This window comes from Ursus maritimus, unplaced genomic scaffold, assembly GCF_017311325.1.
Source record: "Ursus maritimus isolate PB19 unplaced genomic scaffold, ASM1731132v1 scaffold_36, whole genome shotgun sequence".
Taxonomy (NCBI): Eukaryota; Metazoa; Chordata; class Mammalia; order Carnivora; family Ursidae; genus Ursus; species Ursus maritimus.
In genome coordinates, this window is record NW_024426230.1 from 14,145,717 (window position 1) to 14,217,805 (window position 72,089).

At 41.7% G+C, this 72,089-nt stretch overlaps 2 protein-coding genes and 1 long non-coding RNA gene across 3 annotated transcripts; 1 reads left to right on the forward strand and 2 right to left on the reverse strand.

The window, feature by feature from the left end:
- The first annotated feature begins 30,233 nt into the window (after positions 1 to 30,233).
- On the forward strand, positions 30,234 to 31,467 carry SSTR1 (somatostatin receptor 1). Its single transcript, XM_008693942.1, has one exon. The coding sequence runs from the start codon at positions 30,234 to 30,236 to the stop codon at positions 31,407 to 31,409; it is 1,176 nt and encodes a 391-aa protein (XP_008692164.1). The 3' UTR covers positions 31,410 to 31,467.
- Positions 31,468 to 43,864: 12,397 nt separating this feature from the next.
- LOC103665898 lies at positions 43,865 to 60,246 on the reverse strand. Its single transcript, XR_569423.1, has 4 exons — positions 60,073 to 60,246; positions 55,763 to 55,840; positions 47,967 to 48,014; positions 43,865 to 43,981 (listed from the first exon to the last, which is right to left on the reverse strand). It is a non-coding gene; the product is annotated as an uncharacterized LOC103665898 (long non-coding RNA).
- A 9,216-nt stretch (positions 60,247 to 69,462) lies between these two features.
- On the reverse strand, positions 69,463 to 71,895 carry LOC103666462 (C-type lectin domain containing 14A). The gene has a single exon (XM_008694489.2). It carries the CDS (start codon positions 71,858 to 71,860, stop codon positions 70,391 to 70,393), a length of 1,470 nt encoding a protein of 489 aa, XP_008692711.2. The 5' UTR covers positions 71,861 to 71,895; the 3' UTR covers positions 69,463 to 70,390.
- Positions 71,896 to 72,089: the final 194 nt, after the last annotated feature.

Here is a 72,089-nt window from a genome sequence, read left to right on the forward strand (position 1 = left end):
CCAGGATCACGCCCTGAGCCGAAGGCAGACGCTTAACCGCTGTGCCACCCAGGCGCCCCTGAACCCTTTTTTTTTTCTATTTAAAGTCAATGTTCTTCACTTTACAGTGACTACCATTCAATCCCAGATTTGATCATTTATTATTTCTAAATAATATTATTATATATACATGTAAAATAATTTACTAAATGCTTCATATGTTAAAATCCTGGCTCTTGGGACACCTGGGTGGCTTAGCTGGTTAAGCGTCTTCCTTCAGCTCAGGTCATGATCCCAGGGTCCTGGGACTGAGCCCCACATCAGGCTCCCTGCTCAGCGGGGAGTCTGCGTCTCCCTCTCTCTCTACCCCTCCCCCCCCACTCATGCTCTTTCTCTCTCTTTCTCAAATAAATGAATCAAACCTTAAAAAAAAAATCCTGGCTCTCTCTTAAAGTACTAAAATTTTGGAACTAAGTTCTCAAATTTAACAACAATGTCAAAAATTAATTTTATTTTCTGTAGAATTGGGGATTTAGTAAGTGCTTCATAAATATTTTTTATAAGAAATGCAATGACATATTAATGGCTCAAAGAAGATAGCGATGAACTTTGATAAATGAAATAAATCTGTTCCCGGACAACTGAAGTTATGTCATTGAGATACAGGTTTGTCATATATGAATACAAATTTATTTATTCATTTATACATTCTTTGATAATTAAAAAAGAAAAAATATTCAGAGATAAGCAAGTAACTTTTTAAAAAAATGTGAAAACTGAGGCGGGAAAGATTTTGGCTCACCAGAGTTCCCTCAATGTGTTGTCATGACAATCCCATCCCATTCCTTCTGTTCCTATGTTTTTTCCACAAACCATGAGACCAATACACAAAGATAATGGTCTCTACCACAATCTACATGGAAGCATATCTTGCAATTTTTAGGAAATCTCAAGGGAAGAAGGACTCAATCAATCTTCTATATTCAGACTTTTAAAAATATTTTATATGCACTAGCTACTTTTCCCTTCTATTAAGAAAAGTGTTAATTACATTCATTTTCTTGCTAGTACTACCAAATAATGTTTGAGAAATTGGTAGTGAAAGAATGTAACTGCTATGAAACATTTAAGTAACAAGCGTGTAGCTTCAATTTACCTGAGTTGGGATGAGTAGAGGGATGATAATAAGAATATTTAACCTAACTATTCATTGGGTTGGTCATAAACAACTAGCTAATATTTTAGGGGTTTTTCTTATTTCCCTTGTTATGCTTTCTTTGAATCTTGATAAAACTTTTATTAGTTTTAGATATTGTTCCAAAATATTCTCTTGTCTATGAAACACCGTTTGTATTTAATTTGCTGCATTGATTTTTTTTTTTTTGGTGTTGTTTTTATTTCTCAACAACTGTTCGTTAGCTTTTTTAGCTGCACTAATTTATTCCCTAGAGCACAATAGTAGCATTTTCAAGATCTCAGCATAAGGAGCTTGAAGATTGGGTCTGAGAGACAGAACTTAGCCCCGGCCTATGTTACTCCAGTGTGGAAAAAGTAGCATTCCTAACCCCTATAGTTAACAGCGTGTGATTTTTTACCTTAGTGATGCTAGCATTTTTAGAGATTTTCAGTGTGTAATATTCACTTCACAAACTTTCTCTTCTAGGTGCATACCTCTCCACTGTTAACCCATTTGAAGTAAATTAAGATCTAAAATAATTATGACAACCATAGATTATGATATATTGCCGGACCACAATTTTCCTTATAAAATGCTTTATTGTTTTATTGGTACTGCAAATTCTATTGATACACTGTAAATGATTATATATTAGCAGTAGCAGTTTACTGCTTATCATATTCTCTTCTAGATTATAAATTCTTTGAAGATAAGCATTGGTTTATTTATATTTATATATAGGTTAGTGCTGACTTCTATTCTGTGCTCCTCCCACATTGGGTGTTTGGCTTATTAATTATAATCTTCTTTTATGATTATTAGTTAAGGATCAATTTCTTCTACATTATAAGAAGGAACTGGACAGGGGCGCCTGGGTGGCTCAGTCGTTAAGTGTCTGCCTTCGGCTCAGGGCGTGATCCCAGGGTCCTGGGATCGAGCCCCGCATCAGGCTCCCTGCTCCGCTGCGCCCCCTGCTTGTGTTCCCTCTCTCGCTGGCTGTCTCTCTGTCAAATAGATAAATAAAATCTTAAAAAAAAAGAAAGGAACTGGACAGTCACTTCCAGTGAGGCAGGAAGGGCTGAGCTAGGGAAAATGGGGGAAAAGCACATTGCAGCCATGAAGAAACTATGTAGCTGAAGTAGTGAGACATTTTGGAAAAAAAGGACCAATATTTACAGAGGACTTGTATTAATATTTCTCTTTAGCACAGTGTGAACCTCCTGGGTGTAAGAACAGCCAGGAAAGGTCTGCATTACGGTTCCGAGCTTCTGCAGTCGAATAGGTCTACCAGGTCCTGTGATAAAGGAAGTCTGCTTATAGTTGCCTGTTTACATGCCTATATTTCTTCTAGAATATAAACTACTTCTAGGTAATAACTGTCTTTTCATCTGCACATCTTCTGTGCTTACTCCAAACGTCTGACACCCAGTTCTTTTTCCACAAGTGTTATTTGAGGCTGAGTAAATTCTCAGAATACCTGGCAATTCATGTGGAATCTTTTCATTGTTAAAACCAAGTCATATTGCCATCGCTATGCTTGTGTGAGTGTGAGTGTGTGATGTGTGTGTGTGTGACATGCTCAACAATTGGAAAACATCTCCTGAAATGCCAAAAATGTAGACAATCTCCTGACTCTTTCAGAACGTGCAACCCACCGATTCTACTGCCTTTCACTCCCTTTCACCTCTCGTGACTGCTGCCCGTTGCCACCCTTGAATTCCATAGTCGACCAGTATAATCACATCCTTGCGAACGCCCTCATTCCATTGCATTCTCCTTGTTTTTAGTTGTGTGATCAAACCACAAGCCTGGTGAAATCCATCTCCCTGCCCACTCCATGACTCCACCCACACAGTTGAATGCAGTGGCAGTAAAGCACACAATTAGACAAATTCATGTATTTTTAAGTTCTAATGATTAAACTCAAGGGGGTTCTTCACACTACCGGGCATTCATTCTCTCCTACCTCATAGCATTGACTTTTGTGATTTCCTGGGTACCTTTGCACCTTTTTCCTTTTTCATAAAACTCCAAATAGCGCTTCCCATCCTCACTCTCCAGCTGGAGGCCATATGACCAACTTCCTGAGAAAACTGAAGCATTCAGAAGAGCACATCTACAAGTTGTCATACATCTATCCTCATTCAGTGCCTGAGATGTTTACTCTCCCTCCTTTCACTGTGGCTGAACTGTTCATGCTCCTTGCTCGTGTCCAGATCTGTGCAACCCCTTATCACTTATTCAAGAAAATTCCTTCCTCAGTCCCACATTGTCTGTTTTCATTCCCTAGGATCATTCTCATCAGTGTGCAAACAAGCTGTTATTGTTTGTTATAACAAAGCTGTTATTTCCCCATCTTAAAAACATCTTAAAAATAACCCTCTTCTGATTCTACTTTTCCCTCCACTACCTCTCCATCTCTCTGCTCCATTTTACAAAACAAAAACATAAAAAGAACCATCTCCTTGAAACGTTAGTGCAAGCTCGATGTTCCCAATTTAATTCCTCCTCTACTCTCTTAAACCACAATAATCAGGTTTTTGCCTCTATCACTTCACTGAAAATAATCTTGCCAAGATCATAGATGACTTGCCAAGTTTTTAGTCCTCACATTCTTTGATCTTTGATTTGCCTTGAAACATGTGTTCTACTTAGCGTATAAGACCTGTACTTTCCTGGTTTTCCTCCTATAGCACTGGCTCTTCCTTTTCTGTTTCTTTTCCTTGTTCCGCTTCATCTGACTTTTAACATCACTCATTTTCTTGGTGATCTCCTTCAGACTCATGGCTTTGAATACTTCATATGCTGATGACATCCAAATGTATTCCTCCAGCCCCAGCCTCTCTCTTCTAAACACGCAACCCCCATGTCCAGTTCCCACTGATATTGTAATGTGAGTATCTAATAAATACCACAAAAGTGACATATTCAAAATGGAATTTCTGAACTCCATTCTAACCAATAACCTGCTGTCTTTTCCATCTTGGTTAATAGAGGTTCTTGCTCTAATGTCTCGGGCACAAGACATTGACATGATTCTAATTCTTCCCTTTCTCTCATATTTTATTTCCAACTTGTCAGCAAATGCTGTCAGCTATACTTCCAAAACATACCAGAACGTGACCACGTTTTGCCACCTCTTCCTACCACTCTGGTCCAGATCGCCATGATAGGCTTCCTGGATTTCTGGAGTAGCCTCCTAACTCATCACTCCCATTCTTGCTCTTCTTCAGTTTTCAACATAGCAGTCAAAATGACCCTTTTAAAATGTTGTGTTAATTCTCTGTTCAAAAACCTTCTAGTGGTTCCTTATCTCTCACATAATGAAAGCCAAGGCCCTTAAAATGGCTTACAAGGCCCTACACCTTCTGTCCCATTTCTTACCTCCCAGGCTACCTTCTTCCATGTTCATTTCACTCTAACCATGATGACTGACCTCTTTGCTCTTCCTAGAACACAATAGAGTTCTGTCTCTGGATCTTTACGCTTAAAGTCCCTACTTCTAAGAACACTCTTCTTCACATCTTCTCTTGGCTTGCTCCCTCATTTCTTCCAGCTCACTTTGTCAGGGAGGCCTCACCTGACTCCCTCCTGTGACCTGCCATCTCCACACTCCCTATCCCTCTTTCCTCTACGTTATTTGTCACCTTCCGGTGTACCATCTACTTCTATTCATTTTGTTTTTGCTTCTTTCCTCCTGAAGTATAAGTGCGCTGAGGAAAAGAGATTGACGTCTGTTTTGTTAATATGGTGGATGGTGATTGGTTTTTAGTAGATACTTAATGAATATTTGTTGAGTGGAAACAATTAAAGAAAAAGATGGCAGGCAACAGCAACAATGAAGAGGAGAAAACAGGCTAATTCCCCGAACACTTAAAATATAAGAAAAGGATGAATAGGGAAAAATTTGTGGCAGAGAATTGATCTTAGCTATCAGGAAACTCATTTTAGAGAAGTAAACAAACAAACAAAAACCCCAAAAACCATCCAGTTTGTAATTTTGCCCATAAGTGGAAATGTTTCAGAAGATGGGGTCAATTATAAAGTCAGAGCTATTCCCAAACAGCAGATTTTTACCATTCTTTACAACCAACATAAAGAAAACAAAGTGAACCATATCTAACTGACCTAGTGATAATAATAAATAAGTAAGAAAATAATTAATAAAATAAATGTTTGTAGACGGAACAACAATTAACGAATAGTCAGTGAAAGGGTTTATTTGGTTTCACTTCCTGGCCTCAGAAAGACATATAATAAGTAACTAAGGTACATAATTCCCTGCTGGCAAACCTCTGGGCACAACTCTGCTCACATTCTTTGATTTTTACATTTTCTTTTAAAAACTCTCAAAATACAATGACAATGAGCAGATTTGGGGGCCAGCTTCTTCTCCTCCATAGTCTTCCCCTAGGATTTGATAAGAGAAGTCTTCCCTTCCTTTCATTCAGACTTCAACTTGTAGTCGGGTATAAAGCCATGATAAAGACAAAAGCATGATTCTAAAAGCATCCCTACAAGGCTCATAAAAGTAAAATATCAACAAAAGTCAAATTGGAGCGCTCCTGACTAGATCGGTGGAAATGTCATCAAGGCCTCAGCATCTTCTGATTACATGAAAGCATGATGACTTCGCTGCCATCTCAGTTTGGCAACAAATATGTTTGTATTAGTGAAAGACTTTCCCCCGGGTGTCCTCCTTTATGAGCAAAAATATGCGTTTTTAGCATGATCTATTCACAGCAGTGTTCTAGCTTTAGCAACTTTCATGGGGCCTACGTACAAATCTTTCTGTCTGTGAATAAAAAGTGATATATTAGATATGTTGGGTGGTGGGGACACAGCGCAGACTGAACTTTCCTTAAATTATTAAGCTTTTATGTTTCATTTATACATGTTGATGATATAAAAACAGCTTAAGAAGTGTCATAATGATAATAAGGTTTCACTTTTAACTAAAGCCTATATAACATTATTTTCATCAGGTCAATGCATTTTAGCCCCGACACCATACTCTATGTATCCAGCATGGAAGGATCAAGGATTTTAGAGGTCTTAGCAATAGAAAATAGAGTCCTATCAAAGAACTAAAGTTCAACTTAATGTAAAATATTTTATTTATCGTCACTGAGAAATGCTTATGTACAAAGTGTGTTGCCAGCAATCTGTAGCATAGTGTCAATATTTTGGAACTTCACAATTTTGCCTGACCCATGCCTGCATGCATAAAAGAAAATCAGAATTCTGCCTCACACCATGATGAAATAAATGGTACCAGACTCTCCCTCCTGCCATGAGAAACTATAAAACTGGACAAAATATATGAGACAACTGTTTCTTAGGCATTACACGCAGTCCTCTCAGGACTGCTATCATTGAGAAAAACAACACGAGATGAGCACCATATTTGTCTGGCCTCCTGCCTGGGGCATTTTCCAGAGCACAGCTTAGGGAGGTGGAGCCCACACAGAGGCTGGTGGTCTCACTGAATGTAGGAGGCAGATATAAAAGTTTAAAAATACAAAAGCTTCTGGAAACCAAGGAATAGAGTACTGGAGAGGAAGGATCTATGTTGAAATGGTGCCCCATAAATCCACACAAGGGCCCTTGGCTGAGGGTTTGGCTGTACAGGTGTAGGGAGAGATACCACAGACCCTAAGAGTGGGTAGGGGCTGTGGGACTGCCAGTTGCCCCACAACAGAGATGCAAAATGTCTCAAAGTGCCGGGAGATATTTGAATGCTAGTCCAGCCTCACTGTGTACCTCAGTCATTTAATTAGAATTCCCAAAAAGCTACATCCAAGGAATAAGGACTACTCTAGAGTAAGGGACATGCTCTAGGACTAATGGAAAAAGAGAAAAAAAACTAAATAGACCAATCCTAATATGAAATAAAACCAAGCCTGAAAGAAGCAAAATGATTTGTCAATAATTTAACTCTCTGACATAACAAAACTTAATGTTCTTTCAAAGAAGACAATGTAATACAGAGAAAATAATCATCATAAACTCCAGTAACTATAAAATAAAAATAATTACTAAATTTATGAAAAAGCGGGAAAAAAGTGTGAACTTAAGAAAAAAGTGAAATCAAGAAAAATGAGGTCAATGGAAACAGATCCACAAATGACCCAGATATTGGAATTGTCAGACAAGAACTTTAAAAGAGCTTTAATAATGTTCAAGGACACAAAAGAAAATAAGCACAAGGAATAAGCAAATAAGAAAAATCAGCAAAGAAATGGAAACTGTAAAGAATTCAATTTCTAAAGCTTATAAGCGTATATATCTCAAAAGAAAAATTCACTGGATTGGTTTAACAACAAATTGGAGACTGTAAAGAATAGGTCAGTGAACTTGAAGACAGATCAATAGAAATTACCCAATAAGAAAAACAGAGAGAAAAAAGACTCGCAAGAAAATGAACACAGACTTAGGGACCTGTAGAAAATAGCAAGCAATATAACAAATACATAACTGGAGTCCCAGAAGGAAAGGATAGAGTTAATGGAGCAGGAGATATAAATGAATAATGACCAAAAATTTCCTAAATTTGGTAAGCATCAACTTACAGATCCAAAAAAACTTAGAAAACCTCAAGCAGGATAAACATAAAGCTAACTGCATCCAGGCACATCATAATCAAATTGCTGATAAAGAGAAAATATTAAAAAATATTAAAAGTACTCGTAGAAAAAAATATACATACAAGAAAACAAAGATATAAATGACGACTGAGCTCTCATCAGAAAGATGCAGGCCAGAAGAAAGTAGAATGATATTTTTAAAAAGTTGAAAGGAAGAAAGAAAGAAAGAAAGAAAGAAAGAAGAAAGAAAGAAGAAAGAAAGAAAGAAAGAAAAAAAAAAAAACCAAACCCATTAACCAGCATTCTTGTTCTTCACAGTGAGAGTAAAATAAAGACATTTTCAGACAAGTGAAAAAAATAAAAATTCATCTCAACACACCTGCGCTACAAGAAATGCTAAGGCTAGTGGGAAAGGATACCATATGGAATCATGAATCAGTAAGAAGAAATACAGAGCACTAAAGGGGTAAATATGTGGATGAATATAAATATCTCTCCCTCTTAATTCCTTTAAAAGATTGCTAACTGCTTAAAATTAAAATAAAAACATTGGTTTCGTCTGGTTTATAGTGTATGAAGAAGTAAAATATTTGGTATCAATTGCACAAAGAACTGCAGAGTAAATAAATAGAATTGTACTCTGGTAAGGTTCTCCTATATTACGCGCAGTGGGACAATATTAGCTCTAAGAACATTATATCATGTTATGAATGAACGATCTAGTGAAATAACAAAGAGCTTCGTTAAGAGTCACATCTTAGACCTAACAAAACTTCCTCAAGATTGTCTTGAAGATACAGTCTGACGGGTGAAACCAGGGGGACTCGCTGAAAGCGATCAGGTTGAAGCAGGTACCATCATGGTAGTGCTTTCTCCTGAAATAGCTGATGTAGGTTCCTGGTCTCAAATTGTGGATGGCTTTTTTTTCACGCAAAAATGGCTGTAGTTTACTTATTTATGTCTGCTCACTGCCCTTCTGCTTGCTTCCTGACAGTGAAAACTATGTCCAAAACAACTTAGAACGAGAAAACAAAAAAGAATTATTGACAAATGATTTCTTTAATCCTTGCATCATGTCTAAAGGGAAGACCAAACACATGACTCGAGATGGAAGTTGAAGAATAGAGTGAATGTCTATTATCCTCAAGGGTCATACCTCTGTTGTAAGAGACATTCATGTTCCAGGTAACTATGGTTTTAACAATATTGTTAGACTTAGAAGAATTAGGGGAATGATCATCTTTCCTCTTTCTACAGTGGTTTTCCTAACACGTTCAAATATTATCTACTTCGGTTGCCTAATGGTGTTTTATAGTCTTTAGTTATTTGTAATAGCAGCAAGCTTCCCCTTTTGAAGTGCTGTGCTTGTTGACAGAATTCAAGCCTGGGAACTTACAACATCAAAAGAAGTTCTGATCTATGCATTTAACTCTGGCCTTTTATTCACATTCTTTTATGTTTTCATTTCCAGCCATTCTTTCATTTTTCCAGTGGTAATGAGAGAGATGAGTGGTTGGAATAATTCTGTTAGTCAAACAAAGAAGCTGACATCTGCCTTTGCGAGCAGTTTTTATCTTCCTTTGTGCTGAGGCAAATCAGATACCTGTCAAGCCATGAAATGTTTTACAAATTCATTCATTTTCTCCGCTAGTAGACTGTGCATTGGTTTAGGCAATAAGCCCTCACTTTAGAGAATCTGTCCTTCTGACGTCCAGTAAATCCCTGAATGTGCTGTCACCCAAGGCATAGAGCTAGAATGCTTTAGAACAGTATTCTTCCAGAGACTTTCCACGGATTAAAAAAAAAAAAACAAAAACAAGACAAAACAAAACAAAAAAATCAAACAAACAAAAAAACCAAACCAAAACAAAAAACCAAACCCAAAACAAAACAAAAAAACCCCTTTTGTTCATTATAGGAACAAGAGAAGTTGAAAGACTCATGTTCCTCAAAAAAATAAAAATAAAAATAAAAATAAATAAAAATAAAAACATGTTTCCTAGGCCAAGGTATTTGGGGCTACTGTATTGCGCAGAACCACACCCAAAACAGAGGGATTCGTTTACTCTTTTGTTTATTCAACACAAGGATATTTCATATTGTCTGGACTCTGACCTCAAGGATAACACCTCCATTTTAGGAGATGTACATGAACAGATACAGTACTATGTGAAAAGTCAATCATTAATATAAACGCCTGTGTAGTAAAGAATTTAACCTTGCCCGAAGAGAGATTTGGTCTTCACCTTTGGTTTCTGGGGGTTATCTTTAAACCCGTGCAATGCCATATCTTTTCCTGCTGGCTTTGGGCATGTGAGATAAATAACAATACAATTTAGGGTGGGGGCTTTGGGTCACCCAGCGTCAGCCCAATTTCCTGAGGGGCTGAAGATGGAGGTTAGCCACTGGTTAGTCAACTATAGTTATGTGATGGAACCCCAATAAAAACTCTGGATGCCAGACTCAGATGAGCTTCCCGGCTGGCAATATTCCATGCTTATCATCAGACATCAGTGCTGGAAAAGTAAAGCTCCCCATGACTCAATGTGGAGAGGACAACTTGAACCTCTGAGTTTGGTACTTCCCTGGACTGCGTTCTAGTTACTTCTTCTCTAGGTTAAATTTAATCTGTATTCTGTCCCTGTAATAAGCCATAACTGTGATTATAGCAGCTTTCAGTAAACTCTGTGAGTCTTTCAAGTGAATTATCAAACCTGCATTGATTTCAGAGATAAGGGTGGTCTTGTGGACTGTGATCCTTCTAATACTGCATCCCCTATATTTCAGTGTCTTCTAGGATCTTCACCTGGCTCTGACTTAAACCTGGCTTTCTCCTAAGAACATTTTCCCCCTGGGAGCCCTCTCAAATGATAGTTGTTTCTCTCCCACTTTCCTCTAGCCTATGGACTTAGACTTGGTATAGGTTCTCTCTAGTGTCCTCATTGCTGTTCTGGAACTTTCTTTTAGTTGCTTCAAGGAAATCTTTTGAATTTTATGGTATCACTTCCTACTACCCACTACCCTTCCGTATGTGATCTTTATTGAATTCTTTGAGGTAATTTGATCACACGGCATGCCAAAGTTTTGGTTTTTTATACCTCTGCTTTCTTTTTGACATTTTAGTCATTTCATAAGATATAGCTCATTCCTGGGAAAATCATGATCCATTCATTCTGTTAGTTATACTTCAAATAGTTATTACACCCTGCTATGTGCCTGAGAATGTGTTTTTTACTTGGGATTCAAAAATAAAAGGCATCACCTCTGCCTTCAGTAAGACTCATGGTCTTACATAAGTCTAATTGGGTGGCAGGGCAGAAATGTAAATATACATAGTATCACAGTGTGATACATACTAAGCTGAAGCTGCTGGAATGCAAAGGAGGGTGTTCTGGTGGAACCTACTGGTGTTGGGGAAGCCAAAATCCTACATAGAGTCACTACCGGAAATTGAGGAAGGATAAGTGTATGGCCTTCACTTAGTCCCACCAATTGGAGCACAACCAGAAGAAAAGAACCTGAAAGAGGGAAAATGAATGAAATCATGTCAGTCAAAGAAAATGGAACCTGAAGCCTGAGAAAGAAGACTTGGAATGGAAATGGGAGCTGGGTTCAAGTTTTAGAGGTGCTGTCATTTAGGAAGATGAATGTGGGTCTTCGTAGCCCCGGACTGCAAAATTTGGAAATTATCAAAAATACCAGATTTTCAATCATCTGGAGACACTTTGTCTCAATTAGAGTGTCCTACAATGCAATGGCTGTTCTGGAGGTAATGAGTCCTCTGTCATTGGAGAGGTGCAGGGAGAGCTTAGACATGACTTTCCAGGGAGGTTGCAAAGAGGATCGAATAATCATTTGGCGATTGGACTGCAGGGTTTTTAAGCATCTTCTCCTTCTGAGGTTCTATGCTCCTGTGCCTTGCCTGGCTCCCTGTCATCGGGCACAACGCAGGAAATAAATGAGGGTGGGGAATACTGCTCTTCCAGAGCTGACACGCTGCGTTTGCCTGGCCTTTTCTGCTTGTCTTTGCTCTGTGGCATTTCTTGCCTAATCTACACAAAGCATATGCAATCAGCAAATTTAAAATGTGGAGTTATTTTGGTACAGTGGAAGAAAATGTCAGCCTAAGTAAGATAGAGTAGGGAGGTTTTAAGTTCATAGTCTAACATTATTTAATTAGCATGGCAGGGATTTAAAGAATTAAACAGCCTCTTGCAGACAATCCCTTTTCGCTGTCTCCTGTTCACTTGGCTCTTCCCCGGCATCACCGGAGTACAGAGCACTGACAACAGGATCTTCTCTAAGGAGAAGATGGGTTTATTAAAAAATAATACAAGCAGATATTTTACATAAAATATTAAGAAAATCAAAGACAGACTTTTAAGAATCTCACCCACTTCATAGAGGTGCAATATATTTGCAGAATATATTTTATGAGTCTCTTAGGGCTGCCGTAACAAGTCACTATGGTTCAGTGGCCTAAAAACAGAAGTGTATTCTCTCACAATTCTGGAGGCCAGAAGTCTGAAACTAACGTATTTCAGGGCAATGTTCCCTCCAAAGCCTAGAGGGGAGACTCTTTCTTTGTCTCTTTCAGCTTCTGGTGGCTCCGGGTGTTCTCTGGCTTGTGGCAACATCATTCCAGCCTCTGCTTCTGTCTTCCCCACGGCCCTCTGGCCTGTGTGTATCTCTCTCTGTCCTCACCTCTCCTTATAAGGACAGCAGCCATTGGATTTAGGACCCGCCCTAAATCCAGGATGATTTCCTCTTGAGACCCTTAACAAATTACCCTGCAGAGACAATTTTTATAAAGGTCATATTGTGAAGTTCTAAGTGAACACCAACTTTTTTTTGGGGGGGGGACTGTTCAACCCACTATTTTTTCCATAACTGAAACTAGACTCCGTGCTGAGGACCCCACGTTTCTCTCTCAAGAGTATCTCCTTTTTTTCAGGGCTCCCATAACCATTGTTCTGTTATTCCTCCATGTTTACATGAAAACACATCCTCCTTCGGGATGTGTACCCTGGGTATTTCATCTCCTCTCCCTTCTCAGTTATTAAAAGACAGAAATTCCCAGAGCAGATTTAAAACGCCAATGAAAAAATGAGCTACTGCTATTTGTGAGAGTGTGGTGGTTTGGGACTGTGTGAATTTAACTGAGCTGGGACTGTGGCTCTATGTTCTCTGGGTAAAGCAGGCAGAAATAAAGAAGCAGTCACTGCTCTCTGAAGGTCCTAGAGGTTAGGTGCAAGGCGAGAAGAGGCAACAGCATTGCCTACACTGATCCACCAATTTTTTTTTTAAGATTTTTATTTATTTATTTGACAGAGAGAGAGACAGCCAGCGAGAGAGGGAACACAAGCAGGAGGAGTGGGAGAGGCAGAAGGAGGCTTCCCGTGGAGCAGGGAGCCCAATGCGGGGCTGGATCCCAGGACCCCAGGATCATGACCTGAGCCGAAGGCAGACACTTAATGACTGAGCCACCCAGGCGCCCCAGAGGGCTTCTTAAAACACAAATTACTAACCCTACATCTGCGGTTTCTGATTCAGCAAATTGGGTTTCAGAATTTGCAGTTTTTACAAGTTCATATGTGATGCTAATGTTACTGGTCTTGGAGCACACTTTGACAATTACCAGAATAGAAGATTTCTTTTTTTTTTTTTTTAAGATTTTATTTACTTATTTGACAGAGATAGAGTCAGCCAGTGAGAGAGGGAACACAAGCAGGGGGAGTGGGAGAGGAAGAAGCAGGCTCTTAGTGGAGGAGCCTGATGTGGGGCTCGATCCCACAACGCCGGGATCACGCCCTGAGCCAAAGGCAGACGCTTAACGACTGCGCCACCCAGGCGCCCCCGATCCACCAATTCTTACAGAGATCCTACGGAGTCCACTCGGGCAGCTACGTGCACCTACTTTCAGGAGGTCTGCTTACTAACTTTTCCTACTGCCTCCAACTCTCTCTCTCTGTCAGACTCTTATACTCCCAGCTCCTCCAACCGTTGTGTAAGGTATTACTGCTGCAATAAACTCCTTACTCCATAATACTTACATTCTATTGCCCTGCTTAAATCTTGGCTGATAGAGACAGAAACACCACATTTCTCACTAGAATGTAGATTACATAAAGCAGATTTCTTTTTTTAACCTTTTTTTTTTTTTTTCTCACTCCTGTGACCCTAGTTTCTGGCATATGCTAACCGATCAGTACATTTTAGTTGAATACATTTATAGGTAATAAGCAGCAGATTTGAGGAGAAGGTGGAGATGCATTTTGAGTTGGGTATGCACGCGGGCCATCGAAGTGAGGCTGGCCGGTAGGTAGCTGGGACTCAGGACAGGCCTACGCATACACGAGACTCATCAGCCTGGAGGTAGAGCTGTGGCCTGAGATTGTCCTTGAAGAGTGGACAGAGTAAGATAGTTGAGGGTAGATCAATCTTGGGAAACATCAACTTAAGTGGTGTGCGGAGAGGTAGGAGACAAATTAGATAAGAAAATAGCAAGAAAAGAAAGGTAGAGGAGTCATTGAGGAAAGAATGTGAACAGTACCATGTGCAACCTGGGAAGTCTGTAACAGAAGGTCGGAAATGTTGTTATTGCTTTTAGCAAAAAGAAAACAGTGATGACCTTAACAAGAACAGTTTGGTGACCGGAAGTGAGATAACAAGTGTTGCTTTTTTTCTAGACAGTTGGCCCTGAGTGGAAGGAAGGAGATACAGTGGTAAATAAAGGAGACTAGAAGGTCCATGAAGTTTTGTGGGGTTTTTTAAGTGAAAAGTACCACTTTATGAAAAGCACACACATTTGTGTGTGTGTCTGTTGTATGTGTGTGGTGTGTGTGTGTGTGGTGTGTGTGTGTACTTGTATATTTCATCTAATGGAACACAGACAACTGAAAGAGATCTGTTATTTACTAGCTGGGAGATGCTGGGCAAGTTACAAAATTCCTTTATGCCTCAGTTTCTTTATATGTTAAATGGGTTAGTATCCTGGCCTCATATGCTTGTGAAAATTAAGTAATATCTAATTTAATTAAACAAGAATGAGCAAAATTAAATAAGATTCTTGGCACCAGGCCAAATACACCAGATCAGTAAATGTTAGTTGACGAGATCTTTGCTGATGCTAAGGAGGAAGGGTAAGGAGGAGCAAAGATCAACTGCAGCGGAGGAAAGGAGACGACTCGCGAAGGAAGTTCCCTGAGAAGCTGGAAAGCAAGAGATCCAGAGCAAAGTGGGCAGTTTGCCTTAAAAAGGAGTATGTTTTCCACGGAGATGACAGGGAAGGAGGGAAAGATTAGCTTGGATTTTAATAGGTTTTGGAAGTAGAGTGAATTGAAGTGAGGCATTCCTGCCTCATGGATGAACTCTATTTTTTATGTGAAGTGAGATCAGAAGTCCAACCAGTGACAGTCAAAGAAAGACGGAAAGAAGTAGGCACTTCAAAAGAGTGGCACTGATTCGAAGTAGCAGTTGTAGGGAATAGTGGACGGGACTGTGTAGGGACGGGCCAGTTGCCTGGCAGGCGAGGTCAGGAGCCCAATTTGAGATCAAAAGCCATTTTTCGTAGGAACGATCCCATGCTATTGTACCATTTCTCTGGTTGCCACTCAACAGCTTGGGTTGAGAGAAGGAGAACATGGATAGGATTGGCTGGGGGTTTGGGATGTTGCTGGACAACTGCCGAAGGGGAACAGGGCAGCAAGGAAGTTGACAGTACTAGCAAGCAAATATCTAAAGGGATGAGTCCCGGCTCTAGTCAGAATCAGGAAAACTGTGAAGTCATGAGGGGCTGATGTTTGGGGCTTCTGAAGCCTGAGAACATGTGTGGTAGGACAAGGAAATGAGCTCTTTGGAAGCTCTGATGCTCGTGTTTAGGGCAGGTTTTTCAAAGTTGGTGAGAAACTCTCCCTGCCATTCCCGGTGCCGCCTTTCCCCCAGGACTGTGCCAAACTCTAGGGGTACTTCCACCCAGCGTCAAAGTCTGTGGAGACTCTTCCAGACACTGGTCATTGGTCTACATTGGTTATCGCTCCATTATTCATGGGCCAGCTTTTATAGTCCGTGATTCTGCTGTTTCCACACCTTCCCTCAGGTACGGAATCTTAGGGGAGACGGGGTGCACTGGGTCTAACCTCAAGCCTCCCTCCCTGCCACAGTATGTGGCCATTAACTTCATTAACTTCCTGCCAGGAAGCAAAGCCCAGATACCTGCTATCCTTGGAACCCACAAACCTCTTCCTTGCCCCAGCCCCATCATGTCACCTGGGAGCTCTTTCTATTCTGGAGAAATATTTCTTCTCAAACCATATCCTTTCAGGGGGCTTAGGCCTTACAGAATAAGAGTCACAAAGCCAGCCACACACTGCACAGAGGCGAGAACCAAATAGTTTGTGGCCTACTGAGCTAGGGAGCTAAAGGGATGATAAAACATGAGTATAAATCTTAAAAAAAATTACACAATATCTGAAAAAAATGCTTGGTTTGTTTATTATACTGTATATGTAAATTCACTCGAGTATACTCGAAAGTATGAGAAAGTTCATTTATCAGCAGAAATGACTGAGTCATTTGTATGCAGAAAATCACGTCGAAAAAAATGACAGAAAGGCAGTGGCCGGCCTAGAGCCAGCACCAGTGGTCTTTTTCTCCTTTTTCAGGTCTAGGGGAAAAAGTTAACAAAGCGGCTGGTGTTAAACAGAGAATTAGAAATACTTGCATATATTCATAGGGGTTCATCAAACTTTGGGGAAGCCATTGCATCTCAGATCCTATTACAGAAGCCTTTCTAGAGATAATCTCTTTTAAAAAATTTATGGGAATTTTGATGGCATCGGGTTCCTACTGCTTGATAGAAACAAGTGATTTGATGGACCACAGTGGTGTCAGTTATCCAAAGATTCCTGCAGTAGTATCATGGCTTCCCAAATAAAACAAGTTTTCTCAAAAAAAAAAAAAAATCCCTAATATACGTTTTTATTTCTTCTTTCATCATTCTTACAGAGCATTGCAGTGTTATTCTAAGTCTCAAAGCCTGCCGTAGGAACCTAATCAAGATATTATTCATCAGTGGAAACCAGGAATTACTGATGGTGTACACAGTGGCAACGGTCTGGGATTATTCTGTCGTCTGATTCTCCCTCTAGAGACACAAGGTCTCATCCCATCCGCACCCAACTTCGCTCCCCCAGACACACTCAGCCACCACGTGTATTCTCCGACAAGACTGAGCAATATTTCATCAGTCCTCCCTAGCCACCCGGTCCTGGTTTTAATATATTTGGAATATCTTGGGTAGCTTTATCAAGATGTAAACCTTATCATCAAGGCTTAGTTCAAAATTTAAGTTGTCTCAGCTGTCAACTGAAATACAACTGTATCATGTCTAAAACGCTCTCTGTTGAAGTTCTCAATGTTAAAATCTCCCCCTGGTGGATTTGAAGAGCATGTGTTTTCACAAATAAAATTGGATAGAATCTTCCAAGAAAGTGAATAGATGCTTACATTTGCAGGTATGAAAATCAGGTCCGTTAATCTCTAAATTTAGAGGGGGAAACATTGCAATTACCTAAACTGTGAGCATCAAAACCAAAGTCCACTACTCACATAGAATTGTTTTCATTTACTGTCGTCTCAAGCACAAGTGTGAATACTGCAGTCTTAAAATTATTTTCTGTTACGTGGTTACCCTCTAGTGAGTTAAGGCATTTTTATGGACTAAAAATGTTTATTTCCCACTTAGCTGTTTAGTGAAGAGAGACATAACGTTTCCATTAGGAAAGAATTTGCCCCCATCTGCGTGAATCTGGCATCTGTATTGTCTCATCTTTATTATAGCTGTCAGTCAAATCAACGGGGGTCCAAGTGCAAAGCCCCTAGACCACTTGAAATGTGTACGCGCTTGCTCTAGGGAAGGGAAATTTATTTTTTTTAATTGATTTTGTTTCAGCAGCAACACCTCTCCCTTTTCTGGGAATACATTTTGGCTGTAGTTTTGTGGAGTTGGTTCAAATTTCAAAGCAGCACTGAGTCCTTTCCCGTCTAGTGACTCTGCTGACCCACCTGCTTGTATGCATTCGCCGGAGATGGGGCCAGAGTGAGGGAGGATAGGAGCACGGGGGAAAAGGCAGGAAAAAAAAAAACACAGAAATACTCATGCAAAAGGAAGTGCTAAGCTACCTAGAGTGCTGACAAGCACGTATTTAGAACTGAGAAATGGTGGTTAGCGGTTAATAAAAAGTGCATTTTCTTTGGCACAGATATACCAATGGTTCATCAGTCTTAAATTCCTTGCAATATATTTTATTAAGGGTATTTTTTTTTTCAAAATACATTATTCTGAATTTCTAATTGAGGGCAAAATTGTTACATTTAAATGAAGGCAACATAAGTAAAGAGGAAAATTTAAGTAATTGTTGGATTTATTGAGGAAAACATAAATCACTAAATTGACAGATTTGCTGCTTATGTAATTTCTTGACATCAGAAATCACCATTTAGGAAGAAATAAAACTCTCTGTCTGCAGATGACATAATTTCATGTATAGAAAATCCTAAAGACTCAACCAAAAAACTGTTCGATATGATCAATGAATTCAGTGAAGTTGCAGGACACAAAATTGACATCGAAAAATGAGCAGTGTTTCTATACGGTAAGAACAAATTCTCTGAAAAAGAAAAAGAAATTGATCCTTTGGCAAAAGCATCAAAAACAATAAAATTATTAGGAATAAGTTTAACCAAGGAGATGAAAGATCTCTGGTTTGAAAACTACAACGCATTGATGAAAGTAGTGAGATAATTGGCTATTTGCATGTAAAAGAATAAAGCTGGGTCCCTATCTTACGCAGCTCAAAAAAATTAACTCAAAATGGATCCGAAGACTTAAACGTAAGACCTGAAGCCATGAAACTCCTAGAAGAAAACATAGGAATAAACCTCCTCGACATGAGTCTTGGCAATGAAATTTTGGATAAGACACTTCAAGCACAAGCAACAAAATAAAAAATAAACAAGTTGGACTGCATCAAACTAAAAAGTTTCTACAGCAAAAGGAACCATCCACAAAGTTAAAAGACAATCTATAGAATGGAAAAAACCATATATGTGATAAGGGGTTGATATCCAAAATAAAGAGCTCATACCACTCAATAGCAAAATAATAATAATAATTAATAATAATAATAATAATAATAAATGATCCAATTTAAAAATGGGCAAAGTGCCTGAATAGACATTTCTTCAAAGAAGATATACAAAAGGTCAACAGGTACATGAAAAGATGCACAACATCACTAATCATTAGGAAAATGTAAATGAAAACCATAATGTGATATCACCTCATGCCTGTTAGAATGGCCATCATCAGAGGCAAGAGATAACAAATATTGGCATGGATATGGAGAAAGGGATTGATGGTGGGATTGTAAATTTGTATAACCACTATGGAAAACAATATGAAGGATCCTCAAAAAATTAAAAATAGAACTACAATCTGACCCAGCAATTCTACTTCTGGGAATATATCCAAAGGAAATGAAAACACTAAATTAAAGAATTATCTACACTCCTATGTTTATAATGGCGTTATTCACAATAGCTGAGACCGAGAAACAACCTACATGTCCGTGAATGGATGAATGGATAAGGAAGATGCAATATACATATAATGGAATATTATTCAGCCATAAAAAATGAGGAAATCCTACAATTTGCTACAACATGGGTGGACTTGGAGGCATTATGCAAAGTGAAAAAAGCGAGAGGAAGACAAATACTATACGATCTCACTTATATGTGGGATTAAAAAAAAAAAACAATTAAGCTCATAGAAAAAGAGATCACACTCGTGGTTACCAGAGGTCAGGGGAGGGGGAATTGGAGGAGGAATCATCCTAAGAGTTCTCATCACAAAAAGAAAATTTTTTTCTTGTTTCTTTCCTTTTTTCTTTTCTTTTTATTGTATCTATACGAGAATAGGGATATTAGCTGAACCCATTGTGGCAATCATTTCACGATATATCTAAATGAAACCATTATGCTGTATGCCCCAAACGAATACGGTGATGTGTGTTAATTATTTCTCAATAAAACTGGAAAAAACTATTGAAACATTAAAAAGAGAGAAAAACCTTTAATTGAGTAGTTCAGTGAGACAGAAGACCACAGCAGTGTGGCATGGTGGTTAAGAGCATAGGCCCTCAGCCAGATTGCTAGTCAAATCAGATCTCTGACTTTTTTAGCTGTGTGACTCTAGCTAGTTATTTAACCTCTCTGTGCTTTGGTTTCTTCATCTGCAAAATGAGGGTAGTAAGTAGAAATGTCCTCATAGTGCAGTTGGAAGGACTAAATATGGCAAAGCTAATTGGAAAATCTTTGGTGCACACAATCCCATAGCTTTTTTGTTCAATTTCACATAAATATCGTCCTATTTTGAGACATTATAAAAAGCAATTCTTTCTAAATTGAAACTTTAATTTCTCATTCAATTTAAAGGTCCTTGTTCCTGTACTAACTTGAGCCTGATCCATGCTCGGATCTTACAGTAGGGAGGAGAGGAATAGTTGGATTACTTATTATTTATTATTTTTTCGCCTCTCCCTTGCTCCTTGCTCTGCCTTTGTCTCCTGCAGTTGACAGGGGACAGCTTTAACAGACAGGAAAGCTCTCCCTTAATTTGGTACAGTTATAATCATGCATGGGTGTCCTCTGGGAGTGGCTCTTTCTCTTGGGGAGTTCTTCGTTGGATTCTTCAGCACTGTCCCCACCTCTTGCTAGAGACCTCTCACTTTGCTGGACTGCCCCCTAACCCCCTCCCAGCTGGCCATCTTCCCTACTCGGCTCCTCCTTCTGGTGCATAAACTTCCCGGTCAGAACATCTCAGTCAGGCAGAGTGGGTCCATCAAGGTGTTCCCACCTGTCTGCCCGCTGTGCTGTTCATTCCAGTGCAGGGCAACCTCTGCCTCTGCCTCATTTTCAGTGGGAATCAGCTTTTCCCACCTGCAGCCTTTTCTCTTCACTCTGTCGTCTGAGGAAGTACCAATAGGTCTCTCGTTCCCTTTTAAATTTGCCAAGTAAGAATCGGGCACCGATCGCTGAGTCTTACCGACCCCAGTGGACCCCTGACAAGCTCTTCGAGTGATTTTGTAGAAGCCCCATCCTTCAGTGACTGGGTAAGAAGCCACTTTCCATATTCAATGGGAGGGACAACGCACAGCACTCTGAAAACTCTGAGGAAATAATCTCCATCACTCTTTCTTTCTACTCTTCCACAGAGGCTGGAGGTGGGTGACGGCTTGAGAGGAGTGAACCTCTCTTTAGAATGTGAATACATTTTTAACTATAGCTGACAGCCTGGAAACTTGGGGGTCTCATTGGAAATCGAGAGAGAAAACTTACAGCAAATTCCGACTGTGCCTGTGTAACATCAGAACAATCAGATTAGTCGAGTCAGTGAATACAGTGGTTTGTTTGAACCCTTATGATGGGGTTAGATTGGATTCACCTTGGTATGATGTGGATAGAAGTGATGATTAATATTTTAGAATTATTTTAGTGGAATGTGTGACATGTACTGAAAACCTGTGACTGGAACACGGATCATGGTGCTGAATTATAAGACGGGACAGGCAGGAGGAAGAGGAAGGGATAAGTAACATGCACAGGGTAGCTGCTCTGTACCCTGCAAAAGTGACTGCTAGACCTACCGGCTTAAATCGTTCTTGAGCAAGAGGCAAAAATGAAGTTCTTAAGTTCTTTTGATGGATGAAAAGATAATGTTACATTGTAATCCATACTTTGGAAATTATTTTATAAAAGCTAAATACTTGGCATCGTCCTTACTACGTGCCAGACATTGTTCTAAACGCCTCGAACATATTTTATCCTTTTAACAACCCTGTTAGGTAGACACACTGTGATCTTCAGTTTACAAAAAAGGAAACTGAGGCACAGAAAGGTCAAATAACATGCCCGAATTTAAATACATGGAAAATATGTGACTGAAATTGACAAGTCTGGCTTTAGACGACGATACCGTGCTTTCACAAACACCATCTTGTGATTCACATTCCCAGAGCAATTCCAAGAGGTGGTGTAGTTGATTCCAGCACACTCAAGAGACTACTTGGCCATGGGGCTGTAGAGCTTGCCTGGAAGATAGCAGGCTACCCCAGCTCCTGTTTCAGTTCCTTCTACTACCTTCTGCTGGGTACATTTCATTTGCTATTTAATTTGCATTGTAATATGTTAATTTCTAGAATAAATTTATTCGTGTTTTTCTGAAAGTAAAATAATTAAAGAGGAAATAAATCAGTGAATGCCCCATTAAATAGAGCAGACACTTATGGCCTGGAGTCTTTTCTTTTTTTAAATTAAAACAAAGCTTTTATTACTTTTATCTTATTTAAAAGCAATACATACTCATGGCTGAAAAATTAGAAAATCTCTCTATATTAAAGGGAGCTGAAAACATCCATAACCCAACTGCCTTGTGATAACCACTTTTATAATATCTTGGTAACCGTCTTTTCAGGCCTACTGATGTATATGATCATTTGGGGTGTGTGTGTGTGTGTGTGTGTGTGTGTGTGTATTTAATGGGCTCATATAGTTTCAAAATAGACTTTAAAAATTTCTTTTTATTTAAATTTTAGTTAGTTAACATGCAGTGCAATATTGGTTTCAGGAGTAGAATTTAGTAATTCATCACTTACATACAACACCCAGTGCTCATCGTAAGTGCCCTCCTTCATACCCATCCCCCATCTAGCCCATCCCCCGCCCACTTCCCTCCATCAGCCCTCCATTTGTTCTCTGTAGTTAAGAGTCTCTAATGGTTTGTTTCCCTCTCTTTTTTCCTCCTCCCATATGTCCATCTATTTTGTTTCTTAAATTCCGCAGAGGAGTGAAATCATATGTTACTTGTCTTTCTCTGACTGACTTATTTCACTTAGCATAACACACTCGAGCTCCATCCATGTCATTGCAAGCGGCAAGATTTCATTCTTTTTGATGTCTGAGTAATATTCCATTGTGTGTGTGTGTGTCTGTGTGTGTATATATACACATATACATATCCATTGTGTGAATATATATATACATATATATACACACATATATATACACATACCACCTCTTCTTTATCCATTCATCAGTTGATGGACATTTGCGCTCTCTCCATAGTTTGGCCATTGTTGATAATGAAATAGACTTTTCACACTTGGCAATGTCTTGACCATCTTTCTGTGTCAACAATAATTCACCCAACATCATTTTTAGTGTTTAATTACTGTTCTATTGCAATAGATACAAGACATATATTTAATGCGTCCGTTGCACCATCTAGCCCAGCCAGTTTTTCACTGTTGAAGGTGTAACAGGCTACTGTTTACTGGTCAGTTTGGGCCCAGGTGTCGTACAGGCCAACCACCGTGCCCTAACACCCCACTCCCCACGTGTTCCTCCAGGGCCTCAACTACTTCCCACGTGCTGCTGGAGCAAGACTCCCACCGCCGTGTGCTGCTTCACTTTCGCATCACTCAGGGCTGTTCAAGCATCACTTCCTTCCCTTTTGGTCTAACCTGGGTCAAATACACCCAGCCTCTCCAGCAGTCTCTGGCCCCTGATTCCTACTTTTCTTCTTAGGACTTAACACCAAGTGCAATCCCATTACCCATACGTCTACTTCCTTACTCTCCTGTCTTGCTAGAAGTCTATAGGAAACCACTTAATCTTTGCCACTGTATTTCCAGTGCCTAGAACAGCACCTGGCACCCAGTGGGCACATGATAAATATTTGTTAAATTAATGAAAAATTATTTGGCTTTGGTTAAAAACATAGTATTACTCATACATAGTGGAATTGTGATACGAATTTCAGTTCCTCCTCACTAAGAAATAGAGGCAAAAAAGTGACCACATACAATACAACGATGGAATGAAGACTGGTCTGCTATTGTTTGAATTTCACTTCTCTGAATTTCTTCTTAAAGATTTCATTTATTTGAGAGAGAGAAAGAGCCAGAGAGAGCACGAGGAGAGAGGAGGCAGAGGAAGAAGCAGAAGCAGACTCCTCACTAAACAAGGAGCCCAATGCGGGGCTCGATCCCAGGACCCCGAGATCATGACCTGAGCCGAAGGCAGACCCTTGACCGACTGAGCCACCCAGATGCCCCTCTCTGAATTCTTTTTTTAAAATCACAGGATGCAGTATTAGAAATCAATGTTTAGGCTAATTCCATAAGCGGTGAAATTTCAGTTCACCCAGGCTGTCAACAAGGAATGGTAACTTCCTATTTGAGGCCAGGTGGACCCTTCCTCCCTCTTCTGACAAGAAAGGAAGAGTCAGGCTGTCACACAGGCTGCTTCTTCAAGGACAATGTAAAGTACCACCCATGTTGCCCGGAGAAAGCAGAGGAGGGGCAGGGCCTGGCTTTGGGGAGGCAGCCCACCCTCAGGAAGAGGGAGTGAGCGGGCCATGCAGGCGTTCTCTTTCTGGACCAATCCCAGTGGTTCTGAGCCTACCTTCTGAGTCCATAGCTCACAGACACCGTGCCCCATTCCTCCTACCTCCAACACAAGACAGAGATGTATTCAACACAAGCCCATTATTGACAGTTTCACGTCACTCGTGCAAAAGGAAGAAAACATCGGTCATCTAGTTGCTTCATGTCATCTAAATAAAGCAGTGTTTGGGTCCTAGTGCCCTGCCTCAAGACACTTAACATGGGAACAAGGGGCAGTATCACGATGGCAGGTGTTGTGGTAACTACATAGATTGAATCACTCTCTAATTATATACCTTTTTGTTTTTAATTAAGAACAAAACTTTTAAGATCTTTAAAAAAAAAAGAAAAAAAGGATAGCTCATAGCTTTCATCTCCAAAGCTGTCTTTGCTTCCCACAGCCAGCTCTTTCCTGGCTTTGGGCTGTTCCTTAGCTGGTGAAACTGATTGACAGATACAGCCCACTTGAAAGAAACAACCCCTTCTCAGGGAATGGGTGATTTGCTGTAACTGTTTAAATGCTTTGCTTGAAATTAAACATCAATTAAGAGAAACAAAAAATATGGGTTTGTGACTTTGAAAGCACTTGTGTAGCGTCTGCTGGAAAGAATGATGTCTGAAAATTTTTGATAAAATTGTTTGAAATTAAATGGATCAGGAAATCCTAGACTGACAGAGACGCCATCACAGAAAAAGGTCTTAGTGGTAAGGACTATTCAAAATAATACCAGTAACACGCGCCTGCTTTTGTTCTTTGCTCTATTTTTATTTTTCCATTGATAATAATGAATACTTTCCTGTCGGTGCTGAATTCCTGTTCTTAGAAATAGTATTTAGTAGTAGAGAATCCATAGGAGAAAATGTGAGTTGTTGCACTGTGTGTGTCTTTTTTGAAAGCACAAAAATGACTCTGTCATGCTGTTTCACAGAAGAGGCAATAGGAAGATCAGCAGGCCAGGGCGAGTTGCTGAGATTGGTGATGAGCCGAACCACAGGCTACCCACACTGCTGTGAAGCAAGGGGGCATCCCTGGGAAATGAGGTCCAGGATTGTTGCTTAGCCCCATCCCCACGTTTGCACTCTGGCTAACTCTCTTATCAGACTGTCGTCACGTTCACTGCTTGGTGGCAGATGGACTTCAGGTGACACATACCTCTGCTGTGGTCCGTATGGCTGAGGGGTGCTTGCCCCTTAGCACCACCTTGGTCCCATCTGCCCAGACAGGTGTTCGTAAACACAACTGTGATGATGCCGGTGCAAAGTACGTTCCGGAAAGTGTTCCTTTTAATCCCTGGCCCCAACCAGCACTTTCCCACTGGCCTGGATTAGAGGAGCTCATCTGAGGACCACCATAGGCTCCAGTTGGAAAAACCACATTAGTAATGATTTTGACAGAAACAGACTTTGAGCTCCTGATAATTACTATTCCACCAAACCAACTGAGACTCGGGACTGCAATTAAAAGAAACGATCCTCCACATATAATGGCTTTCACACTGCATGATACTATTAAATAACCATCATTAGCTACTAAAGTATGCACCGCCCATTTTCCAGAGCCTTTTCTCTGCCAAGAAATTTAAGACCAAGAATGATCAATGAGGAATCATCAGCATGATAATTGTTGATATAGGACATGCAAATTGAAATTGTTCAGAATGATTTAAATGTGTAAGAAATTATTACAGATGATGATATTACACAGATATTAAAACTTTTCTTGCAAGAGGCTGAAAGTGCATTTCTTTGTATTTACATCTTATGGGTTGGAACAAAAGGAAGATATTATCTATGGCATACCTCAGAAAAATCAAACAAGGAGGTGTTGGGCAATTTTCCAGGTGCTGTGCTGGGTGCTGGGGATATAAAGATAAGTAAAATATAGCCACTGTTCTCAGCGAGCTTACAGATTTAGAAGGGAGGAGAGATAAGTACACAAAGAAATCACAGCACAGTGTGATAAATACAGTAATCCAAGGGTGCACCTGGTACCTGATAGCACAGGGGAGTGTAGCTTGTAGAATTGAGATGGGGAAGAAAAACAGTCCACTTAAGAATCTGCAACTTCCTAAATTATGACTTTTCCTTCTCCCCTTCTTGCAGGCCGTCATCTTTCTTCTCTCATATCTAGAAATGTTCATATCACAGAGGCATAGAAAAGATAGTAACCAAAGAAGAAGAGACTGCGGGAGAGTGAACTTTCACAGGGGAAACAAGCCTATCCTAAGCTTTTCCAGGCTCTAGATATGTGAATTTAAAAAAAGAACACGTTTTTAAACAAGACATGAAGACTGTGGAGTTCTGCCTTCTCCTAGGCCATGTTCCTTACACATTATAGCAACGCCATGCCTACACTGGTGCTCCTGTTTCATCAAGAGACATTAAATTAAGGTCTGAGAGGAAGGCAGATTCCTAACTGGGCTCCTGTTCGTAATATAATTTAAAAACAGCTGCAACCTCAATCTCATATTGTTTAGTCCAGAAATGCTGCCTTTTGCTTGATTGTTTTTGTTTGTTCACGGATTAGTTCACAGATACAATGTTAAGAAATACGTAACCGAAAAGATTCCATATAACACCGCATGGCTCATACCCACTGCGATGGCTCTCTTTTGATTGAAGTATCACATGACGTAAAAATCATAATTGTAACCATTTTCAAAATGTACAATTCAGTAGCTTTCAGTACATTCACAGTGTTGTACAACCACCACCATTATCTGACTCCAGAACATTTCCATAACCCGAAAAAGTAACCCCACCCCCATTAAGCCGTCATTCCCCCATTCCTTCCTCCCTCAGCCCCTGCCAACCTCTGGTCTGCTTTGTCCCTAAGGATTTGCCTGGTCTGGACATCTCAGCTAAATGGAGTCATGCCATACACGACTTTTTCTGTTTTGCATTCTTCACTTTGCATAATGTTACGTGTGGGTACATTCCTTTCTATGGATGGATAATCTATTGTGAGGATCCGCCGCCCTTTGTTTACCCATTCAACAGTTGATGGATATTTGGGTTTGACTTTTGGGCTATTGTGAATGGTGTTTCTATGAGCATGGTTGTTCAAACACCTATTTTCAATTTGGGTGGGCCAAATACCTAGGGGCAGCATGTTGCTTGGTCATATAGAATTCTGTTTAGCTTTTTGAAGAATCATTACACGTTCCAAAGCTGCTGCGTCACTTTTTATTCCCATCAGCAACATGTAAGTGTTCCAATTTCTCCACATGCCGGCCAACACTTGTATTTTTTTTCCTTTAAAAAAATTATTATACCTGTTCTACTGGGTGTGTTATTTCCTTGTCAATCTTTTTTTAATGGATAAATACTTCATCATAGAAACCACTTGCGAAACAAGCAAACAAACGAACATGTTCATTTCAGGTCTTAAGTTTTCTTCTTTCATATATGAGCCGACCACTAAATGGAGAGGAGATTTCCTTCAGGTAAGCTGCAAAGTGAACATATGAGAGTATGAACAACAGAACTCTGCTCTACCAGCTCCCATCACCCTTTCCTCCCCGAGGAGCTATGAGCAATGCCAAGGCTTCTGAATGATGACTGTTGAAATGTCAGCCCCCTGAAGAATAGCCAGGTGTCTTCAGTCAGTGATTGGCAAAGAGGCATCTAAACCATTATGAGGCTTGGCTCTTCTGGGGGGAAAAAGGACTTTTTTTTTTTTTTTTTAACTTGATGAACATTTTTTTTCCCCTCCATATGTTCAGGACATTTTAAGGAAAATAAAACACAACTAACCATCAATTCCACATCCCATTTTCGTAAAAGGTAAAAAGTAATTTGTTTAGATAAAGTACTGGGTTAAACAGCCTGGGCCTTATGAAATTCCAAATTCCTTCCTAGCACATTTCTCATTAATAACTCAGTGTCCTTGCACACCTTCCTATGAGGGCCTGCCATAATGTATCTTTGATTGTTAAAATCAACACACTACAGAAGTTACTCTTTTCCTTTCAGGAGCGTTTAGTTTGAGAACTAAAACACATATATGCAAAAGATTGCCCATATAAAACGAGGCAATAGGAATTATACTATTTTTTTTCAGGTTCTGCATCCATATCTGCATGCTGAACTGTCTGGTGCAAACAGCTTTAGTAAGGAGTTGAGTTTCTGTTTCAGGTTGCCTCTCCGGAGTGTAAATTATACCGATGGGAGGGAAGGCTGAGACCTAGGGCAGAGTGGGTGCTCCACTTAGTTGAGAGGAAGGAGGAACTAACAAGAAACTGGCGACGAAGCTGAGGTTTGCAAGAGGCCCAGCAGGAGGCCGCTGGGGCCAGCCTTCCTGGGAACAGGCACATTTCGGAGAAAGACTTGATGGGATTTTCAAAAAAGAACAGGAGAGCTGGATAGAGTGATCCTTCCTTGGACTGGAACCAAGTGGAAAGCCAAAGGGAACCTAGGCTAGGGATGGTGGGAAGTCCCAGAGGTGGTTAAAAATCGTGGTGCTTGAACGTTCATTCTTTTACACAGAAACCATTCAATTCGTAAATGAAACAGGCGAGTTTAGGCGTGCCTACATCCTTTTCTGTCTCTTAAAAGTTTAGGAACGTGAACTAGAACTGGTCACACGTTCAGGGGCCTCAGAAAAGGCTGAAATCCTAGTAACTCACGGAAAGACCCGAAGGTCTTCCTGCCAGTTTGTGGAGTTGGTGACAGGTCTGGCCACCTGCACGGTGGGCCCCAACTCTCCCGGGTACAAAGTACAGCAGGGACGCAGGCGGAGCCTTTCCAAGCGGCGCGGCCATATCTTTCCCCAGTGAACACCTAGATGGATTTCCAATACGGCGCCTGGCACGTTCGGGGGGGAGCCTCGGGCTCCTTCCGTGCTCCCAGCCGCGCGTCCTCCTCTCTGCAGTCTATACTCCTCTGGGAGACGCAGGGGGCTCTGGGCACTACCAGCTTTATTAAGAGATTCGCAATGGTTTACTCAGGCCCCTAAATCACTCCCGCCCGCGAAGAGCTGCCTGCGGTGTTGTAACGCAGAATCTCCTAACGCACGGTTTTTGTCCTTCCTCCTCTTAACACGGCTCAGGGTCAGTTTCAGCGACTCTAAGAGTATCTGCGTGGGCGCTTGTGCGGGGGTCCGGCCCAAAGAAAGGAGTTGGACTGCGCGGAGAACGTCACCGTGCCACCAGACCGCACAGGCACTTTGCACGGGCCATCTACGCGTCGTCAGTCTGGAGGTAGCGCGCCCTGGGTAAGGGGTCCGGGAGGTTCCGCGGCGGGTCTCCAGGAGCAGGCTAGCGGGAGGGGGAGGTGGGGGTTTAGGGCCCTGGACGATTGGATGAGAGTGGAGTTGGGGTCTCTCAGGACCGGGCAGCAACTGAGGGAAACTGAGATGAACTCCAGACATCTGTGCCCGGGATCTGCTTCACTGGATAGGAGCCGGGTGGGGTGGGACAGATTCTACACCTTTGGTTCCCATCCATCCTCCAGGAAGGCGGAGAAACTCCCCAGTTCCCCCTGAGGGATGGGTAAAAGGTATTGCAGGGGACCCCCCCGGAGCAGCTGCTGGAGTTGATCCGAGCACAGGACTGGGAAAGAAAAAAATTGGGCGAGGGGTGGTAAGCCACCTATATCGCCTTCCTCCCTCTTTTCCTCCCCCACCCCTCCCTCTTCGTAGCTGCTGACGCGCTGGTGGTGTTTATTAATCATTCACCAGCCCAGAGCCGCGCCACTTAATGGCTGTGCGGCGCGGGGCTCCAGCCTCCTGTCCTCCCCTCTCCAGGCTCGCCTGTGCCCAGGCGCCCCGGAGCTGCAAGCGGCTGCGCGCAAGCCGCCGCTGGGCAATGCGCCCTGCCAGCGGCGGTCAGAGCCAAGCTCCCCGTAGTCTCTCCGTGCTACCCCAGGTGTCCGGCAGCCGTGAGCTGCGGGCAAGCGGGCGGGGTGCCGAGTGAGCGCGCAAGCGGCGGGGGCGCGAGGAGCGCCCAGCCCCAGTAGTCCCATCGGTCCCCAGCAGCTGAAATGTTCCCCAATGGCACTGCCTCCTCTCCTTCCTCTCCTAGCCCCAGCCCGGGCAGCTGCGGCGAAGGCGGCGGCAGCAGGGGCCCCGGGGCCGGCGCTGCGGACGGCATGGAGGAGCCGGGGCGAAATGCGTCCCAGAACGGGACCTTGAGCGAGGGCCAGGGCAGCGCCATCCTCATCTCCTTCATCTACTCCGTGGTGTGCCTGGTGGGGCTGTGCGGTAACTCCATGGTCATCTACGTGATCCTGCGCTACGCCAAAATGAAGACGGCCACCAACATCTACATCCTGAACCTGGCCATCGCCGATGAGCTGCTCATGCTCAGTGTGCCATTCCTGGTCACCTCCACGTTGCTTCGCCACTGGCCCTTCGGCGCGCTGCTCTGCCGTCTCGTGCTCAGCGTGGACGCAGTCAACATGTTCACCAGCATCTACTGTCTGACTGTGCTTAGCGTGGACCGGTACGTGGCAGTGGTGCACCCCATTAAGGCAGCACGCTACCGCCGGCCCACCGTGGCCAAGGTGGTGAATTTGGGCGTGTGGGTGCTATCGCTGCTTGTCATTCTGCCCATTGTGGTCTTCTCGCGCACAGCGGCCAACAGTGATGGCACGGTGGCCTGCAACATGCTCATGCCCGAGCCCGCTCAGCGCTGGCTAGTGGGCTTCGTGTTGTACACATTTCTCATGGGCTTCCTGCTGCCCGTCGGGGCTATCTGCCTGTGCTACGTGCTCATCATCGCCAAAATGCGCATGGTGGCCCTCAAGGCCGGCTGGCAGCAGCGCAAGCGCTCGGAGCGCAAGATCACCCTGATGGTGATGATGGTGGTGATGGTGTTTGTCATCTGCTGGATGCCTTTCTATGTAGTGCAGCTGGTCAACGTGTTTGCGGAGCAGGACGACGCCACGGTGAGCCAGCTGTCGGTCATCCTCGGCTACGCCAACAGCTGCGCCAATCCCATCCTCTATGGCTTCCTTTCGGACAACTTCAAGCGCTCTTTCCAGCGCATCCTGTGCCTCAGCTGGATGGACAACGCCGCCGAGGAGCCTGTCGACTACTACGCCACGGCCCTCAAGAGCCGCGCTTACAGCGTGGAGGACTTCCAGCCGGAGAACCTGGAGTCCGGAGGCGGTGTCTTCCGGAATGGCACCTGCACGTCTCGGATCACGACTCTCTGAGCCTTGGCCACGCAAGGGCCCTGCGCAAGGCAGGAGGAGGAAGATGAGGAGGAAGGGAGGCCGGGTGCCAGAGGTGAAACTATCCCAGGCGTCTGGGTGCGGTGGGGCAAACTGGGGCTAAGACACTGTGTGCGCGTGGGGTGGAGAGACCCGGGAAAGTCGCTCCACAAAGGTGGAATTGGGCACTTTGCTTATACATTGGGAAGGCTCGCGGGCCCCTTTCTCCTCTGCCACTTTCGCTCCCTCCAACACTGCGCTTGCCCTTCTGCGCCCCGCTATGCTCCCCACTCTGTAACTTCGATCTTTCCTTCCGCCCCGTCCTGCAGGTGCAGATCATGAACTCATAAACGTCGTCAACTCAGCCTGACCCTCAGCCGGGCCAGCCGTTGTTTTTGTTTAAGCTGAGCCGCAGGTACCGCCACGGGTTTCCCACGGGGTGAGTCCCCAGCTCGCCCGCAGCCCCGCCCTGCCGCGCCCCTCCGCTCGCCAGATTCTGCCTGGTGCCCCTAGCGGAGTCTGGAGAATCACCGCTCTCCCTTTGCTCGGCTCTGTTTGAAGGGGAGTAGGAATAGGAAATGAACTAGGCACTTGGTCTTTTCTCCTACTCTCGGGTGAAGTCGTGCCCTTCCCGGAACCCCTTCGCCACTCCCACTCCACCCAGGGCGGAGCCAGGTGCTTAGTAAAATCGGTCCCGCGCTTCGAACCCCAGGCATTCTGCAGTCCCCATCCAAACCCTCCTTTGGAGCAAAAAGGAACTGACAACGGGCGATCCAGGAGTTTTCAGAAGGTTCCGGGGTTTGGCGGGGAGGGGATTGTAATAGAAACCACCCTCTTTTCCGGCTCACAGCCAGGGCTTTTGATTTCAAAGACCAAGCGCTGGGCACTCCTGGGACAACGCTGGTCTGAGTTGGCCCGGCAGGGCAGGGCGCACTTTCTCCGGGGCCGCCCGGGAGTCTGCAGCTACACTAGGATTGCTCCCTCACCTAAGCTTCTGGCGGTGCAGATGTAAGAGCAACAACCTCCTCGGTTTCCTGTCCTGGTTTATCTCGAAGACCGGGCGCCGGGGCCAGGACCTCGGTGGCGCCTTCTGAGCCTTGGCCAATCCCGAGCGCGTTGCCGCCGCCCACAGGCTAAAGAGTGCCGCCTGCCTGGCCCCTGAAGGTTGCTGCCTTTCAAGCGGTGCCTAATAAGTTATTTTCTTGTTTGACATATTTATTTATTTATTTGTTTGTTTGTGATGTTTGAAAAGGTGTCTCTGCTTTGCTTTTCACTACTTGCTTAGCCCAGGGCCTTTCCTTCAGGACACTGGGGGTGGGGATCGAGGTAGCAGTGGGGGGGGGGGGAGCTTTCTCCCCAAGGACCCCTCAAAAACCTCTCCTCTTTTTTGGGCTCTCTCTTCTTATCCCTCTCTTCTTGCTTGTGTTCAGTGAAGTTGGGGGATTCTTTTATACTTTTTCTCATATAGTCTCTTGTTTGTCTTAATAATAAATAAGTAGATAAATGATAACATGGGTGAGCCACCTCCCATGCAGAGTGGAATGTCCTGAATTCCTTTCAACATCACCCTATGTATGATTTTATTTATATTTTTACATACGACATCTATTTATCTTGCTCTATTGTTACGAGTCCATGAAACAATGTGAGGTTGGTAGGAGCACTTTCAGATACGGGTGTAACTGCGCTCAAGTCTGGAGCTGAGAAAGCCCATGCAGACAGATTTTTATCAGTGCTGAGAATGTCCCTGTTTATGTCCCTGCTTCTTCTAGGTTCCAGCATAGGCAATTCTAATAGACAATCTAGTTAACATTGTCACTTCTTTTGAACACATTGAAAGTAGAGTAATTTGTGTCTGTGTTTAATCCTACCAATTATATTGGAAGCCTGAGCAGGGCAAGGACCAATAATTTTCCTTCCTTGTATTTCCTGTATTGCTTTAATATGCTGGCATGTACATAGTAGGCACTAAACACATGTTTGTTAGTTGATTGCTTAAGCCAGAGTGTATTACAACCATTGGGAGATACAAGTCTGGGGCTGTCAGGTTCTCTCATTGACATGATACACAATGGTTGAAATCATGGAAAAAGATGTTTTGTGTAATATTTGCTTCAAGAACATTGTGCTTTCCTGAAAGCAGTAACCAAGAGTTAAAATGTCTCTAACGTTTTGTTTAAACTAAGGAACAAATATATGCTTTTGGTTATACATCATAAAGTTTAGATCTGTCCCTTAATAATAATATATATTATTACTCCTTTGGTAAATAGATTTTTAATGGTTAAGAACAATGAAATTTACAAATCTTAAACCTTATCCTCATAAGAGGATACAAATCTAGTGCTCTTAACCTGTTACCGTTGTAATATGAACTAAATAAACAAATGTATTATGTTGTTGCAAGTTGTCTGACTTTGCCATTTGAATTTTACTGTTTCAAGGGATTACTTAAAAACACATATACATGGGCTTGGTTGCTTTGTGTTTCACGTAGATTTTAAGAAGAACGGTTCCAGATTACCGTGGGAAATTTTACCAAGATTGGGGTTATACTTTGAATTATTCTTTAAAAAAGAAAAGTCTGTTAGTTCAGAGAAAGAGGAAAACGACTTTGAGTCAGTATGACTAGGAAGCAGTGTAGCGGCCTGTACTCTCTATGGTTTGCTGTTGTCACGAAACTAACTAGATGATGTCTCAATCTCTCACAGATTAAATTACTCCCTGCCCTCATTTCTGACCTCAGACTTTGTTGTGGGAGCTAAGTAATCGCTGACTTACAACCCAGGGAGAGAAAAAACAGGAGAGGGAGAAGGAGAGAGATTGCCTAAAGGTGTTCCAGAGGAAATGGGTAAAAGAAAAATCAGATTTCAACAGAAGAGGAGAGAGTCATATTTTATGCTTTGTTCAGTGATAGCCATTTCCATCCCTAGAAGAATTTAAAAAGGTACTAGAGGAATTTTTTTTAACAGACTTTATTTTTTAAAGCAGTTTTCTTTTCACAGCAAAATAGGTGGAAAGCTACATTTTCCAAGCAGGCAATAGCAGTGATTCCAGAACCAGAGTGTGGGCAGGGGGGTTCAAAAAACTTTAAATGCCTGGTAACTCTAGGCTTTATAGTTCTGTACATTATCTCAATATGACTAAGGATAGCTGGACTTTTGTCTTTTTAAATCATTTTTAAAAGCTATAGCAAGATGGTAAATTGAGCTCAAGACTTAGATGTGCAGAGAAAACATTTTGCTATTTTGGTTTTAACTAACCTGAACATTATTCTAAGCCCCTTCCAACTGGCTAGCGGGGAGAAAAAAGTTAAATAAATATTCAAACATCTAATTGCGTTGATGATTTAAATAGCCGTTTAAAAAAAAATTCAAAATTGCCTTTGAATAAGTTTAGACAGTCTCCCAGCTGGCCTCCTCATCCTCTCTAGTCAGCCTTAAAATGGCTTTAGAGTGAAGACTGGAAAGAGGTTTCATGCATCCTAGTGGAGGAGATGGTGAGGGGGCGGGGGTCCTTCAGAAAGGGGCCCTCTCTGCCCTTTGCTCTCTGGGAATGGGTGCTTTCCCCCCTTGAGATGATTCCTTTCTACAGTTTGTTGAAATCTGCAGCTTTTGGAGTCTATGATCCAACCTGTCATCTTGGTGGGGGCCACAGTCAGCTTCTGTGGGCTGTGTGGCCCTTTCAGAGTCTTCCATGGCGCTCCTGCAGCCCAGCGGTCTGGGGGGCTACCCCAGCCTCTGCCAAGGAGTGAACTCACCCTGCCATAGGCAGCCCCGCGGTGAGCCTCTTGGCTCAGTGACTCGGGGGAGGTAGGGTGGCTCCGGACTGGTGACCCTCAGGATCGCGTCTCTCTGAACTTTCATGTGGCTCTGTCTCAGGTCTTTTCCATCTCTCCTTACCTTTGTCAACTTCATTTCTTCAAACCACTCCCCTCATCCCACATCCCCTTCCCACTAGAGGAAAAACATAGGAGAGGAATCCCGTAGTCTTGGCCCTCGATGTGCTGAAGCAAAACCAAAGGATTTTGCAAATCTCGGTGCAATCCCCTCCCCCCATTGCCTCACCTGATGTCCAAGCCTTTGTACACCGCCTGGAAGTTGAAGCTAAGCCCTTTTCCTTCCTAAGGTGATGAGCCTCACCTTGGAATGAGGGACTACAATGAAACAAGATTTACGGAGGAAGTTAAAATGCATCATTTTCGTGTCTATGAACTATTATCTCTCTTACTAGTGACCTCTGTGTTCCCAGAGGAGAGTTCCTCAGGCCATCTTCTCACACAATGTCCCCCCAAAAAGGATTATGTTGAAAATCTTTGATGCCTCCTCTAATTTAACCCTGACCATACACAAAATTCTGTATGCATGATTTTGGCCTGAGAAGAAACGCAAGGTGTTCTCTGGAAAATATTATGGAAGATACATTTAAAACCAAAAAACAACTGCGGTATATTTCCAACTTATTTAAAACAAATATTAGAGATAGCATATTTATATCAATCTTCTAAAAAACACCTGGGTAGTGGGGGTGCTTTGTAAATCTTGCTCATTGCCTTCTTTATTCCAATGTGCCACAGCACAGAGGTTAGGCGCTCGACTGAAATGAGAGATAGATGTCCACATAATTATTACAGTGGTACGTTCTTAAGAAAATAAAGTATTGCAAGTCTATGCTGCCACCTCGTTACATCATACATCTTTGAGGTAAGGAGAACTTCTTCCACGTACGCAGATGGAAAGCTTGCTTTTCATTCAACACATTTCAGTTTGCTGGCTTTATTTTTTTTTTAATGTTTTTTTATTATATTATGTTAGTCACCGTACAGTACATCCCTGGTTTCTGATATAAAGTTCGATGATTCATTAGTTGCGTATAACACCCAGTGCACCATGCAATATGTGCCCTCCTTACTACCCATCACCAGTCTATCCCATTCCCCCACCCCCCTCCCCTCTGAGGCCCTCAGTTTGTTTCTCAGAGTCCATAGTCTCTCATGCTTCATTCCCCCTTCTGATTACCCCCCCTTTCTTTATCCCTTTCTTCCCCTACCGATCTTCCTAGTTCTTATGTTCTATAGATGAGAGAAATCATATGATAATTGTCTCTCTGCTTGACTTATTTCACTTAGCATTATCTCCTCCAGTGCCGTCCATGTTGCAGCAAATGTTGAGAACTCGTTCCTTCTGATAGCTGGGTAATATTCCATTGTATATATGGACCACAACTTCTTAATCCAGTCATCTGTTGAAGGGCATCTCGGCTCCTTCCACGATTTAGCTATTGTGGACAATGCTGCTATGAACGTTGGGGTGCATATGGCCCTTCTCTTCACTATATCTGTATCTTTGGGGTAGATACCCAGTAGTGCAATGGCTGGGTCATAGGGTAGCTCAATTTTTAACTTTTTAAGGGACCTCCACAGTTTTCCAGAGTGGCTGTACCAACTTAGTTTGCTGGCTTTAAAAGAAGGCCGAGGGGCTCCACGTTGTTACATGGTTTCCCTGGAGGAAGGCAGGCACAGAGATAACGCGGTAAGTGATCATTTACTATTTTGTTAAAGATCTAGAGACAGGGTATTATAGTGAGTGTATTCACAAAAGGAATTGTATTAGGAAGGAACAGATACAGTCCAGCTTCTGATTTCAACTATAAAGGAAAGGAACGTGTCTCTGCCATGATGACAAAGTTGAGGAGGCCTGTGAGCAGAAGTAACCGATGCAAACTGAAATATCAAAATACCTGCTTGTCAAACTGTTGGGTAAAAAGGAGCCATAATTTAAAATAGACATCCTTTGGTAAAATGTTCCCTTTGATAATTAACTTAATTATTTTCAAAACCTATGTTAAACTCAATCTTACTAGTCAATATTTGGAAATATTATACTCCATGAAGACTAAGACCACATGCATGGTCTTGAAATTCTTTGGAATAATAGTGAGCTTAAGACTCAAAAAAAAAAAAAAAAAAGATCTCTTTAAGCCAGTATGATTCAAATCTTCAGTTTTGAGTGGACAAGAAGTTTTTACAAAATGAGAGGTGGGGAATGCTGTTAGCTAACATAGTATCCCTGCAGTGGGGTTCAACTCTGCACCCCTGCTCATTGCCCACATGCCCAGACTGCCTACTGGTGAAGACCTCAAGAGTACTACAGCTTTAAAAACTTAAGAAAGATTTACTATGTATCAGAGTTCACTTGGAGGAGGGTGGGTTGTGGAGACACTAAAGTATCAGGTAGAGAACAAAAGACAGTGTCCATTTACATTTAAAAACGGAGAGAAAAAGAATCCAAGACATGCTAGGCAAGCAGGAAAATATTTTACAATGACACATGTGGTTTACATGACTGTTCTGGGAAGGGTTGTCTAAATATTGATGAACAATAGCTCTCACTGTGTCTTTGTGTCTCCATAACCCTTAACAATTCATTAATCTAGCTAATATTATTAGCAGTGGCAAAATGTCTATTCAAAGTCAATAATTAAATTAAACATTCTCCTTCATGTCCAATGAGCCACTGTAACGAGCAAATCAAGCAGATGTCTATATGCTTTTTTCAAAAGACTCCCAAGTCTCCCTGTACATATATAAACTCTGTGTAGGATCTGAACCTAAAGAACACACACACACACACACACACACACACACACCTCAAACAAAAAGGAATTTGTTGGGTAATAATTGGTGAAATAGAACTTTAAGACTTGGTCTGCCCCCCTAGCCTTTTAAGTTCCCATTCCCTAACCCTTCTCTCCCTGGCTCCGAAGCTTTTTCCCCCTGACTTCTCCTACTTCTCCCAATAGAGCTCTTCTCAGAAAAGGATTTCCTTTGATTTGTGGTTTATATCACTGACAAGGCTTCAAGTGTTATCTTCCAGAAGTGAGGCTTCTTAATAAGGATACACTACCAGGACATCAGGCAGCAGCATCCTGGAAGTCACACCTTTGCCTAAGGGAAGTATTTCTTAACAAGTGGTCCACGAGCCTTGCATCAAATAACCCAAGAACTTTTAAAAAATGCATATTCTCTCTGCTCCATTGTAGAGTTTTTGTTTCATTAGGTCTGGGGCGAGTCTCAGTGTTTCTAAAGTACACTAAAATTTGAGAACTAATGGTTTAAGGGTGAAGAGCATGGAGTTTGCCACCAGCAAATGTAGCTCTACTTTGTTAATTGTGTGATACTGAGGGAGTTAATCTTCATGATGTGTGTTTTGCTCATTCATAAGGCCAGATAATAATACCTCCTTTTGAGGGCTGTTGTGATGAGACAATATATGTCAAATGCCAGATCCATCAGAACTCTTTTAGGTGTGAATGAATGAAAACCTAATTAGCTCACATAACTTCTGGAAGGAAGAACATCTGGCTTCAGGGTGTACTTGATCCATAACTCAGTAAGACTTTTTTTTTTTTTTTTCATTTTCTTTTCTCATCTCTGACTTTTGCCATGTTGACTCCATTCTCAGATAGGCTTCCTTTGTAATTACAAGACAGCTGCCGAGAATGAAACATGATATTTTTCCAGGCTCAAATTTCAAAGGAAAGAGTAAAAATGATTCTCTCTAATTGGACTGTTTGAGATAGTTCATCTGTTGGGAGGCACCACTCCATGTCTCTCATGCACCGTCTGTCTTGCTGAGTCTGCCCAAGAATAAAGGCCCTGACCACTCTTTTCCTGGATTCTTTCTCAAGGTTGTGTTTGTAGCAAGAATATTGAGCAATCAGGTAACGTCTCTTACAAGAACAAGACAGCCTTGACTGCTGCGTGCTATGAAGTGGTGGTTTCCCCCAGACCAGTGCTCCACAGCTGTGCGGCGTCCAGATGGTCTCAGACCACATCAGCTCCGTGAGAATCAAACAACAGCAACTCATGCAAATCATGTTGCTTACTGGCTGCACCGTGGGTGATAAAATCTTTTGTCTCTGACCCAGAAATCCTGTGTCTTCTGCCATCATCTATGAAACAGCAATAGACTAACTTATTAGCCTGTAAGTTAAGTAAAATCAGATTTCGGACCCTGACGGTATCTACCACTGAGCCCATTAGCAAGGTCTGGAGAGTGTTTTTGGCTCCACCTGGGCTATTTCCTCAAATCCTTGGAGTTGGGAGGGTCAACTCCACCCAGAAGTGGGAGGGGTAACAGGGTGGATCCCCATAAAGAAAAGTGAGAGGCAATTACCCCAAGTAGATGATGAAAGGTATGTAATGTGGCAAAAATAAAATTAAAAAAGGACCACCTGCTGGGTCATAGGGTAGCTCTATTTGTAACTTTTTGAGGGACCGCCACACTGTTTTCCAGAGTGGCTGTACCAACTTGCATTCCCACCAACAATGTAGGAGGGATCCCCTTTCTCCACATCCTCTCCAACATTTGCTGTTTCCTGCCTTGTCAATTTTTGCCATTCTAACTGGCGTGGTTTTGATTTGAATTTCCCTGATGGCTAATGATTTTGAACATTTTTTTCATGTGTCTGTTAGCCATTTGTATGTCTTCATTGGAAAAGTGTCTGTTCATATCTTCTGCCCATTTTTTGATTTGATTATTTGTTTCTTGTGTATTGAGTTTGAGAAGTTCTTTGTAGATCTTGGATACCAGTCTTTTATCTGTAGTGGCATTTGCAAATATCTTCTCCCATTCCGTGGGCTGCCTCTTAGTTTTTTTTACTGTTTCCTTGGCTCTGCAGAAGCTTTTTTCCCACAAGTTCATTTTTTCTTTTGTTTCTCTTGCCTTTGGAGATGTGTCATGAAAAAAGTTGCTGTGGCCGATGTCGTAGAGGTTGCTGCCTATGCTCTCCTCTAGGATTTTGATGGATTCCTGTCTCACATCGAGGTCTTTCATCCATTTGGAGTTTATCTCTGTGTATGGTGTGAAAGAGTGGTCAAGTTTCATTCTTTTGCATGTAGCTGTCCAATTTTCCCAGCACCATTCATTGAAGAGACTTTTTTCCACTGGATGTTTTTTCCTGCTTTGTCAAAGATTAGTTGCCCAAAGAGCCGAGGGTCCATTTCTGGGTTCTCTATTCTGTTCCATTGGCCTATGTGTCTGCTTTTGTGCCAGTACCATGCTGTCTTTGTGATCACAGCTTTGTAGTACAGCTTGAAATCCGGCAATGTGATGCCCCCAGCGTTGTTTTTCCTTTTCAACAATTCCTTGGCAATTCAGGGCCTTTTCTGGTTCCACACAAATTTAAGGGCTGTTTGTTCCAGTTCTTTGAAAAATGTCATTGGTATTTTGATGGGATGGCATTCAAAGTGTAGATTGCTCTGGGTAGCATGGACATTTTAACTATGTTAATTCTTCTGATTCATGAGCATGGATCCAGCAATCGTACTACTGGGTATTTACCCCAAAGATACAGACGTAGTGAAGAGAAGGGCCATATGCACCTCAATGTTCATAGCAGCATTGTCCACAATAGCGAAATTGTGGGAGGAGCCGAGATGCCCTTCAACAGATGACTAGATTAAGAAGATGTGGTCCATATATACAATGGAATATTACTCAACCATCAGAAAGGATGATTACCCAACATTTGCAGCAACATGGACGGGACTGGAGGAGATTATGCTAAGTGAAATAAGTCAAGCAGAGAAAGACAATTATCATATGGTTTCACTCATTGACAGAACATAAGAAATAGCAGGAAGATCGGTAGGAGGAGGAAGGGAAGAATGAAGAGGGGGTAAACAGAAGAGGGAATGAACCATGGGAGACTATGGACTCTGGGAAACAAACTGAGGGCTTCAGAGGGGAGGGGGGTGGGGGAATGGGCTAGGCTGGTGATCCGTAGTAAGGAGGGCACGTATTGCATGGTGCACTGGGTGTTACACGCAAGTAATGAATCATGACCACCTCCAACCACCCAGCACAGATCCAGGAACCAGACAGACAGATTGATATAGATACCGCAATAAATGACAGATTATATTATTATTATTAATCATTATTAGTATATCAATAAGAGAAAGAATTAAAGTGATTCATGTGTTAAAATGCTTCTACTTCCAGTCATATAATTAAGTGGATGGTGTTAGATTAACTTTAAATATACAAAACTTTGTATATTTCTTCAAATGTAAGCACATATGAAACCTGTGCAAAATATATTTTCATTCATATTTTTTCTATGATAAGGAATATAGTGATATTTATTTGGGAGACTCAAAACCTCTCACACATATTACTGATCGATACCAGATGACTTCGAGAGAATTAATCACTCCATGCATCAGATTCTACATCTTTAAAGCGAGAAAAATTAGATTAATAACAATTTGTTACATTCCTATAAGATGAATGACACTGTTTACATATATTTTAAAATAAGGTGATGAAGGCATTTTAATATCATACACAGCATATAGTTAAACATATTGAAAATGGCTTTGAGATTAGAAACATAAATGAATAAAGCATGAAGTGATACACAGAGATTTGGTTCAGCCAGCTCTGGAGCCACATTTTATCATCAGCAATCGGGAAAAAGTTTGCTTTCAATACAGTCTTAAGTGATAGAAGTAAGGTAGCCCATCAGAAGGAGGATAGGTACCAATGATTAGTAAAATAATATCCAAACGAATTTCCTTCTGTTTTAGTGTGGTTCACAAATATATTTGTGCCACATATTTAGGGCCTGAGATACCATTGTGAAGACAACCAACTCCCATGAATTAGAATGACAGCTTCAGTTCCCCTCAGATTTCACGGCAGTTATATAAAACTGTCAGTAACCAGAGTTTAAAATATAGCAGCAGGCCAGGCAGGGGAAGGAAAGAGAAGTAACATTTATTCAGTAGCTACTTTGCAAGTGACACATTTGCTAGGTGCTTTATATGCCATCTCATTTGGTCTTCCGCCAGATTCCTACGAACTAGAAATCTTTATTTTTCCTACAAGCAAGGGGGAGGGGGAGAAGGGGAGGGGAAGGGGAGAAGAGGGAAAGAGAGAGAGAGAGAATTGTCCAGCCTGTTAAAGCAGGTAGTTGGAAGAACCAGGACTAAAAATCAAACCTACTGACTCTAAGAACCATGATCCTTCTATCATATCAGGTAAGTCCTTTTCAATGTCACACACAGTCCATTCCACAAACCACAGAGAAACGGGAAAAGTTTGACTATTACCTCCACTTTCATAAATCACAGTGACCAAAACCCAAATGTCAAAATGGACCATTCTACTAATGGTCTGTACCTAAAGGAGAATAATCAAATACATTATTGGCAAATACTGAAGGAGCTATACTATTTTCCACAGAGGCAATCCGATTGCCTACCAAAACCACCAGTTTCACCTCTAAGCCAAGTGTACCCATGTCGAGAGCCCCGCTGAGTACATCTGAGGCCTCCCCACACATGCTCTTCCTCTAAAGAGGAAGAGGTGGTAACACAGGGGTCAAGTAGATGGGGTCAGGAATCGGAATGCATGGTTAAGAATCCTGGCTTTGAAAACCACTGGCTAGGTCACCATGGGCAAGTTATCCATTTATGTCTCGTACTCTCTGTTTCATTTTTCTTTTTTTTTTTTTTAAAGAGAGTGAGTGAGAGAGAGAGAGAGAGAGAGCATGAACTAGAGGGGGGAGGAACAGAGGAAGACGGAGAGAGAATCTTAAGCAGGCTCCCTGCTGGACCGTGGGGCTCGATCTCATGACCCTGAGATCATTACCTGGGCCAAAATCAAGAGTGGGAGATGCTTAACAAACTGAGCCACCCAGGCACCCCTATGTCTCATACTTCTTAACTGAAAAATGAGAATAAAAATAATTTCTTTGCCATAATGTCAGCAAAGTGACACATAAGTCCTTTTAGCATATTTTATACACTTTAATAACCCTTTTTGTTAACATAACTATCAGAGATAGCAATAGCTCCAGAACACTGAAAAGCAAGAGTTTCCTTTTTCACTTATGAAGATATAGTAAATATGTTCCAATGATAAGGAATTAAATAATTAAGACATATTAAAATAATAATAGACACTACAACTTTAATGGCCACTAGAATAGGACACAACTCTGGAGTTTAAAAAGGCAAAATTCTGGATGAGTAACATTAGTTCAGCTCCAGAAACTACTATAAACAGCTTCTAAGACACTAGAGACAAGGTGAGTTCCTTTTACCTCTCTACGTAAACTAGGAAGGTGTTACACTGTAACAATAGTGTAAAGCAATTGAAACACTTTAAACTGATTTTTAAAAATCTGTCATTCTTCCCAATTAACAGGTCGTATCATTTATCAGGACGCCAATTAAATAGAATCCACTAAATTATTCAAGTGAATAGAGTCTAGTTAAGAAAAGATGAGAAACTAAAAAAAAAAAAAAGTCTTTCCCAAATATTGAAAGCTGATATTATAAAATTATAAAACAACTTATTTTCTTATAAATTCTTTTCATAAATTATCTCATTGAATCTCTGAGCAACAGGGGTAGCGTGTAAAACAAAGAGGTAAATATGCAAAGCACAACTTCAAACAGCTGCGGACACTTTAAAGCTGAGGTCTGCCAAATAGTTCTCTGCAATGAGTGCTGTCTCACCTGCAGCTGCATTTCTCATCTCATTCGCAAACCAAGGATGGATCTATAAGAATAAAATTGATGACTGCATTGAGTCCTCTGAGCATTAATCCTTTTCTTATGGCCATATCTTCCCCAAAGTAAGACTCTCTAGAATCATCACAACCGATGATATCCCATCACATCCCATTTCCAAATGAAATAAAACTGACTCCATTCTAAATTGAGTATATATTCAAATTTTCCTATCATTTTTCCAACAAAAGCACAGAGGGGATGAAGGGGAAGCATTCGACAAGCCACATGATGGGTTCTTGCAAAGACGGTGAGCAGCAATGAGCAGCAGGATGGAAAGTCAACCAGGATTTGCTTGGGCAAGACCCACTTGGTGCTCTCTCTTCCTAGAGCACAGATGGCAGGACTTCCCAGGTGTTTTCCACCAGTCTGTAAATTCTCTAAGGGCCATTTGTGTTTGATTCCTCAGTGCCTTGCCTGCCACCTAAAAGGTGAACAGTGGTTAGGAGCAGTAACTGGAGCTCAGTGACTTAATCACTTTGTGACCTCAGGTAAATGACTTCATATCTTCACCTTAACTGTAATTTCCTCATCTATAAAGTGGGGGAAATACTAGTACCTACATCACAGGATTGTTATGAAGGTTAAATACGTGAACATTTGTAATGTATTTAAAACAATACCTGGCACACGAAGAGTTCTCTAAGCACTCAGCAAAATATCATTACATTAAATTGATGGATTTATTAAGACAAAGCAAAGCTTTGAAGTCATCAATTTTGGTACTGTGGCCATTGCTTACCTCTTGAGTATCTCTCTCCTTACCTGTGGTCTTCTGGAGTCTTCCCCACGTGAGCATCTCACTTTCATATGTCAAAGAATTTTTCTAAGTACAGGTACTTAATCATTTAAATTATGAATTCCTTAATCATAAGTGTGTTGGGTTTTTGGGGTTTTTTTTTGAGAGAGAGAGAGAGAACACAAGAGAGCACGTGAGTGGGGGCAGGGGCAAAGGGAGAGAGAGAGAGAATCCCAAGCAGACTCCCCACTGAGCAAGAAGCCCAAGATGGGGTTCTATCCCACAACCCTGAGATCATGACCCAAGCCGAAATCAAGTCAGACACTTAACAGACTGAGCCACCCAGGCGCCACCAGTGGGGTGGCTTTTTAATGACAGATAACAATGGCTCCCTAACCTGGCTGCACATCAAACGCATCTGGGAAGTCTTTTAAAAACCTGGGATTCCTTGGGGCACCTGGGTGGCTCAGTCGGTTAAGTGTCTGCCTTCTGCTCAGGTCATGATCTCCAGGTCCTGGGATGGAGCCCTGCATCAGGCTCCCTGCTCAGCGGAGAGCCTGTTTCTCCCTCTCCCTCTGTCTGCCCCTCCCCCTGCTTGTGCTCTCTCTCTGTCAAATAAATAAATAAATAAATAAATAAATAAATCTTTAAAACAAACAAGCAAACACCTAGGATTCCTAATGCGCAGCTTAAGAAACTCTTGAAAACAAAGCCTAAGCATCATTTGGAGATAAGGTTTCCATAGGATTCTGGCACGGGTGGTGTCACTAATTGGTATTTGGGGAGCCTCCACTACAGATTCAAAAGACTCAAAAAGATTCAAGCATTCCTAGTAAAGGGATTGTGGGGACTGTGATTAGTCCACAGTCGTAGAGGCGGTGTTTTTCTTTCTCAGTCTGGTATCCTTTTTGGCCTTTCGAATTTCACCACACTATCATCAGAATTGCCTTTCACCCCAAAGCTCTTCAGAGGCCTTCTGTAAATCTCCCAAGTGCAAGGGTGTTGCTGCCAACCCCCCTTCTTACTGGTATCATTTTCAAGGGCGATGGGAAATCTTCATTCTGATATTCTTCCTCTTTGATATTCTTCCTGCAGACACATCTCTTCAGGGGGACCAAACCAGACTTTGTACATGCAGACGTTTCTACAGCTTTCCTTTCTATATCCTCTAATACTCTTTCGGGTCTTGGTTCATGCTCCATCAATTATTCCAATTAAAGAAGAGTATATAACGTGTGTAACCTTAACTTCCTCTGCATCTTTTTCTATTTAGCTCATGTGATTAGCATATGCAATATAAAAGTCAAATTTCCAAAGTGCTTTGAGATCGCTGAGCAAAAGCAGACTTTGTTTCTTGCATATTTTAGTTTATTGACCATTATAAGGAACGGAGAGTATGCTGAAGCCTGAAGAAATTGGGATTGTGAGCAGTGGGAATGGTGGTAATGACGGTGACCACTATTACCTCCATCATCCTTATTATGACCTCCTGGCTGTGCCGCTGTGGTAGAAGTGGCTTCAAAGGAGTGAGTTATTAGCGTTCAGATAAGAAATCATAGGGTCTCACTGGATATTTAAGGCCATGATAAAGAGAATGAAATGGAGGACTAATGACTTGGAAAAAAAATCAAATGACAGATATGACCATAAAGGGAGAGCGTAAGGTCTACATTCAATACATTGGAACAGTATTTAGTCTGGGTATAGAAGGATGGTAGCTTAACATCCAAGAATAATTCAAATAAATGTAGAGTTTCATTTGTTTCCCATTAGCTGCATAAAACTCAAAAAATAAACATTGGCCGATAATGTGAAATAACAGCAGAATTTTCAAAGAACACTCTAGGAATAGGAAAACTTAGACATTTGGGGGGGGGGGTCAAAAGTATTAGAGAAAGAAAACCAATGCTTAAAAGGCCATTTTCATTTAACTTATTTCTCAGAGTCTTTAGTAATACATAATAAAATTGTTTAGTACTGGGAATAATTTTTTAAATAAAAGTCACACCTGTTTACTTCTATTTTCTATCAGATTTCATCACCACTTGAAGGTTAGTTTGGAGTTAGAAAACATGCTTTAATAGTACGTCTAGTAAGTTAAAAACTCTAATAATATTCTTTAAAGTCAAAGATTCTTGAACAGGACTCTGTAAATAGTCTAGTTCTCCATCTTTGTTTCAATTGTTTGTCCCCCAAAATGATTTATTTCTTTCACAAAAATGACAAATTGTAGATAGCAAGTTTGCAATTGTGGGTTCTTAAAATATCTTGCTCGAAATGATTATATTCGTATTAGTTCCTCGGTGGAGTGATGTCCTATGTGTAGATTAACACCCCCAGACAAGTAACTTGGGTTAATAATATTTTGCACAACTGAAGTGTTAGGAGAAGAAGGTCTTTAAAAGTGTGTTTTCCGGGGTGCCTGGGTGGCACAGTGGTTAAGCGTCTGCCTTCAGCTCAGGGCGTGATCCCGGCGTTAAGGGATCGAGCCCCACATCAGGCTCCTCGGCTGGGAGCCTGCTTCTTCCTCTCCCTCTCCCCCTGCTTGTGTTCCCTCTCTCGCTGGCTGTCTCTATCTCTGTCAAATAAATAAATAAAATCTTAAAAAAAAAAATAAATAAAAGTGTGTTTTCCTTTTCCCTGGGATTTGTCTTTTTATGAAACCAGAGTGAGTCATCATTCATATGGGCCAGGAAAGCCCAGCCTTTGTTCTTTAGGGTAAAATTTCATTTGTCCTGTTATAGTATCAATAAATAATCTCAGTCAACAATGTTTTGGCATGAAAATATGAAGATATTGAGAAATACACATTTGTTTCACATATTAAGAGAGATATTTGGCAGCACCCAGTGTTGTTATATTTATTAAACAAATTATTAATAGGCTCTGATTTTTACAAGGGCACATGAGTCTTTAGGTTACCATAAAAAATTGCTCTAGGGGCACATGGGTGGCTCAGTTGGTTAAGCGTCCAACTCTTGATTTTGGCTCAGGTCCTGATATCAGGGTGGTGAGATCAAGCCCCGAGTTGGGCGTGGATCCCACCTGGGATTCTCTCTCTCCTTTCCTTCTACACCCCCCACCTCCACAGGCTTGCTCTTCCTCTCTCTCTCTAAAAAAAAAAAAAAAAAAAAAAAAAAAAAAATGCTCTAAATTTCATGAATTGTATAACTAATGATTGACAGATATTTTTAGTGATTTTTCTCTTTCATTGATAACTAAATTAAAATTTTACCCATGTTTTCAAGATCCTGTTTCCAGAATTTATTTTTCACGTCAGTGTCTAGAATTAAAGAAAATGATTAATCAAAGTTATAAATAAAGTATTATCATAACATATGGAAAAAAACAAATACATAATAATCTCTTTGCAAGAAAGAATGCAATAGAAAATAATTTAGAATTACATTTATATAAATCTTAATATATTTAAGTTTAAAGCTTAACATTTTTTTTTTAAAGATTTTACTTATTTATTTGACAGAGATAGAGACAGCCAGCGAGAGAGGGAACACAGCAGGGGAGTGGGAGAGGAAGAAGCAGGCTCCCAGTGGAGGAGCCCAATGTGGGGCTTGATCCCATAACGCCAGGATCACGCCCTGAGCCGAAGGCAGACGCTTAACTGCTGTGCCACCCAGGCGCCCCTAAAGCTTAACATTTAAGTTTTTTTTTTTTTAAAGATTTTATTTATTTATTCAACAGAGATAGAGACAGCCAGCAAGAGAGGGAACACGAGCAGGGGGAGTGGGAGAGGAAGAAGCAGGCTCACAGTGGAAGAGCCTAATGTGGGGCTCGATCCCAGACCGCCGGGATCACGCCCTGAGCTGAAGGCAGACGCTTAACGGCTGTACCACTCAGGCGCCCCAACATTTAAGTTTTAATTTGAAGTAAACAAAATCATTCTTGTGGTATATTTATCTATGATTTGATTATAGGTAAGTGATCAATCATTAAATTCTACTCCTGAAACCATATCACTATATATGTTAACTAACTAGAATTTAAATAAAAATTTGAAAAGAAAAGAAAAAAGAGCATGGGTCTTGACCAATAAAGGATTAGTATTATTACAGTTCCTAGGTTAGTATTTGAAAACAGAGATTAAAGTAAATGCAGTGGTTTCTAAAACTTTATTGAATTCTAGAGCTTCTTTGTGTTTAAATTAAAAAGAAAATCAGGGGCACCTGGGTGGCTTAGTCCTTAAGTGTCTGCCTTCGGCTCAGGGCGTGATCCCGGGGTTATGGGATCGAGCCCCACATCAGGCTCCTCCGCTATGAGCCTGCTTCTCCCTCTCCCACTCCCCCTGCTTGTGTTCCCTCTGTCGCTGGCTGTCTCTCTCTCTGTCAAATAAATAAATAAAATCTTTAAAAAAGAAAAAAGAAAAAGAAAATCAATCTTATTTTGTGGCTAGGTGGAGCAATTTTCACCTGTATGGCATCAAATGTTTTGACAAACATGGAAATGGAATGAAGGTACAGTTGTCAGTGAAAAAATAATTGTTGTCACTGTGCAAATCAAAGTTAATTTTCTCATTCACACAAGAAATATTTTAATTGCCTACAACCTTGAGCAAGACAACTCAGATTCAAATAAGAACAGGAATTCATATTCTAATGGGGTAAACAGACAATAAACACATAAACATAAATCTATTAAGAGCTACAGTGAAGATAAAGTGATGTGAAATAGTGTTTCTGAGTAACAAAGATTGGCTTGTCAGAAAATGCCCTTCTAAGGGGGAGCTATTTAACGTGAGACTTGAATAACATGTAAGAGATTATCCTAGAAAGACTGAGGGAAAGGGAATTCCAAGCTGAGGGCCTAATATGGGAATGACAGATTCCAGCAACCAGCTGGAGACTGAGCAGAAGAGGATGATCAGGAAAGAAGCAGCCAGTGAGGAAAGAGGAAAAATCAAGAGAGGAAAGTGTTTCTATAAAGAGAAATTTTCTCTTGTGCCAAATCCTCACGAGAAGTCCAGTAAGATAAGGACAGTCAAGTGATCACTGAATGTGGTAGGACATTAGTAGTTGTTGATCTAACGTGCACAGTTTCAGAGATGTAGGGGGCAAAGGCCACTTGGAATGGGCTGAGGAAAGAAAGGAATGGGAAAGAAATGGAGATAGCAACTTTAATCAACACTTCTGAAAAGTTTTTCTCCAAAAAGGAGCTGAGAAATATAGCAGGAGCCAGAGGAAGAAACCAAGAGAGCATGTTTACATTAGTGGGAATAATTAAGTTTGGAGGCATAAATTGATGAAAAGAAGAAATAGTTCAGGAAGAGAGTTCTATAGTAGGAAAGGCATGGCCGGAGAGCCGTGCACCCCAGTTTTGGCTTTGGCAGAAGCAAGTTCATCTCTTATAATGGAAGGTGTGAGAAAATGGGTGCACAGAAAGTGGTTTGCATCTTGGAATGCAGATGGGCAGTTTGAGGAGATATGAAAATTATGACATAATCTCATTTTGGAGACTGGGAAACCAGCACATAGTCAAGTATAAAGATAGCCAAACAATATCGACTACCCCGTAAGGATTTGTGGTCCTGAGTTTAACTTGCAGTCAGTCAGCAGAACAGCATGATTTTCTCCAGACTTGTTCAGCTGTCAATGTGAAGTAAGAAATAGTGGGACAGGGGCGCCTGGGTGGCTCAGTCGTTAAGCGTCTGCCTTCGGCTCAGAGCGTGATCCTGGCATTCTGGGATCGAGCCCCACATCAGGCTCCTCCGCTATGAGCCTGCTTCTTCCTCTCCCACTTCCCCTGCTTGTGTTCCCTCTCTCGCTGGCTGTCTCTCTGTCAAATAAATTAATAAAATCTTAAAAAAAAAAAAAAGAAATAGTGGGACAACTAGAGTTAGAATTTTTTGAGGAAAAGTAATATGGAAGAAAAAAGGAGCGATATATAAGTACATAGATATAATGCTGTAACATGAAATATCAGCTGAATAAGGACGAAAGGAATAAAGGATAAAGAGCGATCAGGAAGAATGAACAAGAATAAAGGTTGATGATTTAGAGAACTTGGTATGATCAAAGCACAGCTGGAGTGGGAATGAGAGAACGATGGACAGTAAGGTTAAAGAACTGAATACAGAAAATTGGAGGAACAGCACAGTTTTCAGTGGTAATCATGTCAAGGATCTACCTGTGGGAGGGGCCAGCTATACGATGGGGAAAAGATGCTGAAGATAAAAGGAAGGTCAAGCAACTATGAAGCCACACGAGGGATGAGTTTTTCACAAGGATATTGAAGTCACCAATAAAAATGATGGATACAGGAATAGAGATAACAGAGATTCACATACTAAAGTCTTCTATGAGTAAAGAGGAGGGACCAGGGAGTTAGCAGGTGTCAGCTACAGAAAAGGTGAGCACTGAGTGATGTAGGTAATTGTCGAATCATTATATTGTAAACCTAAGGCTAATATAACACTGCATGTTACTTATTCTTCAGCAAAAAAAGGTGGTATAGTCTTACATGAAGTGCAAAGTTGTCTGAAAGTTTCAAGGGTGGAGAAGAAGTTATACAAAGCATAAAGAGAACAGAGAGACCAACTTCACTGTCAGACCCCAGGGGTTATCTGTATTAATGTCCAAATTACTCTCTTCACATCTACATAAGTGGTATTGTGTGGACAACACTATCTGTTTCATCGATGGTTATAGCTGGAAATGGATAGGATTCATTGGCATTTAACCCTCTTGTTTAATTTTTCTTCTACTGTATGAAGATATTTAACCTCACCCACATTACTCTAGAGAATAATTAGCTATCACACATAAAGTCTTTGAAATTATAGTACATTCAACTCCATTATTCATTTTCAAGTTTTCCTTGTGTGAAACAAGCTTTGACATCTTTGCACTGGAGGGGGCTGGGGAATTGTGACACAGTGACTAGAAATACGAGAGCAGGAAGAAAGTTAGTTCTCATAGGTAATAAGATTGCATGTTTACACTTTCCTTTTCCCTCTCCAACTGCAAATATAACAATTTAACACCAAAGAACCAACCTTCCTTTTGGCCACGTGATGCTAATAACGCAAAATAATCCACATATCTGGGGTACGATTTACGGGAACAACTTATAATACACACTTCTTCCGGTTCTCTCGACAAATGTATGGCTCTGCTGACACCCTTTGATAGATCTATTTCTACCTGTCTTTTTTTATAATGTATCTCACGAGAAGGATAAGCAGAAGACATATTATACAACACAGCTGTTTGTTTTCTCATTTCGCGTTCATGATTACTTGAGTCACGAATGACATATGATCCGAACTAGTAACATATGTCCGTGCCTGACAGAGGACATTTTTCATCTTTCGGGTCTGGGTTACATCTTCAGTCGCCTGTGTTACGAATCTAAGTGAAATGAAAAAAGCTTCTCAGGTTCCCTTCTCAGGTTCGACATACTTCAGACTGAGTTTCATGGAACCAGAAATGAAAGGAAAAGGTTGGTTTTTTTTAAATTTCCCCTTTTCTATTCTATTTCCTGGAAGCCTTTAGCTTACTTCTAGACTCTATAAACTTGGCTAAATAATTTCACTGTGGCGCTTCTTCTTTCAGTCAGAAGCTGGCTACCTGGCCCAGCTTTCCTGTCTTTCGGCGCACCCCCCTTGCTCCGCACACCTTTGATCCTGTTGGACCACAGAGGTGTGGGAGCAATTCTGATACATCGAATGATCGTTCATACCTTCACACCTTTCCTGATGCTTGGAATGCTCCTGGCTTCTTCAGCTGCTTGGGACATTTCCACACATCCTTCAACACTCAGGCGAAGCATCACCTCCTTTAGGAAGGCTTTCACATCTACTCTCTTCATCTCCCTCACGGTTAGTCATTCCCTCTCCTTTATTTCTACGTGCATTGAACATACATCAGTATTGTCGGGGTGGCCATACAATGTATTGTCCAGACAAGACACTTTTGAGAGCAGGGGGGTGCACTGTTAATAATTACACTGGATGTGAGGCCTAGATGACTGTCCTGGCTGACCAGGGTATGCGGTTACCCTAATTACACACTTACGGCATTGTGCGGGGGAGCCATCCTCCACCTGCAACGAGACTGGGAGGGCAAGCCTATTTTGTACTAATGCAGTGGCTAGTGGTATTTAAATACTTAGCGGATATCTACTGCTTTACTGTTACCTTTCTTCTGGTAAAAGTGTCTTCAGGGACACCCCACCCCATTATTTGGATGCTACAAATTCCCACCCATGTTATTTGGATGGAGCTGAATCCACCCCTACTTTGCCCCACGTGGGTAGAGACATGACTTGGATTCCACGGGTCAAGGCAACACCAGTCACAGGCTAGTCCCCATCAGTCAGTGACTTGTTCAGATCTGTACATGATGACCTAGGGCCAGTTTGGGGGATTGTTTTTTCAAGCTGGGAGAAGAGGAATCTCAGTTTCCGCTTTGGTTCTTACACGGGGAGCCTGGAACCGCCAGGAGACCCGCTCCCCTCCAAGAAGAGCTACTCATGGGAATGAAGTAAACGTGGAAGAAAACAGAGCCAAGACCTGGATCTTCCAAGAAACCACTGGAGCTTTTTTTGTTCCTCCAGTGTTGCCTGATGCTAGGGTTTTTACCTTGTATTTTTGAGTTACATGAGCCCATAAATTCCTTTTTTGCTGAAGTCAGTTTGAGCTGTGTTTCTGTCTTTTGCAGAAAGGTAGTTTTGTTGGTTTGTCCTGGGCTCAGCACTCCGGAAGGCACTCCGGAAGTCCCATCTGAATGAGTTGAGGGGATGGACAGGTGGTTCCTGGTGGGCAGTCTCAGGCCTGTGAATGACTATAGGTAACTCTCCCACCGCAGCTCCCTAGACCTCTGGCCGAGTTATGTGGTCTTTAGGACTGCTCCACCCAGCGGTGCTTCCTTCAGGGAGAGCTCCTGGAGCAGGCATCACAGGCTCTCGTTTTTGTTTCTTTTTCTGCCTTATGGCACTTTTGCCATCAGTGATTTGATAGTAATTTGGGAACAGTTGGTGAAGTAAAAGGAAGTGTTATTTCCAGCTATTGTTTATAAAAGTGACCAGAAGTTTGAACTATACTATCAACACGAAAACCGTTCTCCCATCCCTTCTTTTACCAAGACAAAGGGGCCGTGTCCAAGCACATACACACTTCAGAATGCTAACTTGTCTTATTTGTGCTCTGAACGCTGCTCTCCCATGTCCTCTAATCTAAGAGGACTTGAATAAAAATATAGAGAAAGAAAATATTTTAGGGGTCCCAGATACCAAAGCCTATGGAACAAGTAGTGGTAGGGAGGGCGTGGATCATTTCCTAATCCTTGTGTAAACAGCCCCTGCCCAGCGCGAGAACGCACCAGGGGCGACACTGCTCGGCACCGTGGTGAGCACAAATCAGCTCACTCAGTAGTCAGCTCATTCTGCATTTGGGGGAAACGAACTACCTGATAAAATTTGACTTCAGAATCCAGATTTTATTTATTTATTTGTTTGTTTATTTAATTTATTTTTTAAAAGTTTATTTTAGAGAAAGTGAGAGGGAGAGAGCACAAACAAGGGGGAGGGGCAGAGGGAGAGAGAGAGAGAGAGAGAGAGAAAGAAGCAGACTCCCCGCTGAGCAAGGAGCCTGATGCCGGTTAATCGCAAGACCCTGAGATCACAATCTGAGCTGAAACCAAGGCTCAGATGCTTCACTCACCGAGCCACCCAGGCACCCCGAGAATCCAGATTTTAAATTTTCTGAGGGCTGCAAGCAGGTGGAGCATAAGGAATGCCATTTTGATGAACAGTATAAACATGTATTTGGAATAAATTGTATTTGGGGGGTTGTTGGGTAAAAATTTGCTTCTATTCCTCTAAACTAAGTAGTAAATAGTGTTAACATTAATACGTAAAATGACAGGTTAATGTCGTCCCACCCAACTATCAATCAACCGACTTGGTTCTATGACACATGAAGGCATCAGGAGCTCTTATCAGTGATGACTGTGACACAGGAACTCTGGAGCTACATTCCAGAGACCCAGAGGGTATTTTCTCTCTTTTCCTCTATGGCTTTGCCTACATGGTTTCCATTATCTCATGGGGACACCCCCATGCCCCAAATCTGTTCTCCACACTGCTGAGTAAATTTTTTTAGCATCATAAATTAGATATCTTTTCTTTCTTTTTTTTTTTTTAAAGATTTTTTATTTATTTCTTTGACAGAGATAGAGAGATAGAGACAGCCAGTGAGAGAGGGAACACAAGCAGGGGGAGTGGGAGAGGAAGAAGCAGGCTCCCAGCGGAGGAGCCTGATGTGGGGCTCGATCCCAGAATGCTAGAATCACGCCCTGAGCCGAAGGCAGACGCTTAAGGACTGAGCCACCCAGGCGCCCCGATCATATCTTTTCTTATCTTAAAACCCTTCACTGGAGTTTTCATTTACTTAGAATAAAATCCAAACTCCTTGGCATATTCTATAATGCCCTGTCTGCCTGGTCCCTCTATATTCAACTCATGTCATTCATGTCCTTACTCACTAAACTCCAGCCAGAGCCTTCTTCTAAAGTCTCAAATATGCTATGTTCATTTCAGCCACAGGGCCTTTGCACATGCTGTTCCCTCTGCCTGAAAGGTGGTTCCTTCTCTTTCTCCTTACAACTACCTCCTCCAATTTTCCTTGCATTAAAGTCCTTTTGCATCTGGTGATTGCACATTTGTGTATCCCTTTTTTTACTGCCTCTCCTTACTGGAGTGTAAGCTCTGGGAAGGCAGCTTGGGACCTGATCGGCTTTATTTATCACTCTATTCACCAGCACATAGAAGGTACTCGATAAATATTTGTTGAGATATAATACAATAAACTCACACTGATGGCTCAGGAACACCTTCTCCATTCCAAGTGACCATTAAGTAACCCCTAAGGAACACTACCCTCTCTTCACCAGTCCTGGGTACAGACTTGCCCCAAAGAGGCTTTTTAAAATCATAAATATTAGAGCTAAAAGGTACACTGGAGATACCAGTTTACAGACAGAAAATTTTGAGTTTTATAAAGCTGAAGTGACTTACCTCAGGAGGGATCTCTTCTCTACTCCTCTAGATTCCCTGATGAGGGAATGTTCCTGAAATACTCCCAGCCTCTTCCCCCTTAAAGGTAGAATGAGTTGGAAGCTTATGAGTTTGGGAGAGAAACTAGGCATGCAGTTTGAGGCCCTCAGGCTCTCTCATTAAGGGATTTGTCACAGGACCTACACAATTTCGCACTGCTCCTTGCCCAGGGTTTTCAGGGGTAGGCTCTGCCCCCTGGGGACACCTGCGCTGTCTAGCTCTGCTTCTGACTGGGGATAGTGGGATAGGTTTGTCTCATGCTGGGTTCAATATTTGCAGGGCCAAAGTGTCTGCACATTTCAGCTCTGTTTTCAAATCTAGCTTTTATTAGTTTAAAAGGAAATAATTTTCTGATTCCTCTGCTTATTTTCACTGGTTCATAAATGGGCGAGAGCTTAGCCCCTTTGTATCTCAACACCAAAGCTCTACAGTCAGTCACCGTCAAAGTTAAGGACTAGAATTCATACCCTCCCAAGCTCTAGCTCTGACTTCCAATGTACAGTGCACATACCTCAGCCAACTCCAGGTCTGCCACCCCTGGATTTTCTCTGCTACCATCAGCACCCCTTGACCCACACTAAGGGGCAAGGCTGTCCTCCAAGCCATGTGTTCCCCATGCTGATTTTGGTTAAAGACATATTTATAATAATTTCACCATGAACAAGTTTTGAGACTAATGAAATAAATGTTTATAGAGCCAACTTAATAGGAAAATTGGATAATCAGATTAATGAGATAAACATAAATACATCATTATGGGTTAGGTTATAAAAACATTTTTTATTATCAATGTGCTTATTTTTACTTTTTCTCAAATTATTTTGTCATATCTCTAATTTTTTGTTTTATTTAACATTGTTTCAAGTGGCCTCATTAAGGCTATCATTTCACTCTGACATTTATCTGGATACGAGATTAGGATATTAAGCTTCTTCTGGCTGGTGCATACTTCAATTAATTGTTACTAAGAAGAGAATTGTATTCTGCTTTATTATTGCCATAACATAATACTTGAAATATAGTATTTCTAACGGACAAACAGGTGGACCTTTTCCATGTGTAAGTGAAGTATAAAAAATTACTGGGTATGATTATGACCTTACTTGTTGAAATACATCTCTCCCCTGAAGAGGAGAGAGAAATGGAGGGTGAAAGAAATTAACTTATAATGAAAAAGCAAAAGAAACACACCTCTTTACTGAAAATCCTTAATCACTCTCTCTTGTCCCAACATAAGCAAAAAGCAAAAGAAATAATAATATAAGTAAAATAAAACTTAAAGCGCAAACAAACAAAAGGGTCTCCTGTGTAGTTATGCTTTTCTTCTCTAGTGGTGTTCAGAAGGGTAAAGCCATTTCACATCGTGCATTTGGAGGAGGAATGGGTCAATGGACGTTGTCACCTAAGCATCACCTCCTTTTTCATTAGAAGACTGACCTTCCAAACTTTTTTCTGTGTCTAGGCGACTGATGTCCTTCTCAATTCAGAGGCCGTGTGCTATATTTCAGAGATCCTTGTGTCTTTGATACAGCTAGATAGAGACTTTTGGTCACTTAAATTTTTGTTTCTTCTTCTTCTTACCAATCGGCCAACAGTTATCTACAAAAGAACACCCTCTGGATGTAAAAATATGCTAGATCTTGAAGACATTTGAAAAAAACAGGTTCTGTGTTTTAGTTCCTGTTAGCTCAAAGCTTATTCTTGGGTTGGAAATCAACAGCTGCATCTTGATAGTCCTTGTGTTGATTTTAATGCCACAACACTGCCTCCTTAAGTAAGCCTTCACTCCAGTTAAGACCATTGTCTCCTTTGACTCCCCCTCCATTAGGTGGAGTACAGGCTAAGCTAATGAGAGAGACTTCAAGACACAGGGACTTGACCCTGACAGAAGTTTATTTCTCGCTCCCGGATGGTCTGGAGGTGGGAAGGCTGGTACAGTGGCCCTACTCCACAAAGTCATTCAGGGACTCAGGTTCCTTTCATCTTACGCTTCCAACATCCCCGAGAGGGGCGTCCTCATTTTCATGTTAAAAGACTGGTGGATGCCACATGTTTCAACCTTCAGAAAGTGGACTGTAAGTCCACGATACGCAGTTTCAGTTTGTATAAGTGTAGTAGACATAACAATATTTACCAATACCCAGTTCTTTTTTCTTTATGGGCACACAGAGGGTTGTACTTCTTTGCTCTTCGTAGTTAGGCACAGCCATGGGGGCCAACGTGGCCTGAGTCACTTGTGTGCTGCAGTTTTCATTGCTGGCACTTGACTCTCCAGCCCTTGCTCCCCTTGCCGTGATGACCATAAAAAACATGTTTCTGTGGAGGTGCTAGGGGACAGGAACTTGCAGGCATCCCGAATGGATGCAAAGAAGTTCTCGGGCTTGCAGGAGATGTTAGTGAGCAAGAAACAAACTTGGGCTCTTTATTCGGCAACGTAACCTGCCTTGCCGTCACTATTACCGCTGATGAGGTCGACACTGTACATGATTTCTGTCCGCATTTTATCAGGGAGAACAGTCACGTGGGTCATCCTGGTTCAAGGGCTAGCTGGGCTGTTTATATTCCGTTACTATGGAAACAAAGGGAAGCGGCTAGCTGGGGCGGGGTGGGGGCGGAGCCTCATTTCCATGTCTCACACTCTGGCGTTGTCCTTGCTGGGAATGCCCTCCTCCCACTTCTCAGTCTGTGCACATCCCACACATCCTCCAAAGCGCTGTCTTCTGCAAACCCCTCATCATTCTGATTTCTCTCCCCTCTAAATTCTGATGGCTCAATGGTTATAACCTTTTATTATGTGATTCATTCATTTAAAAAGGGTTATGGGCTACTTACCAACCCCATGCATTGTGCTAGACACTAGGTGCATGATGGCGACATAATCTCCAACCTCCAGAGCCTGAAGCTTCCACCTGTCTAGCACAGTGCCCTACCCAAACTGCATGGTTAAGAAATAATCCTTGGTTGACTATATGAGTTAGCAATATGATGGCATGCAATTCATATTAAGTGGCAGAACACTACTGTCAGATAAGAGAAGGGGGAAAATCCCAAGGTAGATTGTAGGATACATGAAGACAGGGGTCATGTGTGTCTCAACTCCTGCCTTATCTCCAGTGTTGATCACTGGGCCTGGCACAAAGTAAGTGCTTAATATGTTTCTACTGTTTTCATGGAGAACTGTGGCCTGACTGCAGCATCGTACAGACTCTTGGGACATGAGATTGGGCCAGTGCATAGGGTAGGACCAGATTTTGAGAAGTCAGTCATGGATTTTTGGGTCATGTGTTAGGAAATGAGAATCATAAGCTTTTTTTTTTTTTTTAAGGGAGCGGTAGCAAAATTAAACTGCTTTTCTGAGTTTGGATATAAATTCTGATTTGGATATAAATACTGTCTATGGCCATACCACTGTAAATGCACCTGATCTTGTCTGGATATAAATATTAAAATAAAATAGATAACTAAGTGAAAGCTATGGCAATGAAAACCTAGTTTGGAATGGCAATGGTGGGCATCAATATAAAAGGGCAAATCCAATGGACATGTCAAAGGGAAGATGAATAGAGACTGGGAACATGGAATATGAGGGTTAAGGAAAAAAATGCATTGGAAAAGAATATTTGAGGGTTCCAGCCTGAAATGCTGGAATGAGGGTCGTACCGTTAAAGAGATAAATGTTGCAAAGGGAACCTGTGATGAGTTTAGTGGGAGGCATGCTGTATTTGCTGTGGCAGGAGGCAATCTTTGTGGGGATGTTGAGCCCGCAGCTGAGCCTGGAGAGCAGGTGCTGTCAGTAATGAAGACATAGCCTTGGGAGCCACATTCTGTGGACATGTAAGATGTGAACAGACATCTGCTCAGATTTTATCTTTTCCAGCATATGTGAAGATAAATAAGACCATCCTCAACACAATTGTCAAGTGGGCCTGGCCCTCTTGTAGACTCTTCCCCATCAGTGGGGCCCCCAGACCTTCTGTACCTGCCAATGTAAAACAAAGAGAGGAAGATGCCAGATCATTTTAAGAAAAAGTAGGGTAGATGATGGCTGGAGGGATAAAGAGTGGTAGAAGGAATGCATCCCAGAAAAAAAAGGCAGAGCTGGGAGGTGCAGAGGTCCAGAGCAGAGGCATATAGGCAAATTCTATAGAGTGAGAGAAGTGAAAGATGTTTGTGTCTCTGTGTGCGTGTGCGTCAAGCCAAGTGTATTCAGAAAATATCAGCAAATGTGTCTCCACCAACCCTGCCCCTTAGCTATGTTTCAAACCACTTACCTCCATTTATTCAATAAGGACTTCCTGCCGTTTATGTGGACGTGAAAAAGAACCAGACAGACATGGTTTCTGCCTTCACAGGACCTATACATTAACGGAGATAGAGAAGGTGAATACATACGAACTGATTAATTTACTAAAACTGTGTTAAGTGAGAAAGAGAGAACTACGTGGTCTTAAATTCTATCAACGTTGCCTCCTCAAAATAAGAAAATTAAATAGAGCTGTACAGAAGCAAGAAGTATTTTGGGTCAGCTAATACTTTGAAAATAGCTCATTTGGGGAAACACCAGCCTGATGGCCTAGAGAGGAGGGCCTGACTGTGGACATGAAGAGCCATTCCTACCTCCCACATCTGGGCACCCAGTACAAAAGGTGAGCTCAACGAGCGGAGAAGCCTACCTTCAGCTTTGGAGGCCTGGAAATATCTATTCAGCATTCTCCCCACTTGCTTCCAATTTTAGTCTGTAGTTCTACCTTTGGGCTCAAGAAACAAGGGGTATAAGGATGGTGGAAAGATGATACAAGTGGGCTATCAAGATGAGAACAATAACAGTGGAGGTTTTGGGTAAGAGCAAAAGGACGCTAGATGTGTAAATTATTTTTAATTTGTATTTTCTATTTTTTTGGTCTACCTATTGGATCACAGATTTGTTGGGTAACAGAATCTGGGTTGGTCTTGCTAGCTGGAACCACTAGAGATCCTAGTTCCACAGACTCTTGAGTAGAGAAGCCAGTGTGTCCAGAGATCCCTGTTCTCCTTCAGTTACAGCTATGGGACTGGGGACTGTCCTGTTGGATAGGTCCTTCTACAGCCGATTTTATCCCCAGGGAGAGTCCATAGCCACGTGTTCTTCAGCTTAGAGTTCACTGTCTTCCTTGGATCTGCCCCCACCTTCATTCCCCTAAACAATGGCACCTTAGAAAAGCCAACTCCTGCTTTGAGCTATCAGGATATCTGACACTGGTCTTCAGAAAGGAGGACATTGGGCACAGCGGATAGAGGGGGAAGGTGTTGGAGGGATTTCTGGAGAAACAGATTCCATTTGGATTTCTTATTTAGGGATGTCTTTGTAAGAAAAGAGGGAAGGAAGAGTGTCTCCGTTTTTAACCATGTGGGAGGGTATGTGTGGGAACAAAGAAAGACAGACTTTCAGGGATACAGATCAAAGGCTTCTGTTTCATACTTGCCCAAGTTAATATGTATTTATTATGAAGTGAAAACTTGTAGAAGGTATCCAGGGAAGCTTTTAGTAATAACGCATAATATAGTGACGAAATTCTTTTTCAAGAATTTAAAATTGTAAGAACTTGATCATTCAGTGTAAAAATTAGTATTCATTTAAGCAAATTTGTTACCATTTCTGCCTAATTATCATTTAGTTAGGAAACACCTACTGATAACTTGCCATGTAGAGGTAACTTATTTTTTACAAAATGTGTTATGTATAATTCTTCACTTCAACAGCATGCAGTGTAGTAGGGGAGATGAAAAAAACACCAGTAGCTTTAAGAGAGGTTCAAACAGTGGCGAGGGATTTCAGAGAATTGGTTTGAGTTTGAGGTAGCTGGGGAAGATATCTTGGAGGAGGTAGCATTTAAACCGGAACTGGTAGTATAGACACATTTCAGCGCGCCAGCTGGTGACGGCTGGCGTTCCAGGTGGTAGGAATGCATGTCAGAATCATGGAGCTGCATTTAAGCAAAACCGAGTCATTCAGTTTAACAAAAACACGGGGCATGATATGACAGGAGTGTGGACTAACCTGATACGGTCTTGGAAGGCCCCGAGCAAGGATCAAGAACGTAGACTTCAGTGGAGAAGCCTGGGATCCCACTGAGCAGCTGAGTGGAATGAGAGAGTAGTACATTGTGAAGGTAAATGTAAGAACAAGCTGGGGTAAATCACCAGAAGGGGAGAGATGAAGAGTAAAGGGGAAAAGCACCATGATGAGATTTCTGTTTGTGGTGGTGATTTAGGATGGAGCAGACTTGATGTATGGTCCAAAGGGAAGACCAGGGCAGAGAGGAAAATTGAAGGTAAAACTAAGACAGTCTCAAATTATGGATGGGAATGTTAAGACCATAAATGGAAGGGTCAGCCATCCTATTGCTGCCCGCCCTGAGACCTGAAATAGGGAAAAGAGAAGAAAGGTAAAGGTCACGTGAGGGCGTACGGATGAAGGTGCTAACATCTGAAAGTGAGGATTTCCTAGCTTCATTCCATCTCCCCTGCACCACCTGCCAAATACAGGAGGAGTATGAATGAGAAGTTTTCATTCGGACTTGGTTTTCACATAAACCTGTGAAGTTCAGTCAAATGTGGCTCCACCGTAGGAACACAGAAATTTTAATCCATATAAAACTGCTCAGCTTCTTATGTTTTCAAGGAGAAGAGCCTCTTGTTAAAATGAAAAACCTGGCTGATCTGCTATGATAACGGTCTCAATAATTCTGCAGGCCCCAGCTTGGGAAGAATTGTCATAGACACGGCGGATTTCTACCCATCTATCCTTCCCCTGGTTTCACAGGGATTTTGTGAGGATAAATAAGATAGTACATATAAAAATATTTTTTCTATAAAAAGTTATGAGGATATTATAGGTCTACAAAAAAGTGCTATGTGCATATCACCACATATCAGAATAATCTGGAATTATTTTGTTTGTTCTTTTTAATTTATATTCAACTTTCTTACAGAAGAACTTAAAGCATTTTTTCATGGTTTATCATTTTTAAGAGCTTTCTATATATGTGGATGAAGGGAGTAGCAGGAAAGGAAGTACTTTAAACCAAGCACGGTACACTGGGAATAATGGTGTCTGCCAAACGGTTCACGCTTTTGATGGGGCCACAATCACAGCACTGGATGACCAGGCCATCTGGGTCTTGTCCAGGCAATAAAACACAATTACTGCCTTCTGAGACACTATAATTCTCGAACTGATCCTTTGAGGTGGGTCATTTAAAGGACATGCTCCTATCCAAGGCTTTGAGAAAGATGCTTTCAGGCCACTTTAAGTGTCCATCTACCCAGTATCCATTGGCTAATACTTATGCTCCCAGTTCTGCCATTCGAAATTTCAGAGAGAGAAATGTGGGAATTGGAAGGGGTCATTTTTTCAAATACTGAGTCTTACTACCAGCTCCCATCACACCCTCATTTCACATAGCAAGTTAGCATACTTGGCAAAAACAACAAAAATATGTTTAGCTTAAGACTATTGTTTGCTATCCTTGGTCACGTTTAAGGGCTTTTTCCCCCCCCAGAGTTATGGGCCAATAGAAAACAATAGACTTGTTTTCTGGTTCCAGGACTCTTGAATTATGTTCACTAGTATGTAATGCCATTAAGATTTCCTAAAACCCTGAATGGGTGTTGGTCTGAGTGGTTTATATAAAATTTTCTGTCATCAGCAGAAATGGGGCTCAAGAATTGAGTTCTGTTACTGAGAAATAAAGAAATTTCTATATACATACTTAGAAAAAAATTGTATATGCTCTTAGCTTTGTCTGCAAAAAGAAGTAATGTTAACTGCCTCATACAACTGTTGTAAGAAAATGAATATAGAGACTTAGCACAGTAACCCAGAGTATAATAAGCATTCATCAAATGCCCTAGTAGCAGACGGGATAGATACACAGCCCCATGATTCATGATCACTAGATCTGTCCAGTTTGGTTTAGAGTGGGACATAGAATCTCCAGTGCTTGCTGGCTATCTACATCTGTGGTTGCAAGTTATTCAAATATATATACATACATATATATATACACATATATATATTCAAATATATATATAAATATACATATAATATATATGAGTATATATATAATATGTTATATATAATAAATACATAATGTTATATATTATATATGTTATATATAAAATAAAATACATCATATTATGTATGTTATATATATTTTATATTTTTGTATATATATTTTATTATATATATATTTATTTTATTATATATATATATTTATGCATTTTATTTTATATATATTTATATTTTATATATTATATATTTATTTATATATATTTGTGTATATAGATATTTATATATATAAAATCACTGCAGATGACTTCAATGATGAGGTAGGTTTAGGAACCACAGGTGGAGTAAATTACCACCCAGGCAAGGCAAACCTATGACAGCAAATTAATTGGTGTAATTTGAGGAGACCATCAGACTATCAACACTGCTCTGCCCTATTCCCATTCTCTACTCCCCAGCCCGGAAGAACCCTTGAAAACCGCAGAATTGCAAGCCGAGTAGTTATAAAAATCATCAGCCTAGCAGCCGCTGGAAGGAGCAGAATAAGTTTGGAACTTTCCAAGAGCTCCATCCATAGAGAATTATCACTATCGGATTGTAATTGTGCCACCTCTCCCATATATATATTTAAGTCCTAGTTCCTAGTCCCTGTGAATGTGACCTTATTTGGAAATAGGATTGTTGCAATGTAATTAAGTTAAAATGAAGTCATACCAAATTAGGGTGGGACTTAAATCCAGTGACTGGCGTTCTTATAAGCAAAGGGAAATTTGGATACAGAAATAAATAAGATGCACACAGGGAGGTAAGCAGTCGACATGGTAACAGAGGCAGAGACTGTAGTGACATAGTTGTAAGCCAAGAAACATCAAGGATTGCACCAACCACCAGATGCTAGGAAGACGCAATGAATGATTCTTCCCTAGAGACTTCAGAGGTGTCAAAGCCCTGCCAACATCTTGAGTTTGGACTTTATCCTCCAGAACTGTGAGAGAATACATTTCCATTGTTTTAAGCAGGAAGTTTGTGATAATTTGCTTTAACAACCCTAGGAAACTAACACAGGTGGTGATGTCAGTGTAATAAGCCAGAGACTAAACAAAAAGTAAAAAGGAAGATTTGGGGAAAGAGATGTCCATGGGGGCTTTGCAGAGCCAACATGTTTCTGGGAATCTTGGAAGGCAGATGCATGTGTAAGGCTGTGTATTTGCCCAGGGAAGATCTGAAAAGGCCCCAATTTCTCCAACTCTGGGTGATGCGGAGGCCCTGTGAAAGCAAGAAGTGAAGCTTAAAGCAAATGCATAAACTGAGCATTAAAGGCCTGTCCCTTCTATGAGCCTCTCTACAAATGGTGGCAGATTTATTGGTCCAATCATTTAAAGGAATCTCTGTTTAATCATTAGCCGACCACTAAGCTAACTGAGCAGAGTTAGAGTTAATTCAGTGGTTACACATCACAAGGAATACAGACATTTCTGAATCAATCAAGGAACGTTACCAAATAAACGGCAGCAGCCAAACTGTGGTGTGGCTATCAGGGCATGGATTTACAGAGTTGCCACATTATATTATCTAAAACAACCAGTTTTCAACAAAAATTCATGAGCTATACAAAGAAACGGGAAATCAGTCACAGGAAAGAAGCTCATAAGTAGCAAGAGAAAAACAAGCCAAAATGTACAACAAAATTAACTGACTTTTACCAGAAATCATGAAGCCCAGAAGGCAGTCGGATGACTTAGGCAAAGTGTCAAAAGGAAAACATGACCAACCCCCAATACTATATCTAGCAAAACTATCCATCAATACATGAAGAAGGAATTAAGGCATACTCAAGCAAAAATTGAGGGAATTTATCACCAGCAGACACGCCCTTTAAGAAATATAAAGAGAGTCCTTCGGGATTATGATAGAAGACCAGTTACTGTACCGTACTGTAACCAGCAACAAAACCACACAAAGATAAAGAGCACTGGTAAAGGTATTAACATAGGGAATATAAAAGACAGTATAAATGTATTTTTTCTTTATAATTTTTTATTCTGTCTGGTTTAAAAGAGAATTCTATAATAAAATGATAATTATAAAACTGTGATGATGGGCTTATATAAAGATGTAATTTGATGGGCAATAATAGCACAAAGAAGGAGGGAGGTAGCAGGCCTTTAGTTAGACTAACCTCATCCCCCCAAACAGGATGTAGCTATGTTGGAGCAAAATTGTTGTACACTATTGAAATTAGTTGGTATTAATCCTAATTATATAGTCTTTGAATTAAGATGTTAATTATAATCTCCATGGAAGCCACTTAGCAAAAATCTTTATGAAAGTATAGGAAACAACATGAGAATTAAAATGGTACACTATAAAATATTCAATACAAAAAAAAACAGTAATAGGATACAGGAACAAAAGAGAGATAAGACATATAGAAAGCAAATAGAAAACAGCAGACGTAAATCCTACTTTATCAGTAGTAACATTAATCACAAATGTAATTAACATCCATCCAGAAGGCAGAGATTGGAGAATGGATTAAAGAAAACAGTCCTAACATATACTGTCTACAAAAGACACTTTAGATTCAAAGACATAAATGGTTTAAAGCTAAAAGATGTAAAAAGATATAACAAGCAAAAAGCAACCATAAGAGAACTGAAGTCGCTCTACTAATATTATGCAAAATCGGCTTTAAAACAAACAAACAATGTTACTAGAGACAAAGAGGGACAATTTTGTGAGAAAGGAACCCACACATCAGGAGATATATCCATAAACATATATGCACCTAATAACAGAGCTCAAAATACATTTAAAAATAACTGGCAGAACTGAAGTTAGAAATAGATAATCCAACAATAAAAGAGACTTCAGAAGCTCTCAATGAAGAAAAAGATCAAACTGAAATAAAGGACTTGAAAGACACTATAAACAAACTGTTTACAACAGACTCCTATAGAACATTATTACCCAAGCACAGAATACACTATCTTCTCAAGTACCTGTGGAACATTTTCCAGGATAGACCATAAGCTAGGCTCTGGGAAAGACCATAAACAAGACTCAATAAATTTAAAAGGGTTGAAACCATACGAAGTATGCTTTCTAACCACACAAAGTATGTTTTTTAACCACAATGGAATCAAATTAAAAATTAAAAACAGAAGGAATTTAGGGAAGTTTGCAAATACATAGAAATTAAGCAACACCCTCCTAAATAACCAATGCATTGAAGAGAAAAATCACAAGGAAAATTAGAAAACACTTTGAGATGAATGAAAAAGAAAACAAAACTTGCCCAAACTTATCAGATACCACTAAAGCAGTGCTTAAAGGGAAATTTATAGCTGTAAATGCCAATATTAAAAAAAGAAGATCTCAAATAGTCTACTTAGCACCCTAAAACATTAGAAAAATAAGAACACACTAGACCCAAAACAAGGATAGGGATGGATATAATAAAGATTAAGTGAGAAATAAATGAAATAGAGAATAGAAACACAATAGAGAAAAATCAATAAATCCAAAAGCTAGTTCTTTGAAAAGATCAACAAAATTGACATTTAGTGAGACTAATCCCATCCCAAAAGAGGAAACACTCAAATTACTAAAATTAGAAATCAAAGAGAAGACATCACTACCAACCTCATGGAAATGAAAAAGCATTATATGAGAATACTGGCCAAACAATAATGGTTTACTTTTAATCAGTGGTAAAACGCACCGAAGTACAGGTCTCAACATATGTGCAAAGATATGGATGTGTGAATTTGTGATTTCATACATAGAGCAGTTTCAGAATCATCTGAAAGGCTACGTTGTGGCTGTTGGATTGGATGACTAAAACGAAGGGGAGGTCATTGGAAGTGAGGAAGTCAAGGAACTGAAATGTACAGGCATTGTAACAGTCAAACATGAGAGCTTCAAAAGTGTGTAAAATAATGGCAGGACTCAGGCTGAAGAGAAAGACTATAAATTAGATACCAAGTCTTCCTTTGAAGGAGGTGACTAAACAGGTAGCCCTATGAGATGAGTGTGGCGACAGAGGGTTTTAAGTAAGGAAGGATAGGACTTCAAAGAGATTGGAGAAGTAATGAAATGGTCTTAGAGAAGTAGTAAAGTCCCTAAACTTAGCTCACAAGAGATAAGATTGGCTGCCTGATTCTGCCATGGATTCAAGATTGTATGGAAGTCTTCATAGCCAGAAATCTAAGACGGTTCTTTGAAGCTTGGTCTGCAATTGCTATCTGGAAGGAAATCAAATATGAAAACAGATGGTTTTCTCTAATTCTTTCCTGACCTACTTACAAGAGGAAAGAATGGCAGGTAATAGTTGAGTAATTGAGCTCAAACCTATTTGTTTCTCACATAGGGCATTGGATCCCAAGACTTGTAAGGCCACCAGTGTCATGTTGCATAATAAGTTAATGATCCCTCCTCCATTGTATTATAACAACGATACAAAGGCAATCTACTTTAAGACACAGCATGTGTACACACAGATATATGCATACGCACAGATATAGATAATTTTAGATATATTTATAATTATAGATATAGATAATTTACAGTTCAGATCATTTATAGAAGGGCCTGTTCTTCAAGTTACAAAAGAAAGGATCATATATTTTGTTCAAATAGTTACCTTCGTACAGAGAGGTCAAGTAATAAAGAGTCAGGATAAAACACCACAACTGAGGTGAACTGAGACACGCTCTGACAAGTTAGGGACATTGAGTAAGGCCTTACTTACCTGATTTTAGTTCTCTTGTGAAATGATTCGACTTAAAATTCCTTCAAATGTTAATCCTAACTCATTTGTGATTTTATTTTATATCTAGACATAGATTTAGTACATGAAGCAAATTACCTACTACTTTATTCCTTTAATGTCACATACCATATATATTTTATATATGTATTTTATACACTGTACACTTAAGAACGTCAAAATGGTCCTGTGAAAATATATGAAAACTTCCTGTGTTCATTCTTCCTGGTTACTAAGCTTGTTTCTCTTTCTCTTTCCATGTAACAACCCCCACACACTTAGTTTAAAAGTCTTACCATACTAATAGAAGTGGGATATTTTTTAGGGGTCTTAACTCCACTAGATAGTGATTATTATTATAGCCTAATTGTTTTTTTAGATGAATGCTTCATTTAGATTACTTTCTAATGCCCCAAGTCATAACAAGATGATAAATATTTGTATTTACCACTTACTTCTTATGCTATTAATTCTTATGGACAGCTGTTACCATGACTGTTATTAAATTATGAACATTCCAAGATAGGCATGTATGGTCACTGCACACACTTTTTTTTTTTTTTTAAGATTTTATTTATTTACGTGACAGAGAGCCAGCGAGAGAGGGAACACAGCAGGGGGAGTGGGAGAGGAAGAAGCAGGCTCCCAGCGGAGAAGCCCGATGTGGGACTCGATCCCCCAACGCGGGATCACACCCTGAGCCGAAGGCAGACGCCTAACGACTGTGCCACCCAGGCGCCCCTGCACACACTTTTTTTAAGGGAGGTAAGGAAACAGTTTTGAATTCAAGTTTTTTCCTGGATTAAAAAGTGTATAAAAATCTAGCAACTTTGGAAGAAATCCAGCTCATTTTTGCTTTATGCACCCAGAAGATTTCAAATCAATACTTAGCATTAACGTTTTAATTGGAAATTAACATCACCGTAATTGGAAGGGAGGATCAGCATCCTGATGTTTAGCAGAGGGCTATTTGGTTGGGAAGGTCATTACACCGGAGAGTACAAATGTTGGGAAAGGAAAACACAAATCATTCGTTTCCTTGAGCAAGGACACATAGTAAGCACTTGAATTGGTGGTCAACTATAATTTGCTTCCAGAGCCAGCTACTCCGGCAACACTACAGTTTGGATTTATAGCAAAACACATGAGTAGCAGTGACTTTGAAAGCAAAGTATAAAAGAACCGAGAAAAAAGTTGCTAGTTGTTAAAGATCTACTCCTCATTATAAGGACTTGAAGATTTCCCCTTCAATCTAAGAGCAGGATGTACCCTTGTTGCTATTCTCGGCATGCCCCTCAGCTGTTTTCCCTAAATAATCAATCCTCCAGGAGACCAACTATATTTGAGTGTGGATTATCAGCAATCCTTTATTTTTTGCCTGAGAGTTTCAAACCAAAATATACGTCCAGCCTGAACAATGTAGATGGTTTCCTTTCCATGTTGGTTAAATTTTTTTTAATTGTATTGTTTCCTATATGCTTCCAATATCTTAAAAGTTCAACCACTTCTCCAAATCCCCCAGAATCAGCACAAGTAATCACCTCTCCCCAGCAGGATCCTGGCCCCCAGTACCACTATAAGGCACTTTGACCTCTTCCATCTTCAGGCAATGAGTGTCCAGTTCAGATTTGGCTCCTCGGCGAAGTAGAGGGAATTTGGGGGAAGGGGATTTTCTATAAGAATAGTCCCATAAATAAGTTCCTCTTCTTTTCCTTTTCATTGAAAGTGAAAAACTCTGCTCAGAAGAAGTGCCCATTGTCCCATTTCCCTATGTGTCACCAGAGCCAAGAGAGGACCCTGTCAGCGAGGCGCCCTCTGCTCTGTCCCGCAGGCCACAGTCCCCCACCTTCACCCCATTGTCTGTGCAATGTACGGAATTGGAACGCAGAGCAGCGGCTTCAGTATCACTCTCCATGCCCGGCTGGGCCAAAGGCCCCTTTCTTGGCTGGGAGGAAGGGCTTTTGTGGAAGCAGAGTTTGAAAAGCCCCAGCACTGTCATGGTCAAGATAACCAACACTACGACCGCTATGCTCACAAGTATGAAGACCACAGTGGAGGAGGAGTCCAAAGGCTGGGGAATGGCAGAGGAAGACGTGGAATTAAACTTGGGAATCACGCTTCCTGAAGAGGTGATGGGCGCCTTTGAATTGGCTTGAGGGGACATCTGAGGGGTAGACCTCGTGCTCTGCTCTCCCCACTGAGGAATCTCGGGAATAGATGTTGCTGAACTGCCTTGTCCGGGGACATGGGGTACCTCTCCTGGCTTCTCCTGTACCGTGGGTGACCACGTTCTCCTCGGGACGGGGCTGGCAGCAGTGGCCGGCCTGGAGGGCACCTTGGTCCCCTCAGGGGCCGGCTGTCTTTCCCCATCGGTTACACAAGAGCGTCCGTCTTTCCCCAGCACGAAGCCCGCGGCGCACTCGCAGGCAAAGCCTCCCAAGTCGTCTAAGCAGTCAGGGAGCTCCGCGCACTTGCCAGCAAGGAGGTATCTCCCGGGACAGGGACAGAGCTCAGCCCCGGAGGGTATCGCGTCCCAGCGCGCGCTGACCTCGTCCGCGATGCAGGTGGCTGTGACGGAGAGCTGCCCGGGGCAGAGCGCACTCACCTTGGTGCCTGGAGGACTAAAGTCCAGCGCCGCGCTGTGCAGCTGGAAGGGCGCACGGTAGCTCAAGTTAGAGGCGGCCCCGGGGCGCGGCGCTGGACACAAGCTCTCAAACTGGTATTTGCACAGGTAGCCATTGGCGCGCGAGTGGCAGCGCATCTCCTTCCAGCCTGCGGGCTCGACCCCCCTGGTGGCCTGGAGTCCCGCGCAACTCCGAGAGGTGCAGGAGCGCTGGGGTTCCTCCACCCATTGCAGCGTGTCGCTTTCCGACCCGCTGACGTCGGGGGACAGCCAAGAGAAACCCCGCAACGGTTCGTTCTCCAGGGTGCAGTGGGATCGCCTGCGTTCCAGCGCCACCCAGAACAGAAGGTCTTTGGAGCCCCCTCCGGGCCCCGGGCCTGCCCGCAGGAGTGCAAGCACCGCGCGGAGCTCGGCGCCCCCGCGGACCGTGCTGAGAGTCCCGCCGCGCAGACTGCAGGCCTCCTCGGCCGCCAGCCTCTGGATGGTAGCGTGGTGCAGGCTGTAGCAGGCCCCCGAGGCCGAGCAGCCCGCGCGGTCGGCGGTGGGGTGCTCGCCCCGGCCAGGCCGAGGCCAGAACGCCTGCCAGAGAAGGCACAGGGCGAGCGCCGGCCTCATCTTGGAGACCCGGCTCCCACAGCTGGTCCCAACTTGGATCTGTCCGGCCCGAGGGCGCGGAGCTGTCCCAAGAGCGCGGTCACCGCCCCCTACAGCTGGCTCTCCCCCTCTTCCCCCGCCCCACTCCCGCCAGAGCCCTCAACTGCCAAGAATCCCCACCACCGTCCTGGCGGCAAACAGCTTCCCTCAGGCCCCGACAGGAAATGTGTCCGGAGCTCTGGCAGGCCCC

What these genes read in the sequence shown, in the direction of transcription:
- SSTR1 (XM_008693942.1), top strand. Translation starts at nt 30,234, where the DNA reads ATGTTCCCCAATGGCACTGCCTCCTCTCCTTCCTCTCCTAGCCCCAGC.
- LOC103666462 (XM_008694489.2), bottom strand. Translation starts at nt 71,860, where the DNA reads ATGAGGCCGGCGCTCGCCCTGTGCCTTCTCTGGCAGGCGTTCTGGCCT.